The sequence below is a fragment of the Magnolia sinica genome, chromosome 11, assembly GCF_029962835.1.
Source record: "Magnolia sinica isolate HGM2019 chromosome 11, MsV1, whole genome shotgun sequence".
Taxonomy (NCBI): Eukaryota; Viridiplantae; Streptophyta; class Magnoliopsida; order Magnoliales; family Magnoliaceae; genus Magnolia; species Magnolia sinica.
The window spans coordinates 38,618,783-38,690,871 of record NC_080583.1 but is presented as its reverse complement, the minus strand read 5'-3'; positions in this window follow the sequence as shown (position 1 = coordinate 38,690,871).

The window sequence follows — 72,089 nt, the reverse complement described above, 5'->3', positions numbered from 1 at the left end:
AAGGTTCCAATGGATATAAAAAGGTCACATTTTTAACAGAGTTCGATATCATCGAGCAGGGTATATATTATCGAGCATATACTCTCGATAGCATTGACTAGCCGCTCGATGACACGAACTAAACTGTCAAACACTTTTGAAATCTTTTGCCAACTAGTCGAGGAAATCGAACATGTGTCGATGTCATCAAGTTTCGAACTCTGATTTCATCAATATAAGGATCGATTCCTCGACATTTGAAAAATGTGAGAGCACTTGCCTTTGAAATATTTTAGGTATATGATATGATCGAGCATCACTCGATATCATCGGAACTTGAATATCGATGATATCGAGGGCAGTGTCGATTCATCGATAATTCTAAGGAATTTTCCTATAAGCTTGCTAAACACTTTATGTCTACTTTCGATGTCATTGACCATGCCTCAATATGATCGATATTTGAATATCGATTTTATCGAGTGACCCTCGATCAAAGAAAAACCACATGAAAACTTGTTGGATAGATTTGTGTCCTAATTCGATATCATCGAAGGCCTTCCAATGTCATCAAGATTTGAATTCTGAGGATATCGAGGAGCTCTTCGATATATTGAGGATTACATGATTTGTCTTAGCAGTACTTTGGACACAACAGACCAGATGTCGAATTTATCGAGTCAGCTCGATGGACTCGAGATTCAAACTTTGATGATATCGATGAGTCAATTGATCCATCGATAATTCAGTCTAGAGATCATTATGGTTGCTAGACATCTTGGGTCCTTATTTTGATAAGATCGAGTGAGTTTCGAGGACATTGACAACAGGGTTCGATTTCATCGAACCATATATCGATAAATCGACAAGGGTAGAAAACTTAAAGATTTTTCTAATTTTGAAAAAGTTTTCTAACTGAAAAACCCTAAGGTGTTCTATTTACTTTTTAAGGGTTTTATTTACCTAGTGTTTTGGGGCATGGGGATGTGAGGCTAAGTTTTACTTGTGACTAGTTCTGGAACACATCCAATTGAGCCAGACGCTTAGTCAATCTTCCTATGGGGCTCCTTTGTCTAGCTGACTCAACACTCACGCTAATTGACAAACCAGGGCACTTTCAGTAACCACGGCAATGGTGCAGTTGTAAGGGCATAAGTTTCGAGTTCAGTCGACTTAGGTCTACGGGATAAACTTAGGGTCACATGCATTTACTGTCCACAGGTCGCGGGTTGCCGGAATTCGATGGGGAGGATCTTAGGAGTTGGTGGAATGGTATGGTACTAGGATACGGGACTTACAGGGTGAATATGACTTTTCAAATATTTTTCCTATTTAAAAAAATCCTAATTGCCTAACTTAAACAATCATTCAGTTTAAAGCAAGTAAGGAAATATAACTCTAAAGGCTTCCAAGCCAATAGTGGGTCCAATTACAACGGTTATTCAAGATATACAAATAAAATAACTAGCCTAGTGATGTGAGCTTGTGTGTGGAATGTGTTTTCTATCAATCTTATGCATTCATCAAATCATGTATAAACAATCAAGTATTCAAACTTAAATGGTCATGATAAATGCACGAATGATCATTCCAAACACAAGCATGTATAGTGGTTTGGCTACGAGCCTACTCCACTCTCGGCATCCGCACTCAATCCCAGAGTGCACCAGATTTCACTATTAATGGTTTTAAAACAAATTCACCAATAACCTTTACAGTCCTACACTAAGGAACCAATTTATGCTCTCTGTAAGAGCAAAGGTCCTACACCTAGAACCCATGTTTAGACCCATCAGCCAAGGTCCCACACAAGGCTTTTAGGCCCACCAGCTAAGGTCCCACACAAGACACCTACGTTTAGGCCCATCGGCCAAGGTCCCACACAAGGCACCTAAGTTTAGGCCCACCGGCCAAGGTCCCACACAAGGAACCTACATTTAGGCCCACTGGCCAAGGTCCCACATAAGGCACTTACACGAGTTTGTTAATAGAAAACTCTTAGCCTCAAACCTACACGAGGATAGAGACTAAGCTTTGGACTCTTAAAGTGACACTTATTTGTCGGCATAAGTCTTCTCTTGTAGCTTATCTTGGGTTGCTTGATCTTCACTCTTCCATGCTTGAATCAGCTTCCTGAGGCTCCCTCGATCGCGTAGCTTGGATTTTCCTGTTGGGTCAACTTCACGATCAAGAACCCTACATAAGATATACCTATAAAGGTGACCAAGGTAATGGGAGTTGGTTGAATCTTCTATCTAAGATAATGAGTGGATTTCCTAAGGGATTCAACCTATGAATGTTCTAGATTATCCAAAGACAAAGGATTTTCCTATTGGTTTGGTCTTTGTACTCTAGAGAAGGCACGAGTTCACTTCATTAATAGGAACTTTGAATACTCTTAGAAGTGAAATATCACAATGAAGATAGCATGAAACTCGTATGGATAGAGTTTAGGTAGGCTAGGATAAGGTTGGGATACATTAGAGACTCTAAGATGACTTTTTCCACTAATTATGCAAGTTTCTACAAGCCGCTTTATAGAGAAAAAGTTCTAACGGATAGAAAATGGATAGTTTACGGTGCTACTAAAGCCAACTTTGGTATCACTGTACTTGCTTCATTAGTACCGAAATATCAATCGGTAATTCCGAATTAATTCCACAAGTTGTTGAATGAAAAAGGTCCCTTTCGATGGCACCGAATTTTGTTTATTGGTGCCAGTCAGTGTTAACGAAATATCCAGTCGGTGACACCGAATTATCTTTGTAATGTTGCTAGAGTGTTTTGAGCACTTTCGGTAACACCGAAGGTATCTTCGGTGATACTGAAGGTGCTATTCGGTGGCACCTTCTTCCTACCGAATGTGAAGAGATTTTTCTATTTGTCCATTTAATCATTCATCAACTTGAGACTTGCTAAAGCCAAGACTAAAGGATAGAAAATATGAACTCAAAATTGGCTTTGAATGATGACCTAAATAGGTTTTCCTATTTGGGTTAGGGTCATCTATTTGCAAGGTCAAGATTGTAGAAGCAGTTCTTTGTCTTCAATGTGGCTTTGATGCTTCTGCTTCAATTGTGTTGCTGGTTTTCATTTGCCAAGAACTCATCCGACTACTTGACAAAGCTAGTCACGCGATTGACAAACAAGTGTGCAAAGATGGGTGCATTTTCAGTAACTAGAAAGTGAACTCCTTAGCCATGGCTAGACCTCTTGAACTTCTCCATATGGATTTAGTCAGACTAACTAGAATAGAGAGTAGAGGCAGAAAGAAATATTTTATGGTGGTAGTTGATGACTACACTAGATATACTTAGGTAGACTTTCTAAGAGAAAATTTAGATACTCTTGATGAAGTCGTAAAACTTATAAAACATATACAGACTGAAAAAGAGTTATCTATGGTCAGAATTAGAAGTGATCATGGTATCGAATTTAAAAATAGTAATTTTGAGAAATACTACAATGATCATGGTATATTGTATGAGTTTTCTACTCCAAAAATACTACAAAAAATGGGGTTGCTGAAAGAAAAAATAGAATTTTACAAGGAATGGCTAGTGGAATGCTAAATAGCATGAACCTACCTAAAAATTTATGGGCTGAAGTTGTTAGTACTGCATGTTATATAATTAATCATGTTTATATTAGAAAAGCTAAAAAAACAACTTATGAATTATGTTTTAACAAAAACCCCACCATTAAATATTTTCAAACTTTTAGAAGAAAATATTTTATTTTACGTGACCATGAAAATTTGGGAAAATTTGAAGCCAAAAGCAATGAGGGAATATTTTTAGGTTATGCCCTAAATAGTCAGACATACTGTGTTTTTAACAAAAGAACTATGGTAATACAAGAATCTATAAATGTTGTGATAGATGATCAATCGATCACACTTAGTCTTGATCAAAATGATGATGATATCAATTTGATTAATATATCTGAATCTTCATCTAAATAAGACAATACTGAGTTAAGGTTAGTGAAAGAGCATCTGACTAATCAAATACTTGATAACCCGCACACTAGCATTTAGACAAGAAGATAATTAGACAATATATGTAATCATGTCTGCTTTACTTCACAAATTGAACTAGGTAATGTAAATGAAGCACTTGCTAATGAAAGTTAGATAAATGTCATGCAAGATGAATTAAATCAATTTATTAGAAATAATATATGGTATTTGGTTTCCAAACCTATTGACAAACATGTGATTGGAACTAAGTAAAATTTTTCAAAATAAAAATGACGAAATGGGGAACATTATTAGAATTAAGGCACGACTGGTCATATAAGGTTATACTCAAATAGAAGGTATTGATTACGATGAAACCTTTGCACCAGTTGCGTGCCTTGAAGCAATCAGATTATTTATTTCCATTGCATGCCATAAATAATTTAAACTTTATCAAATGGATGTAAAAAGTACTTTTCTTAATGGTGATTTAAATGAGGAAGTCTATGTTGAACAACCAATGGGTTTTGAAGAACCCAAACTTCCAAATCATGCTTATGGTCTTAAAAAGGCCCTTTACAGTCTGAAATAAGGTCCCAGAGCATGGTATGAAAAATTGACTAAATTTTTACTTAGTCATAATTTTACTATGGGTAGTGTTAATAAAACTTTATTCATCAAGAAATATAATAATCATATCCTGATAGTTCAGATTTATGTTGACGATATCATTTATGAATCTACGTGCACTAACTTATTGAGTTTGCAGATCTAATGAAATCCAAGTTTGAAAAGACTATGGTCGGTGAACTAAATTATTTCCTTGGATTACAAGTCAAACAACTTGAATATGGTATATTCATCTGTAATGCCCCAAGTTTTTGAAACCCAAGTATATAACTTGTTTTCCAAAGACCAGAGTTTAACCTTTAAAGATAACCAAATTCCACATATATTTTCTTCTTATTTTTCTTTTTCTCAGAGTTAACAGTTTAGTGGAAGAGAAATGAATCAAATATAAAGGAAATTGTATATACATTCAAAATATAAGAGCGGCTGCCCAAAATGACTTATACAAACCAATGTCTCTATTTTAATAAATACAATAATTACAAGATTTAACACATGAGAAATAAATAAATGTATATAAACTCGAGCTGTAACATCATGCAACTTCTCTTGGCAATTACAATCATGCATCCTTAACAATTGTACCATGCTTTTCATCAATCCAAACATGAGTATCATTTAAATCACCTACGCTACCTATATGGTTATATATTCGATGAATGAGTGGCCAGCTGATTGTGAATTCCCCTCAAGATTACACACCGCCGCATTAGTCAAGCATAGTTTAAAGAAATAAGGCATCCAAAATAATACATAATGCAATCTTGTTTAAATGCATGGATGCGTGAATGCATATCGACTTGGGGATGCTCATCCAGTTGGAATTGGGGTCGTCACCCATGCATATGGCTAGTCACCAGCGAAGCACATCACGTGCGTATATCACGTACAAGTATAGTGACCAAGCCATCATACATCACATACGTAGGTCGATAGTCGATGGTCTGGGAGTTAGCAAAATGATGCCACATTAAGACCTAAGGGCACATGCTATAGCATCCAGAATTATCCACCCATCATCGCTTGTATGCTATGAATGCATGATAAGCCAAACCGTTATTATTCCAAATACAACCAGCCAATTTAAGAAAGCTCAAAAGGTCACTAAGGGGGGCTCATCACATAGCGTAGGTCGACAGCTCGGGTATAATGTCTATTCCACCATCCCCGGCTCATGAGACTCCAACATTAGGATGTTTAATAGTAACCTCATCAACTAGTGGTCAATCATAGTTCAATAGGTGGAACTTACAATCGCACGATTATATGAAAATAATCTCATCAAGCCACTTAGGGCAAATATAAAATGAAAGCCGTATAGGGCAAATATCATGTTGAAGCCGCAAATGGCAACTATTATATCAAAGCCACAAAGGGGAAATATCACATCAAAGGCACAAAGGGTAGATATCACATCAAAGCCACAGAGGGCACAAGGGTCCGCAAGATAGTAAGTCCACAACAAGTTAGGTAAAATGGCCACTAGGTCGGGGGGCCATTATAGTCACAATCAATCAAGTTACATCCCAAGTCTGGATGTACGTTTATAAGTGGGGTTTTCCACTGATAGATGTACCAGTTTAAGTTTCATAAGAAATCTACAAGCATGAGAAGGTATACAAGTGAAACATACATATGTTTATACAAGATAAATGTCAAGCATATAAGTTAGAGGTCAAATCCAACAACTGGCACAAGTAATAATCAAATAGAGATAACAATTATCAGCTGGAATTAAAATAGGAACTATCACTTAAACTAATAAGAAAGTGGAAAGCTCAAGGGGAAGAAATCATCACTTTGTGTCAAATTGCCTACTAACATTATCGAGAAGTGCTCCCTTAGGATCTTCCCAAGATATGCTCGACTCGACTCACTCTTAGCTTAAACGAAAACAAACCAAAGATGCGATGTTAAGCTACATCTTAATTAAGATTAGGAAACCAATTAACTAACCAATGCTCTAATTAGAATTCCAATGCAATGTTTGAGAGAAAAACTCACCTATAGTTGATTTGACTTGAAGCAGCTCAGTCCCACACCCAAGTTGACCCGGCTTTACATAACCATGAACCCTACTCGCTCCCTCTCTCTTCCTCCTTGCCTCCCTCAACACAACCCCAACTAGCTACTAACTAGATCCAACCGATTCAAAAAGTTAACGAGTCAATGCCCACTTGACTCGGCAGTGAGTCACACTCCCAACTAGAACTCGACGTGTCAAGTCTAGTTGTCCCGATTCTCACCATCATTTCCTTTTCTCCTTCCACTTTCTCTCTCTTTCTCTACCTTATTCCTCCTTCCTTTTTAGATCATCCAGGGTTGCACCAACTAGAGCAAGGGTTGGGTGGTGACTCAAGGACAAGATTGAGTCACGCTCGTGAGTTGACTCAGCAACGTCATGGGCTTGAGTCAAGTCTCCTGAACGGTGCTTCTCTCCCTCTCTTCTTTGTCTCCTCCTACTGGAATAGGCCAAGCCCACACTCAACTAAGCTTAGACTCGGTCTGATTCAGAGTAAACTTGGTAGTAATCAAGGCATGTTTCAGTAATTTGGTCAGGCTGAGTTGGTACAATGAACTGCACCCTCTTTTTCTTCTCTTCTTCACTCCCTACACAACTAAGTGAGTCTGGAATCAACTCAGACATGGCCTAACTTAACCTGAGCTTAGGCGAGAGTGCGGCAGCGATCCGCTCTCTCTCTCTCTCTCTCTCTCTCTCTCTCTCTTCTTCTCTTCCTCTTCTTCATCTTTCATTCATGCTTCCTTTTTTCCTTTCTCCTGCATCAACCTGCTGAGCTTGCAGTCCAACCCAGACCGAAATCAATCCGAGTCGAGGTGGTTCGGCAGCAAGAGAAAGATGAGGAAGGTGAGCAGCCGTTAATGGTGGATTGCCATCGGTTGAGTTTTTCTCCAAACCGAAGCTTATGGGTAGTGCGGATAGGCTTATGGGAGCTTGGGGAACTATTGGAGTGAAACTCCAAGGACATTTTTTCCGGTAGGTTCGATGGAGGAAGGAAACAACCATTTTTTCTAGGTTTGTTGCAGGAAAGGGCGGTAGGGTTGGTTTGTGCCCGATCCCAGCTTATCTTATAGGGTTGCCCTAACATTTCTAAATTGTTGGATTGAGAGCAGATGGTGTGGATCGATATAGGCATCAAGTTTCTAAAAACAGACAACAACATGAGGATTTTTGCATCTGTCTCTAGCAGGAAACCCTAATCCATGTGAAGGGTTGTTAGATGGCTGAGATAACACCAGATGGATGGTTAGGATTTAGAGAGAGGAGCTCACGGGGATCTCCAACCTGGCAGTAGCAAATTAGGATTTCCATTTTTGGAAAGATTCATAGCACACAGCGAGTTTGGACCATTGATTGTGTGCATGCACGGATGCATGAATGTGTACGGATGATGTGTATTTGGTCGAGCCCACCTCCTAGGTCAGATAGAGGGTTTGGATCTCCCATTTGGGATGAGATGGTGGGCCACATCTCAATTAAATGAACGTCACTCGTTCAACGGAAAAGATGAAAAGGAGCTTTCCTCTTCGAGCGTGTCAAGCCTCGTTTGATCAGGTCTACGTTGTGGTGCACTGCAGGTGCATGCTTACACACACAGTATAATGTGGGGTCCTAAGGATGTTTTGATGAAATCCTCACCGACCATTCAATCCACTGGCCCATGTAAGGCCATGATCGCAAGAATGAGGTTGGTCTAACACTCAGGTGGGCCCTGATTGATTGAATCTTGTCTAATTTGTTAATCTTCATTGATCCGATGGTTAAGTTAATCCCAATTTAAACATCAATGGTCAAAAGACCCCTAAGGACCATCTGTTTCATGTGTTGATAATACCCTTACTGCTATTAAAGTCTATAATAATATTATTTGCATTATTATACTATTATTACTTATTTTATATTTGTACATTATTATTATATGTGTATACATGGATATTTACTTATTTATTTATTAGTAGTAGTATTTTACATAGGACCCACCTTTGATTAGAGTCATCAACGATTTGAATCACGTCTTGTTAAGCCATGTGTCCAAATCTTGGGCATAGCTGCTACTCAAGCAGTTTATGGTTAATCTTATAACCCGATGGTCGAGTTATGGGAATTGATCGTTAGATCAATCACCGGAAGCATTGTGGATCTTATGAGCAGCAATAGATCCACTGTTTCTCTAACAATGCAATGGTCCTTCTTGAATAATAATGGATGGATCACTTGATCTATAGATGGGGATCACTTACAATGGTCCTAAGTGTCCTAAACTAGTTTAGGTGCCTCCGAATAGTCAGCATTATCATCTAATAATTGGATTCACATGATTTAGTGTTGGATTGTTGAATGAGATGCCACCTACTTGATGGACGATGGATCTTTAGGCTTAGGTTCTGAAAATCGATGATGAATGGTTTAATTGGTCTACCAAAGTGATTGAGATCCTAAAATAGATGTCTCTGAAGTTGTGTTTGAATATTTTAAAGATCAATCAGATGGATGGCTTGTTATACGAATGAAGGTTGTACTAGATGGTTGAGATGGATAGATTGAGAGTCACTCAATGGTGATGTGTAAGGTAAGTTACGTGTGTTCCCATGCACACTTATGCTAAATTTAATTTAAATGGTAACACTTGAGTACGAAAAAGTATGGGGTGTTATATCATCTCACAGACCAAATATGCATAAAACCTTGTAAAATGGTTTGACTTTGAGAATGGTAAGAATTTTAATACTCCAATGAGTATGACTCTTAAACTCTCAAAAGATGAATCAGGTAAAAGAGTAGACTCTCGAATATATCGCAGTATGATCGGTAGTCTTTTGTATTTAACTGCTAGTAGACCTGATATTGCATTCAGTGTTGGAATATGTGCTAAATATCAATCTGATCCTAAAGAATCTCACTTAACTGTTGTCAAATGGATAATCAAATATGTCACAAGTTCAGCAAACTTAGGCTTATGGTATCCACATTTTACGTCTATACAAATCGTAGGTTATGTAAATGTGGACTGGGCAGGAAATGTTAATAATAAAAAATCTACCGGCAGTAGTTGTTTCTATGTTGGGAACTGCTTGGTATCATGGCTTAGTAAAAAACAAAATTCTGTATCTCTATCTACTGCTGAAGCTGAATATATTGCGAAAGGGAATGATTGCACTCAGCTAAAGTGGATAAAAAGAATGTTAGCTGACTATGGAATTATGCAAGATATGATGACATTATATTACAATAATTCCAGTGCAATAAATATCTCTAAAAATCGAATTCAACATTCTCGTACAAGGCATATTAACATATGATACCATTATATTCGAGAATTAGTTGAAGACAATTATCACGGTGGAATACATTCAAACCAAGAAGTAGCTTGCAAATATACTGATTGTTCACAACCCCAAGTGTAGGGTCGCGTTTTAGTAATAACTTATGAGAATGAGGTCAAATCCATAGGGACTAAACTAGTACGTATTCTAAAAAGAACTAGAACTAGAATTAGAAGAAGATTTAAATTTGAATTCTTGAAGAAAAAAAAAAGAGTAATTGTGAATAATGCTTAAATGATCAATTAAAGGTGGGAACTAGGGTGCCAAGGATCCACTTATAGTTAGCAAGATGCTACATTACTTGATTCAAGGAACACAATTGGAATTGGAGTTATATCCTATCCAATTGGAAGATAAAGCAATTTAAATAAAATCTGAACTTTTCATTGACCTAATTCTCAATAGAGGAGAATTATGAAGATTGGAAGGGATTCCATCACCCTACCATGCCTAGGAGACTATGATGAACAATAGGATTTACCAATCTCATAATCTCAAAATAGGAAAAGAAGATATCCAAAGCTATCACAGCATCTATTGTAATTTTAGTCACAATAAATCATAGAAAACTGAAAATATTCCTTTAATATCAAACTAGAAATCAATGAGGTTCAATAAGAACAAGAATCAAAGCAATATAATCATCCAAACACGCTACAAGCTTCACCTCTTAGCCCTAGCTAAGAGGTTTAGCCAACCACCGACATGATTAAAACCAAATCTCTTAAACAAAGCATGAAAAATAAACTAAGGAAGAAGAAAAACTCTTTAGTGGCTATTCCACCCTTGTGCTATGCTCCTTGAAACCTTTCCAAACCCTAGAAGATGCTTTGGAGCATCCTAGGCAGTCTTATTTATAGTTGTTGAACTCCAACTTTCGCACCAAGTTGAAAATTTTTTTAAACCGCCTCAAATTTATGCACTCTGCGTAGTTTTCCAAAACATGTTCGGAGTTTAAAACCCCTCAAATTTACGCACTCTGCGCAACTTTCAAAAATAGACTCGAAGTTGCAAAATATGCCTTTTTAGGATAATTTCATAAATATGTTTGTTTCAGGACAATTTTAGGATTCCTTTTCTTCACTTCAAATCTTTTATTCTCTTCATTCCTCACTTAATTTTGCTTAGATTTTTTGCGTGTGAATTCTTCATTAATAACTTTTGAATCTCTAAATCTTCATTTAGTTATCTGTTGAGCATAAATCATCATTTTGGCATCAATTTCACCATTAAGCTCTTGAAATCACCTTGCATATGAAAACATGTATAATTAAATTGATTAAGCACTATCTTGTTTATAAAATTATGGTATAAATAGGTGAAAATATGCAATATTTCACACTCAACACACCCCCCAACCAGCATTTTGCTAGTCCCGAGCAAAACATGCGTGAAGTGATCTTCAATCTTCAATGTTCAAATCACTTTTAGAAAACAATCTTTTGTGCAATCAGGTATGAATGAGTATAATCTAAAGAAGTGAGAGTGCAATTTTGAAAACCTAGAGCCGAATTAGATGAGCAATCAATCAAAAAGTTTTTTTTAATCAATGATGCATAAATTCATATATAAAAAATTTTCAACGTGCTCAGTGAATTCTATTTACTTTACATAACATACTATTATTTCATAATATTAGCCATGTTCATCACCTCAAGTTTTATTGAATAATCAAGTACTGATTCCGAACTTATCATATTTTCCTTATTTTTTCAATTTTTAATTTTATATTGATGATCTCTTTTATTTATTCATTCTTTTAAGACTTTTCCTTCCTTTCCAGTGCTTTCATCATACATGACCTTTTTGTCAATCTCTCTGTTTTTTAACTGGTTCTTTTCATCTTTTTAAGGTGGATAAAATTCTCCAGACTTGATTCTCAATATCTTTCAATGATACACATACAAACAATCAGAAATTCTAGTACTATTCACAGAAAACAAATTGAACGTGTCTCATGACTTAGATTAACATGATATTCAAACTTCCTCTTAATCAATTAAATGTAAGAATTTAGATGATAGTCACTTGGTTGATCAAACTCCAACAATTCAAAGTTGAATCTCCATCTTATCATTATAATCAAAGCATTCTTAATTCCACAAATTATCATTTCCCAAACATGTTTTTAGCTTGAAAATTCAAAATTTTTTACAATTTTTGCTCAAAACTAAGAAAATACTGATTAACTTACCTAGTTCACACCCCCAACATAAAACCTACATTGTCCTCAATGTAAAAGATATAAGCATGCAATGCACATGAGACAACGAAAAGAAATGGAAAGTGATGGGACGATAATACCTAAAGAAGGAGAATTGAAGCTTTTCCAAAGTTCTTAACATGCGAATGGGTTAGCACGAAGACTAAACAAACTGAAATCAAACTATCCTAATCCAAAATTCTATGAAAGCAATAAAACTAACTACACCTCCATCAAACTAAGAGGTTAATCCTAGTACACAGGATCAATCAGAGGCATAAACATGTTCTCTGAATCAAACTTCTCAACAAATGGCTTGAGACGATGTTCATTCACTTTGAAAACATTGCCATTTGTCAGATTCTTTATCTCGACGCCCTTATGAGGATAAACATTAGTAACAGCGAAAGGGCCGGTCCAACAAGATCAAAAAATTTCTAGAAAAAAGATGTAACCAAGAATTATACAGAAGGACTTTTTGATCGATTATAAATGATTTCTGAAGGATTCCTGTCATGGAACACCTTCATCCTGTCCTTGTAAATTCTCGAGTTCTCATGAGTGTCATTTTAAATTTTCTCAAGTTCATTTAGTTGGAGCTTATGCAACAAGCTAGCGTTGTCCAAGTTAAAGTTCAGATTTTTGATAGCTTAGTAGGCTCTATGCTCCAGCTCCACAGGCAAGTGACAGGCTTTCCCATAGACGAGTCTAAAGGGAGACATTCCAATAGGGGTTTTTTTAAGCTGTAGAGTAAGCCCATAAAGCATCGGTTAAATGGATTGACCAATCTTTATGGTCAATGTTAACCATTTTTTCTAGAATTTGTTTAATTTTCCTATTGGAATTCTCGGCTTACCTGCTTGTTAGCGGGTGGTATAGAGTGCTTACTTTATGAGAGATGCCATATTTCTTCATCAAGTTCTTAAATGGCCTATTACAAAAGTGTGAACCTATATCACGAATGATGACCCAAGGCATTTCGAACTGGAAAAAGTTATTTTCTTTTAAGAATCGAATGACCATTTTATGATCGTTATTCCAGCACGGGATCGCTTTGACCCACTTAGTGACATAGTCTACTGCTAATAAAATGTAAATATTCCCAAAGGATTGGCGTAATGGTCCCATGAAATCGATGCCTCAGCAATCAAATGCTTTAATGATACGAATCAGGTTTAGAGGCATCATATTTCGACGGGACAACCCTCCCAATTTCTGACAACGCTCACAAGCTTTGTAAAACTCATAAGTATCTCTGAACATCATGGGCCAGTAAAAATAACACTATAGAATTTTGGCCGTGGTCTTTTTAGCAGAAAAGTAATCACCACAGGCTTGAGAATGACAAAAGGAGATGACACTCTGATGTTCATTGTCTAGCACACATCTCCTTAGAATATGGTTTGGGCAATATTTAAACAAATAAGGATCATCCTAGAAAAACTTACGTACCTCAACAAAGAATTTTTTCTTATCTTGCACAGTCCAATATGTTAGCATGAAACCTGTAACAAGATAATTTGCAATGTCAGCAAACCAAGGTAGTTGGGAGAGTTTAAACAATTGTTCATTAGGGAACATATCGTTTATCAGTGTCAGCTCAAGGGAATTAAAATAATCCCATGCATCATTAGCTTCCTTACTCTTGAATTCCCCATTACACATCATCTCCACAAACTAGTGCATGTGTGAGGTTAATCCCTCATGGAAAAAGCTTGTTGTACGCCATGTATTGTAATTATGTTATGGACATGAATTTATGAGATCCTTAAATTGCTCTTAACATTGGAAGGTCTCATCCTATTTTTGCATAAAATTCATGATTGCTTTCCTTAAGGTTTTCATTTTATGATAGGGAAAGAACTTTTTAAGGAACTCCCTTGTTATCTCAGCCCACGTGCCAATGGACCTTGGTCTTAAGGAATGTAACCATGACTTAGCCTTTTCTTTCAAAGAGAAAGGAAATAATTTCAGTCTAAACGTGTCCTCAGACACGTTTGGGAAGTGTAATGTAGATATGATTTCATCGAACTCTTTCATATGCAAGTCTAGACTTTCAGATTCTAGTCCATGAAACTTAGGGAGGAGTTGAATTACCCATGGTTTAATATCCACAGTTCCTACGTTCAATGGAAATATCATGCAAGAAGGTGTACTCACCCCCGTCGGTTGTAAATAATCTCGTAGAGTATGAGGCGGGGGTGCATTATACACTTCATTTTCATCTTGAACTTCCTCAATTGGTGGTTGAGGTTGATTTGCAGTCATTACTTCAATTAACTAAGAGGATCTCAAGTGGTGTTTTATCCTTTGATGGATATGCAACCCTTCCACTAATCCTCCTTCACTTAAGAGACATTGATTGCTTTCACAAACCCACTTGGGCATGAAACACGCACAACTCTCAAGCACCAAACAACTAAAACCTATAGGAAAGAAAACTAAAGCAAAGATTGGAAAGAGGTTACTAGATTGGAGTTGTTATTTTAAATCCTACAAAACAGAAAAGAATGTTAGTTTTCTAAAAACAATTTTAGAAAAATCATAACCTAAAAAAAGAGAGTAAAAAGTTAACCTTAATGTAATGACCTTGGAAATTTTGTGCTAATCTTTCCTTAGTAGTTGTTTTTAGGGTAATTAGCGCTATACTCGATTGCTTGTGAAATCTGCATCAATCACTTTAAATTGTATCTGCATGACTCAAAACCTGTAGAATGGCTAGCGCTATGTTACTCTGAAATCTGGGATCCATCGCTAAATCCAGTTGTTCTGGAGAATTTTTGGAAGTTCTGGGTCGGACCTGGACCGCCCGTCGGAAGTCTGATAGCGATGATCTTAGGCTGTTGTGGTCACTATGTTGGGCTTGACCATCACCTCGAAAATCAAGTCCATGTGATGTTCTGGGTCGATTTGTTTGAGTTCGGAGTGAAGAGAGTGAGAATGGTTGGATATTTATTAAGATTTTATGAAATCTGAGTCGTGTCGCTTGCGCGATGATTTTAAGCAATCTGACCGTTGGATTCTGACCCAATTTCACCCTCTGATCAGGGAAGGTAGCTCAGGCATGTCCTTGTGCTTGTGGACCTGATCGAGATTCTGTGACCGTTGAATTGAGTGTGGTCCGCCACGGCTGATCTGAAGAGCTAGTCGGTATGAAAACTCAGTTTGACCTAGATTCATGGTCAGTGAGCTTAAGTCTGACCTTTCGTGGTAATAGGCCACTAGAAGTGCTTCGTTGGATCGCGAGAGTCAGGTTTTGGTTATACCTTAAGTATACATTGGCCCTGGGGTTATTTCCATCAATTTTAGGCCTATTTATAGACCTTGAAACCCTAGCTCTCCTTTCCATACGAATTTTCTCTAACCCTAGCTAAGAAAGAGAGTGGAAAAGAGAGAGAAAGTGAGAGAGAAGTTGGTGAATCATCTTGGATTCTTTCCAGTTCTTCTTCATCCTTGAACCTTCACTTTGAATCGTTATTCTGACGATTCTGAGTTCATCTTTGGGTAAGTTAACCTAACCCTAACCTGTGTTAGAGCTTAGAATAGTCTTGGTGTTGTTGTATCTCATTCCTATTCTTGCTTTAGGGTATTCTATTGCCGTTGACGAAGACAACTCGTCTGAAATCAATTCGGTGTTCTTTTCTGGCTTAAGGTGCGGATTTTAAGTGTATAGGTTATGGTTTTCAAGGCTTTCAATGTCAGCTAATGATTTATTCTTGTTGTGGATGAGATTTCACATGCCAAATGTTATGTTTATGTTGCGTTCCTGATATGCATGTGTTATATTGAGATTTGTGTATTCTATGTGTATGTGTAAAGTACCGTATGCGTATAAAATATGCACTTGTGTTTGCCATGATTATTTGTCATGTATGTATGCTAGATGTATGTGTGTCAACTCCTTGGTAAAAGGAATTGTCCAAATGTGTGTATTTCAACATACGTCATATATGTTGTATTATGTATTCTAAGTGTTTGTAGAAATGTCTGAATGATCTAAAGTGTGATGTTTCAACCTAGGATGGGCGTTGAGAAGCGATTCTCAACTCTCCCACTAGTGTGTATAATTTCCTTCATGTAAGTTACATTCCTTGTTGTTTAAATTCAAGCATTACTTATGCCTACATTTATGTTAAGTTGATATTCTTCAAATGCTTAAGTACCATGATTTGAGTAGTTGTTCCATTAATATTCTAAATTGTAGTTATGAATATCTGTTGTAGTGTAACGTGTTTGGGACTATGCATTAGTCCAGGAAATCGGTAATCGACCCTAAGTTCGTGGTTGAGGATGCTTTCGCCACGTAAGACGTATTAGACGAACCCGAGCCGTATTAGAGTTGGCGGCAGTGGTTTGGCCACGGGGAGTGTTTGCGCACTCTATGTCGTTTAACCCAACATGTGCTCATACTAGTCGAGTTCGTCAAGAACCCGATTGTCCGATGTATGTTCACGACGTATGGACGCTACTGCTTGAATCTAGGGTACCAAACTTACCAGTGAAATCCTATTAACCATGGTACCTTGATCCGCTAAGACTCATGAGCCGGACATGGTGGTATGGGACACCGTGGTCGAGCTGTCGGCCTACGCTGGGGTGACGAGCCTCCCCGTAGTGACCAGTGAGCAACTAAACTCGTGGGCCGATTATGGTGGTATGGGACACTATATTCGTGCTGTCGGCCTACATTGATTGGTGACGAGCCCTTTGTAGTGACCTCGAGCATGCCTGGATACCGCATTGAGGTGACGAGCCTTAGTGTAGTAACAAAGGTATGATAGGCGTGCATTGATTGGTGACGAGCCCTTTGCTACGACCTGAAACCATATGATCGTATGAGATGTCTAGGACTGACGACCCTAGAATGGATCACTGTTTGGATGGTGATATGAGGAAGGTATCTTAGCTTCCCAATCCTGCTGTATGAAAAGGACTAATAACAACTTGGTAATCATATCCATGCACCGCATTTGCATGTGCTTTGTAGATGTGGCGCACTTTGAGGTGGTGTCATGCGTAACGTAAGATGAAGACGCTGAGGGTATACGCGTGAGGGCACGCATCATTTTGATACATCCTTGCATTAACAAGAGTACTTAGGTCTTATTTAATTGTTCTGCTTTATCATTACTGTTTGATTGAACTGATAACATGTTAACCAGTGCCTTATTGTTCCACTGAGTTGATCACTCACTCCCACGTTCTGGAGTGGTGTTAAACACCCACCAGACTCTGTCTTAGGTTCTGATGTTGCAGATGTTGATGCGACTTCTGAGGCAGAGCGGGAGATGGATGATGATGAGGCTGCTTTCTCTTTTATGCAGTTTTCAGACGGGTTCTAGCGAGCCTTGTTCTGATGCGTGGGATTTTGGGATTATTTTTGGGAATTAAATGATGTAACTTGATACTTGTAATTTTGATAGTAACACTTTCAGAGCGACCTGGTATGTATATGTACTTCAGGGATTTGCACTTGTACACAAATATTTCTATAAGTCTTCCGCTTGCTTTCTTCACTTATCCCTGAATTATATTTGTGCTTTGGCTTAATCTATTCCATGTTTTATGCACTAATACAGACAACATACATCCATCATCAAATATGTTGCATAAGTGATGTTTTGGAACTCGGGAGCTGAGTTATGCTCAACCCCCGAATTTCAGGGTGTTACAAGTTGCTGAAGAAGTACGTTCCTGACCCTTCGCATATTATCAGTTGGGAGCAAGTGCAGTTGAGTGAGGATGCCACTTATGTACTGCGACCGACGCGTATTCTCGACAGGAAGGAGCAGGTATTGCGTAGCAAGGTTATCCCTCTTGTGAAGGTGCTATGGACGCATCATAGTGAGGAAGAGGCTACTTGGGAATCGGAAGCTGAGGTCAGGAAAAGCTACCCTAAGATCCTTGAGGAATATGAGAAGGTATGAATTACGAGGACAAAATTTTCTTTAAGGGGGGTAGATTGTAATGACCTTGGAAATTTTGTGCTAATCTTTCCTTAGTAGTTGTTTTTGGGGTAATTAGCGTTATACTAGATTGCTTGTGAAATCTGCATCAATCACTTTAAATTGTATCTGCATGACTCAAAACCTGTAGAATGGCTGCGCTATGTTACTCTGAAATCTGGGATCCATCGCTAAATCCAGTTGTTCTGGGGAATTTTTGGAAGTTCTGGGTCGGACCTGGACCGCGCGTCGGAAGTCCGATAGCGATGATCTTAGGCTATTGCGGTCACTATGTTGGGCTTGACCAATACGTCGAAAATCAAGTCCATGTGATGTTCTGGGTCGATTTGTTTGAGTTCGGAGTGAAGAGAGTGAGAACGGTTGGATATTTATTAAGATTTTATGAAATCTGAGTCGTGTCGCTTGCACGATGATTTTAAGCAATCTGACTGTTGGATTCTGACCCAATTTCACCCTCTGATCAGGGAAGGTGGCCCAAGCATGTCCTTGTGCTTGTGGACTTGATCGAGATTCTGTGACCGTTGAATTGAGTGTGGTCCGCCACGGCTGATCTGAAGAGCCGGTCGGTACGAAAACTCATCTTGACCTAGATTCATGGTCAGTGAGCTTAAGTCCGACCTTTCTTGGTAATAGGCCCACCAGAAGTGCTTCGTTGGATCGCGAGAGTCAGGTTTTGGTTATACCTTAAGTATACATTGGCCCTAGGGTTATTTCCATCAATTTTAGGCCTATTTATAGACCTTGAAACCCTAGCTCTCCTTTCCATACGAATTTTCTCTAACCCTAGCTAAGAAAGAGAGTGGAAAAGAGAGAGAAAGTGAGAGAGAAGTTGGTGAATCATCTTGGATTCTTTCCTGTTCTTCTTCATCCTTGAACCTTCACTTTGAATCGTTATTCTGACGATTCTGAGTTCATCTTTGGGTAAGTTAACCTAACCCTAACCTGTGTTAGAGCTTAGAATAGTCTTGGTGTTGTTGTATCTCATTCCTATTCTTGCTTTAGGGTATTCTATCGCCGTTGATGAAGACAACTCGTCTGAAATCAATTCGGTGTTCTTTTCTGGCTTAAGGTGTGGACTTTAAGTGTATAGGTTATGGTTTTCAAGGCTTTCAATGTCAGCTAATGATTTATTCTTGTTATGGATGAGATTTCACATGCCAAATGTTATGTTTATGTTGCGTTCCTGATATGCATGTGTTATATTGAGATTTGTGTATTCTATGTGTATGTATAAAGTACCGTATGCGTATAAAATATGCACTTGTGTTTGCCATGATTATTTGTCATGTATGTATGCTAGATGTATGTGTGTCAACTCCTTGGTAAAAGGAATTGTCCAAATGTGTGTATTTCAACATACGTCATATATGTTGTATTATGTATTCTAAGTGTTTGTAGAAATGTCTGAATGATATAAAATGTGATGTTTCAACCTAGTATGGGCATTGAGAAGTGATTCTCAACTCTCTCACTAGTGTGTATGATTTCCTTCATGTAAGTTACATTCCTTGTTGTTTAAATTCAAGCATTACTTATGCCTACATTTATGTTAAGTTGATATTCTTCAAATGCTTAAGTACCATGATTTGAGTAGTTGTTCCATTAATATTCTAAATTGTAGTTATGAATATCTGTTGTAGTGTAACGTATTTGGGACTATGCATTAGTCCAGGAAATCAGTAATCGACCCTAAGTTCGTGGTTGAGGTTGCTTTCGCCACGTAAGACGTATTAGACGAACCCGAGCCGTATTAGAGTTGGCGGCAGTTGTTTGGCCACACGGAGTGTTTACGCACTCTATGTCGTTCAACGCAACGTTCCCTCATGCTAGTCAAGTTCGTCAAGTAACCCGATTGTCCGATGTATGTTCACCATATATGGACTCTACTGCTTGAATCTAGGGTACCGAACTTACCAGTGAAATCCTATTAACCATGGTACCTTGATCCGCTAAGACTCATGAGCCGGACATGGTGGTATGGGACACCGTGGTCGAGCTGTCGGCCTACGCTGGGGTGACGAGCCTCCCCATAGTGACCAGTGAGCAACTAAACTCGTGGGCCGATTATGGTAGTATGGGACACTATATTCGTGCTGTCGGCCTACATTGATTGGTGACGAGCCCGTTGTAGTGACCTCGAGCATGCCTGGATACCGCATTGAGGTGACGAGCCTTAGTGTAGTAACAAAGGTATGATAGGCGTGCATTGATTGGTGACGAGCCCTTTGCTACGACCTGAAACCATATGATCGTATGAGATGTCTAGGACTGACGACCCTAGAATGGATCACTGTTTGGATGGTGATATGAGGAAGGTATCTTAGCTTTTCAATCCTGCTGTATGAAAAGGACTAATAACAACTTGGTAATCATATCCATGCACCGCATTTGCATGTTCTTTGTAGATGTGGCGCACTTTGAGGTGGTGTCATGCGTAACGTAAGATGAAGACGCTGAGGGTATATGCGTGAGGGCACGCATCATTTTGCATACATCCTTGCATTAACATGAGTACTTAGGTCTTGTTTAATTGTTCTGCTTTATCATTACTGTTTGATTGAACTGATAACATGTTAACCAGTGCCTTATTGTTCCACTGAGTTGATCACTCACTCCCACGTTCTGGAGCGGTGTTAAACACCCACCAGACTCTGTCTTAGGTTCTGATGTTGCAGATGTTGATGCGACTTCTGAGGCAGAGTGGGAGATGGATGATGATGAGGCTGCTTTCTCTTTTATGCCGTTTTCAGACGGGTTCTAGCGAGCCTTGTTCTTATGCGCGGGATTTTGGGATTATTTTTGGAAATTAAATGATGTAAGTTGATACTTGTAATTTTGATAGTAACACTTTCAGAGCGACCTGGTATGTATATGTACTTCAGAGATTTGCACTTGTACACAAATATTTCTATAAGTCTTCCGCTTGCTTTCTTCACCTATCCCTAAATTATATTTGTGCTTTGACTTAATCTATTCCATGTTTTATGCACTAATATAGACAACATACATCCATCATCAAATATGTTGCATAAGTGATGTTTTGAAACTCGGGAGCTGAGTTATGCTCGACCCCCGAATTTCAGGGCGTTACACTTAATCTTAACCTAATTCTAATACCAATTAATTTTAGAAAAACGTAGCCATAGTCCCCGGTAATGGTGCCAAAATCTTATTCACAACCTTAAGTGTAGGGTCGTAATGTAGTAATAACTCGTGAGAACGAGGTTGAATCTACAAGGACTAAACTTGTAGGTACTCTGAAAAGAACTAAAACTAGAACTAGAAGAAGATCTAAAACTGAATTCTGGAATAAAAGAGAGTAATTATGAATAATGTTTAAACTATCAATTAAAGGTGGGAACTAGGGTGCCAAGGATCCACTTGTAGCTATCAACATGCTACCTTACTTGATTTAAGGAACACAATTGGAAGTGGAGTCCTATCCTATCCAATTGGAAGATAAAGCAATTTAAATCAAATATCAACTTTTCATTGACCTAATTCTCAATGGAGAAGAATTGTTAAGATTGGAAGAGATTCCATCACCATACCATGCCCAGGAGACGATGGTGAACAACAGGATTTACCAATCTCACAATCTCAAAATAGGAAAAGAAGATATCCAAAGCTATCAAATTATTTATTATAATTTGAGTCACAATAAATCATAGAAAACTGAAAATATTCCTTTAATATCAAATTACAAATCAATGAGGTTAATAAGAATAAGAATTAAAGCAAGATAATTATCCAAACACGATACAAGCTTCACCTGTTAGCCCTCACTAAGAGGTTTAGCCAACCACAGACATGATTAAAACCAAATCTCTTAAACAAATCATGAAAAATAAACTAGGAAAGAAGAAAAACTCTTTGGTGGCTGCTCCACCCTTGTGTTATGCTCCTTGAAACCTTTCCAAACCCTAGAAGATGCTTCGAAGTATCATAGGGAGTCTTATTGATAGTTATGGAACTCCAACTTTCGCACCAAGTTAAAAAAAAAATCTAGAAATTGCCTCAAATTTATACACTCTACGTAGTTTTCTAAAATATGCTCAGAGTTTAAAACCTCTCAAATTTACGTACTCCACGCAATTTTCAAAAATAGACTTCGAGTTGCAGAATATGCTTTTTTCAGGAAAATTTCAAGAATATGTCTATTTTCAGGACAATTTTAAGATTCCTTTTCTTCACTTCAAATCTTTTATTCTCTTCATTCCTCACTTGGTTTTGCTTGGATCTTTGGCATGTGAATACTTTATCAATGACTTCCGAATCTCTAAATCTTCATTCAGTAATCTTTTAAGCATAAATCTTCCTTTTGGCATCAATTTCACCTTTAAGCTCTTGAAATCACCTCGCACATGAAAACATGCATAATGAAATTGATTAAGCACTATCATGTTTATAAAACTAAGGTATAACTAGGGGGAAATATGCAATATTTCACACTTAACACTGACTAAGCTACTTGACAATGTGAATTTTTCAAATATAAAATATGATATTGGACCATGTATTATTAAATAATTATTCTGTCTTTATTTTCTTCTTTGCATTTATTTTCTATGCTTATTTGAAAATAGGATATGTATGAAAATTAAAAAAAAAAGTGATAATTAATGATGAAAAGAAAATTGATAATTATTCTGAACTCCCTTTTAACAAGTCAAACTTGAATATGATGAACCTCACTCCTCTTCCTGAGCAAAGAGAAGGAGAAGACGAACCACGACTACTAGAAATCACAAACATGGATGATATTTTTAACGAGTTAGAAGATTTTGATGATCCAGCAGATTCTAACTATCATCCCTCTCAGTTTGATGAGAGGCTATCTACACTTGAGGAGAAGGTTGAGGCTTCTGCATGTATCACATGCTTCATTGGCCCAAACCCAATAGTCTATAGTGAAGTACATGAAAAAGCACTTCATCATATCAATTGGAATTTGTGGCTCAACGATTCCTTGATGCATGCACCATTTTCTTCTGGGTCGGACCGATCTTGATTTATTTATCTTTCTTACTTATGTTGGCTTTGTACTAAACTTATTTTGTGGTTTGTTTTGATACTTTGGATAGCTTTAATGATGTGTTTAATGACATTTAGATATTTTGGATATTTCACGAGATCTCCCTAATTTTTCTTGCTACATTCTAATTCTATATTTTTTTATTTATGTTATTATGATATTCTTCATTTGTCAACTTGTGACAAAAAGGGGGAGAGAATGTATACTTTGAATGCATGTTAGTATGGAATAATGAATTGTATATACTTATGGATAAAAATGCTAGTATAATGGAATGCTAGAATGTTATATGTGTATTTCTCAGGGGGAGTGTCAGTTGAGCATCATTAGTTGTGAGCTACGAAGATTACAAGGGAAGCTTCAAGATTATTATAGATGCGTATGTTTGATCTTGTTAATGAATGAGTATTCATATAATGTTATGTGTTTTTTCAAGAAATTAACAAAGGAGGAAATTGTAAGTACTATGATATTGAGCACACATAGATTGTCAAATTTCATAAGAAAAAAGCACTTCAAGGTAGAACCTGAAGATCAGCTCAAGATCATCTTATGGTCAAGACAATATTGGCACATCTTCTCAAAGAAATCGTTGCATGTATTCAAGCCAAATTCCAAGACAAAGTCCAACCCAAATTCCAAGACAAAGTCGAAGCCAAAGTGTAAGACAAAGTACAAGACAAAGTTTAAGACAAAGTTCAAAGACAAAGTACAAGTCAAAGTGACTCAAATATTTAATATACCTCAGGTGGTATAACCCTCGAAAGACCTTTGGATTAGGTGATTTCAAAAATTCTTTATCATGGGTTTTTACAAGTGTTTTTGTTATGGAATTTGGCCAGCTTAACTTCTAGTTTACTGGCCTAAACTTCCTCGGCCAACCCAACTTCAAGTCCGAGCAAAATAACAACTTCTGTTAAAAATTCAGCTAGCCCATGTTTTGGTTCGGTTAGCCCAAGCTTAAAATTTGGCCAGCTTAAGAAAGTTCGAGTGAAATTCCAGCAACACAAACTTTTGGAATTGGTAGGAATTTAGCTAGCCGAATTATGAATTTCGACCAATCGAATTTGACCTCGGGCCAGTCAAATTTTATATAATTATTATCCCACACAATCTGAAATCCATTAAATAGAATCCAGTGAACTCGGGCTAGTCGAAGCCTATCTTAGGCTAGCCAAAATTATAACTTCTTTAAGAAAGTGCCCTGGTTTGTCAATTAGTGTGAGTGTTGAGTCAGCAAGATAAGTGAGCCCCATAGGAAGATCATTCAAGCGTCTGCTTCAACTGGATGTGGCTTCAGATCTCTATAAAGGTAAACTTAGCCTCACATCCCAGGTCCTAAAACACCAGGTATATAAAACCCTTAAAATGGTTAGAACAACATAGGGTTTAAGGTGTGAAAACTGTTTTGCAAAATAAGTTAAATCTCTAAGTTTTCAACCTTTGTCGATTTATCGATGGTGCTTTGATGAAATTGGACTCTGTTATCGATGTCCTCAAAATTCACTCGATGTTATCAAAATGAGGACTTTAGATGTCCAACAACCAAAAATGAATCTTAGACTGAATTCTCGATAAATCGATGACAGGCTCGATATCATTGACTTTTGAATCTTGAGTTCATCGAAAAGGCTCGATCAAATCGACATCTGATCATTTTGTGTCCAGTAAGCAGTTAAGTAAAATCATGTGATTTTCGATATCTTGAAGAGAGCCTCGATATCTTCAACTTTTAAATCTCGGTGATATCGATGGACATTCGATGATATCAGATTGTGACACAAAACTGTCCAACAAGCTTTTAAGTAAATTCTTTTAAATGTTCGAGGTATCAAGAATCACTCAATGACATCGATATTCAAATATTGATCATATCAAGACCAGGTCAATAGCATCGAATTGGGACACAAAACTGTCCATCGAGTTTATAGGAGAATTCCTTGAAGAGATTGATGAATCGAAACTGGTATCGATATCATCGATATTCTAATCCAGATGATATCGAGGAATGCTTGATCATATCGATAACTATTCAGTTCCAAAAGGTAAGTCTACTCTCAGGTTTTCAAATGTCGAGGAATCGAACCATGGGTTGATGAAATCGGAGTTTGAAATCCGATGACATCAAAACATGTTCGATATCCCCGATCAGTTGGCAAAAAGGTTCAAAAGCATTTGAAAAATCAAGTCTGTGTCATCGAGCTGCCATTCGACATTATCGAGAGTATACGTTCCATGATATCGAACTTTGTTAAAAAATATGACTGTTTTATTTTCGTTGGAACTTTTTGGGTACTTAATAAGAGCTTGCCTGAGGTTGTTGGCAGAGAAAATAGATAGAGCTTTTGAGTGTTTAATCAGATCACCTACCCTAAGCCCTTTTCTCTCATGGGAGTTCATTCCTCAATCCACCCTCATCATTGATATTCAATAGAGTGGATTGGTGAATGAACTTCTGCATTCAAGGATCTTACAGCTACTACCTTAATGGAAAATCATTGAGCTGAGATTCCTTAAATGCATAGATCATGGTATTACTCTGTCACTCCAATGATTAATCATTTAATAGAGTAATTACCAACATAACCTTGACCTAACCCGTCACCTTACATTGGAGCATCATAAGTGTTGCGAATTAAGGGAGCTGAAGATTCTTCATCAATAAATGAGGAGATCTTCATCAACGTGTTTAATGGGGCTCATCTACTTATTTGTAAGTCATTATATTCCAGAGACCCTGCTGATCATTCCTTTGTGTAGTATTAGGTCACAGGTGATTCTCACCCCTTTCAAGTCATCATAAGAGGCCTCCGATGGGAGAATACGTGTAGGTGTTGTGTGTTGACCCTTGCTCTTGGTGAGCATAAACTTAGGTCCTTATTGTAGGTCCTTAGCCTATGTGGCCTAAAACCTGGGTGCTGTGTGTTGACCCTTGCTCTTGGTGAGCATAAACTTTAGGTTCCTTGTGTGGATCCTTAGCATGTGTGGCTTAAAACCCGAGTGTTGTGTGTTAACCCTTGCTCCTGTGTGGGGCATAAACTTGTGTCTTGTGGAGACATGTTAGGCACCTTGTGTAGATCCTGGAGTCAGCCTTGTGTAGGTTGTACTGGTTTGAGGTAAACCTGATTTGAAACTTCCGTTAGTGAAATCTGGTACACTCAAGGGTTGAGTGCGTCCGCCGGAAGCGGAATAGACACATAGTCGAACCACTATAAAAATGACCGTGTTTGGGATTGCTATTTACTTTTACTACTTATGTGATTTCTCTGAATGTTCTCATAATGCATGCTTACATGATTACCTAGAACTAATTAGAATCACATCTCACACACAGTCACATCCATCATGAACTATGTTCCTCATCTTGTTTATATTTTGAATAGTCTTATGATTGGATCCTCTATTTGGCTTAGAAGCCATTAGAGTTATATTGAAGAAATCCTGATACTTAGATATTAATTCAGGATAGGGTTGATAGGTTTTAAATCATCATAAAATTTTAAAAGGTCTTATTCACCCCCCTCTAGGACACCTCGGCATATTCCCACTTTTACTAAAGCCGTCATTACTGTAATTTCTCTTTGCCTATAAATTGAGTCTTTTTCTCATTCCAAATTACAATGAAAATTACTATAATTCTTCTACAAGAGAGAGAGAGAGAGAGAAGCTCAAGTCCTCGGTAAGTTATTTATTGGTATTTATAAATTTTATTTTAATAGCTTATTCAATTCCTTTTTTTTTCAAGATCATTTTAGTCTTAATCTAAGAGAGTAAACTATCTCCTCTTTTAGATCTAAGATAATTGAATCAAGTAGCATTTTGGTTTTTCATTTTTTAAATCCATAGAACCCTAGACTCTTTCTATCTTATTGAACCCTGCGCCATCTATGTTCAAGAAATAAGTCCTTCTACTATAAGCTTCTGCCACATTTTCTACATTTGAAGATAAGTATATCTTCTGAAATTCTTTTTAGGTTTTTTCTGAGATAGCCTGTAAAAATCTCAGTTGAGGTTTTTTCTGAGATAGCCTGTGAAAATCTTAGTAGAGTTTTTATTGTGATAGCCCATGAAAATCACAAAGAACTATATCAGGTTATTAAGGTGACCTTGTGAAAACCTTTTTATAGTGAGTAGGTGTGGTTGTTTTAAGCACCAAACGACTTTAACTCCTCGTGCCATGTGGTGAATGCCTTGTTATTTTTGGTGATTAGATTTAATTTATTATTTCATTTCATAGTGAATGTTATAATGCTTTTATATACTCTTGCTAGTTTGTAAGTTTGATTTTAAAGACATTCGTGAAATAAGGTTGTCCTACCTAATATTTTAGGTGAAAGTTGTCCTATAAATTATTTGGAATCAAGGTTTTAATACCCAAGCGATTGAGATCTTTGTATTATTTTCATACTGTCATGCCCCAAACTCAGAAACCAGGCTCACAAAATTCCCGATTGTCGAATCCGATGCCGACAGCCTCCGTAGTACCCCATTCTCGGCTTCTAATGTCTATACGCCAGATTACGATCCTGGGATCCTACAAGGAGAATTTTCAACATAAATTTGTCTTATAAGAAGCATAACAACAAGTATACCCAAATTACAAGAACAGCATCATCATCACATATCCACTAATATAATCAGTTGAATACAGTACTGAAAGGGAAATATACATATATCAAAAATTAAAGAAAACTCCAGAAGCTCGACTGCACGCTCCTGCCTTAGCTTAGCTGCATCCTATCGTCACCTGCACGCATCTATCGTGCATAATCTTATAGAAAGCTTAGAGGGTGGTGAAAGTGTGTGAGTAGTATATACGTACTCAGAATGTAATATCAGAGTAAACAGAAATACTGGTAAGTCCACGAACCATATAATATCAGAGTAAACAGAAATACTGACAAGTCCATAAAATATCATCAACCTCATCTAGGATATGCGATGAAAAGACGTAGCAAGCCAATGTCATATATTGAGAAAGTAATGCAGGTCAGCTACGCAATGCGGAGACATAGTAAGTCAAATATCAAATACCGAGAATGCAAAACAATATGCAATTCGAAAGAGCTAGAAATACCATCAGCATCATCTAGGTCATATAAATGTAAAAACATAGCAACCCAAAATGCCATATGCTATAGATGTGATGTAATATGCGGTATATGGTGCAAATGAAATGACCAAGCTGCAGTGTGAAGTCAGGATGATAGTACATGGTATCGCAGGCTATGAGATCGATCACAAAGGACTTCTATCCAAACCAGTCACATACTTAAATTTAGATAGATAGACTCAATGAGGTAAACTCTTGATCTCAAGTTAGTTGCCCGCCCCAACCAAAATCCTAGCCATTGTGAAGGTACACTACAATTAGTTGCGCACCACTAGCACAAGTGGATAGTAAATGAATGAATGAGTATAATGTTGAGTATGTAACTCCTGCTCAACAAGTCCACATATCAATACTGTACTATATAGCTCTGGGATTATCATCGGGGTCTTGTACACTCTACATGCAATTGCCACCCCCGAGAAGCACAATTATGCAAGTGGAAGAGACCTCACTATCCATCTGTCTAGTAGTCAGCCAATATCTACCCAGCACGTCGATAGCGGACCCATTCACGAGTTGGTCAAATTCAACCTAGCTATGCCCACTACCCTTAGGCAGATAAGGCCACGCCCTCTCCCAACCGACCACGACACAGTGGGAGACGTGGCCTCCTGGTATTTGGTACTCGGGCGCTCATGTATCCACTCGGTCTATTCGTTGGGGCATCTCCTGGCCTCGAAAGTTTGGAGACTTTCATCCACGGACATCCAAAGTACCCAGATGCTCGAACCCAAATATTTTTGATGTCCCATCTGGTCATTCATGACATGCCTGTGGAGGTCACAGCCCTGATGTCGCTAGGGCGTACAATAATCACAATCATATAATGCAAGATGCATGAGTCATGTAGTCCAATCATACATCAATCCTGTGCATACCGCACGCTCATGTGGGATAACTCCAGCTATCAGGGAGTCCTATAAGATATCTATACTATGACATATGCAATAGTCAATCACATCTCATAATAAACATGTAAATGATGCGTATGGTCATGTATCATGATGCTATACTATCACATACTCATAATCGATATCAATAACCGGCATCAACAATTGGCCTCGACAATGTGGACATTTAACCAACATTGCCCCCAAGGAATGGCCCACATAGAGCCTAACATATAGTGGACCCATGGCCTCACACAAGGGCTTAATATAAAACACCATGGGCCTCACTCAAGAGCTTAATAGACATCACGATGGGCCTCTCACATGAGCCTAATATATATCACAATGGGCTCCATCGCCTGGCCCTCAAAAGCACCACAATGGGCCTCATCACGTAGGCCTCATATACATCACATTAGGCCCTAAACATGCGTTGAATATACATCACAATGGGCCTCAAATATGGGCCTCATATACATTACATTAGGTCTCGACAATCAGAATTGGCCTTGACAATCGGAATGGCCCCAATAATCGAAATCGGCCTTGATAATCAAAATCAGCCTCAATAATCAAAATCAGCCTTGATGATCGGCCTCAATAATCAGAATCGACCTCGATGATTGGCCTCAACAATCGGAATCGGCCTTGATAATCGGAATTGCCTCAATGATAAGCCTCAACAATCGGAATCGACCTCAATAATCAGCCTCGACAATCGGAATCAGCCTTAATAATCAGAATCGACCTCGATAATCAGAATTGGCCTCGATGATCGGCCTTAGCAATCGGAATCGGCCTCGATAGTCGGAATCGGCCTCGATAATCATAATCGACCTAGATGATCAGCCTCAACAATCGAAACCGACCTCGACAATCGAAATTGGCCTCGATAATCAAAATCGGCCTCAATAATCAGAATCGGCCTCGATAATCAGAATCAGCCTCGTCGCAAGGCGGGGTCCATAGATGGATGGCGGATGATGGATCAAACAATATCAATGAGGTCCAATAATTTTGGTTAACCCACTAGAGAATGATGAGAATAGGCCGAACCAGGCCTAATGGAAGGTCACAATGTAGACATTTAACCATCATTGCCCATCAATGTAGACATTTAACTAACATTACTCCCAAGAAGTGGTCCACATAGGGCTAAACATATACTGGGCCCATGGCCTCACATAAAGGCCTCATACACAATACAATGGGCTGCATACTATCCTAATGGCCGTCATACAATCATAATGGGTGTTACACAAGGCTCTAATACATCATAATGGGCTGTGTCACATGGGCCTAATACACATCACATGGGCTGCATCACATGGGCCTATATACATCAGATGGGCCACGTCCCATGGGCCCCGAATACATCACAATGGGCCACAACCCATGGGCCCCAAACACATTGCAATGGGCCTCTCACACGTGTCCATTATGCATCACATCAAGGTGGGCCTCAATGGATGGCCACCAATACGTCACATTGGGCCTCATCAAATGAGCCCCAAGTACATCAAATGGGCTGAATCAAATGGGTTGTATCAAATGGGCCATACCACTGTACCATTCAGCTATTGTTAGAGATCATTTTAGAGTATTATTCAAAAATGAATCATATCAAAGGATCATCTAGACCATACCACACATAACAGTGGTGATAATAATTCCCACTGTTAAAAATTTAGAGGGCCCACCATAGCGTTTATTTTCCATCCAGTTAGTTCATAAGGTCACAAAGACCTGAACTGAGAGGAAAAACAAATATCATATTAGTCCAAAACTTATGTAACCCAAAGGGGGTTACAATGGTAGACGTTTAATCCCACTATTTCTGCAGTGTGGTCCTCATGATACTAGATCTGTCTTATATTTAGTTTCAAGCCTTAGACAAGTTGCCAAATGGATGGACGGTTCAGATGTAACACATACATCAGAGTGGGGCCCACGAGCACGTCAAATGGATTTATGGTTTGGATATGGGACTGATACATCACGGTCCCCATCTCATCCAGATGGACGGCTAGGAATAGATGCAGTAAGGTGGGCTCCCACGTGGGTGTGGCCCCACCACAATATACATACATACATACATACATATATATATATATATATCATATACATGTATATTATATATATACATATATATATATATATATATATATCATATATATATATATACATCTGGTGGGTCCCACTTGGGGCCCACCATAATATATTATATATTTATATATAATATATATGCTATCTTATATAATTTTATATTTTTATATTATTATTATTTTATATATATATAACTCATCCAACGTCCAGAGCCCAGCGTCAAGATCTTCTGGACGTTGGACTAATGGTGGATATAAAATAAGGTGGGTCCCATGTCTGTGTGAGCCCACATTCCACCTCAAGCCGATATTTATATTTTCCTTCATCCAGATTTGTCTGGGGCCTGTCCGCCAGACACTAGTGAGGTGGGCCCCATGGATGGGATGATGTGGATCATACATCACAGTGGGATCCATGACATATGGGGAAGAGAGAGAAAGAGGGAGAGAGAGAGGGGGAGAGAGAGAGAGAGAGACGGTTAGATGGAGGGACCCCACCCCTATGGGCCCCTTTCTTATACAATGCATACATCAAGTGGGTCCCACAACAAGCAGGCCCTTAAAAATCAAAATTAACGGTGGATCACCCACATTTGGCCTCCTTCTTTAGCTCCTTGGACTCCTAGGCTCCTTGGCTTCAATCTTGATGGAGATTGATGAGGATTGCAGGGTTAAGATGGGAGATGAGAGGGTAGGAAAGTGGGCCACACTTGGCTTGGGAGGCTTAGGGAGCTTGGACATTGGGTTATCTCTTTGGGAGCTTAGGAGATTGTTAGAGAATGAGAGATTAAGAGAGAGAGAGAGAGGTGTGATGGAATGATAAGGGATGAGTGAAATGGGTGTTGTAAGGAAGGGATGGAGAGGTATGGGTTTGTTTAAATTTTAGGTAAAAGAGGGATGGGTGGGGAGAGAGAGAGAGTTGACTTAGGGAAAGAAGGGATGGGTGCTTGTACTTGAGATAGGGTGTGTACTTGATTGATTGATTAATGGGATAGGTTGTAGAGATTCTCTTGGAATTCGCAACGTGCGACATTTTCCTCGAACTGAACGCGGGCCCACATCTCCTAGCACGAGTATCGCCTTAGCGTGTGAGGCGCAGCGACGGTGCGGTCAGGGTCGCCAGAATACGGGACCCTGACTACATTTTGGAATACAGGATACGAATCAGGGTCTCCCACAACTGCTATCTATGCATCGCAGGTCGCCAGAATTCGACCAGGAGGACTGTGGAATCCTATGGAATGGTACGGGATAGGATATAGGTCTCACATTCTGCATTTATTTTGATTATTTGGCATTGTCCTATGTGGAGGTTCATCAGTCTTGGCTTCTTTAGTCGCATCCCTTATGAAGAAATAAGTATAGTGGAGGAAGGAGGAATGGGAGGAGTGAAATCATAATGATTTGAATCTTTAAAATTCTTTCCTTAAAAGTTCAACGACTCTCCTCTTACAAAGATATGAGCAGAATCCTTGGTTTTCAAAGATTTATCTTTAATATAACCCAGACCAGACTTGTCACCACATTGTCTCGTTGAGGTTAACAATTTTTTAAGCTTTTCATCAGTAAGGGCATATTTCCAAGTGTCCTTTGAACCCTGAAGGGAAGAAACATCAAGTTTTAGTTTCTCATTTTCTATTTTAAGTTTTTGCAATTCAGAAGATTTAACACTTAAATCTAATTTTATTTTTCAAAACAATAAAAAAAAATGAGATTTTTCTAAAACTGCTTTTTCAAGTTCTTCTTTTAGTTTAGCACATTTTTCTTTTTGAATTTTCAATTGGACAACAATTTTACAACTCTCTCTGTATAGGGCATTGTAGGCATCTTGAAGATCGTCTTCATTTTTATTTTCAGGATCACTTCTGAGATTTTCATAGTCAGACATATTACAACTATCTGAAGAAGTGACTTTAGCTCTTGTCATAAAGGCTTTTAACTCATTTGCATTTTCTTGGTCTGATTCATCAGACTCAAAAGTACTTTCAGAAATAGATGATTCATCCCATGTGGCTATCATGCCCTTTCTTGTAGATTTATCCTTTTTAGGATATTTATTAGCCAAGTGACTGTATTCATGACAGTTGAAACATTGACTATCCTTTGTTTTAGATTTTCAAGAATTAGATTTTCCTTTTCTCTTTTCAGATGGTTTTTGAAAATCTGTTTTTTTCTCGTTCTTGAAAATTCTATAAAATTTCTTAGCTAACATTGCCATATCATCTTCATTTTCTTCAACATCATAATTACTTTATTTTAAAACAGATTTAGAAGATTTAAAAGTAGCGGACATAGCTTTAAGTGCCTTAAAATTCAACTCATAAGTTTGAAGAGAACCAACCAACTCCTCAACCATCATAATATCTATATCCCTTAATTCCTGTGTAACAATAACTTTAGAATTGAACTTATCAGAAGATTCAACTTCTTTGCCTATAAATTAGGTTCCTCTCTCATTCCGAATTACTCAAATTAATTATCAAAATACTTATGCAAGAGAGAGAGAAGCTCAAGTTATTAGTAATCTATTGAACAGTATTTATAACTTAATTTATAGCTTTTTCTTTCACTTCCCTTAATCTCAGAACTTTCAAGTTTGATTCTAAAGAGACTAAACTATAGTCTTCTTTTGAGATTTAAGAGAATTGATTCAAGTAGCTTATTGGGTTTAACTTGATTTAAATCAATAAAACCCTAGACCCTCTTTATCTGACTGAATAAGGAACAATCTACATTTAAGAAAGAGGTTGTACTGCTATAAGCTTCTGATACATCTTCTACGGTGAAGATAAGTATACATTCTAAACTCTTTTAGGTTTTTCTGAGATAGCCTGTTAAAGTCTCAGTTTAGGTTTTGTCTAAGATAGCCTGAAAATCTCAGTGTGGGTCTGATTGTGATAGCTCGTAAAAATCACAAGAATTGTACAAGGTTGTTAAGGTCAACGTAGGAAAATATTTTCATAGTGAAAGCCAAAATTACAAGGGAAGTAATTTTGGGAGTGGAGTAGGTGTGGTTGTTTTTAAAGTATCGAACCACTATAATCCTTTGCGTTATGTGGTGAATGATTGTATTTAATTTCAGATTGAGTGGTGAATGTTGTAATATTTTAATTTACTCTTGCAAGTTTGAGGTTTTGATTTTAAAGAAATTCGTGAAATAAGGTTGTCCTGCCTAAAACTTTAGGTGAAGGTTGTCCTACGAATTATTTGGAATCAATGTTTCAATACTTAAGCAATTGAGATCTTTGCTTTATTTACATATTCAACACTTAGTTCGATTATTTGGCATTGTCCTATTTATCCGCCCTCTAGGACATCTTAAGCTCTCCTTTTCATCTATTGATGGTGGCTAGTTGAATCTTGACAGACGCTGCTAGTCTCCCAACCATTTCCTTTTAGTGACTATGCTTTGCATGTTTCTTCACATAGTCCCTTTTAAGAGTCATTAGTTATGCTTCTAGAGTTGTAATTCTTACCTCCATGTCCTCCAGCTTGGCCCTAGAAGTCTTCAATTCAGTGGTCACAATCATAAGATCTTTGATAATATCTTTGACATAAGCCATTTGAGACTCCACTGTTGAATGTTCTACTAGATTTGGTCAACAATAGTATGTACATGGTTGTGTGCTTTGGAAAATCCCAAGAATTCCTGAAAAATCACTAATTTGTCTACCAAGCTAGGATCTAAAATAGATAAAATACGGTATGATTCAGCCAATCATTAGAGCTTACTACCATCTCGGTCGTCAAGGATGTAGATAATCCCATTTGTAGGAGGATTTAGAGTTCTACCTTGAGATTTTGCAAACTTCTCAAGAGGGAAGGCGACTCTGCAACAACAATGTCCATAGTAAGAGCCTTTTTGAAAGAGGAAATGATATCCTCATATGAAGGAACATCATCATCAGAAGTAGTGAGAGTCAGAGCAACGCCCACCATTGTTGGTACATGAGTGGGTAGTGGATGTCAATCAGGCTCAGGAGCATCGATCGATACAATCTCCTCCGCCATAATAACCATTCCCTTGCAAGCTGAAGACTCTTCAATCATTGGATTAAGATGTTCATTGGGTGAAGAAATTGTAGGTTGGGGAGATGATCTTTTGCCGAAGTAGTGAAGGATGGGCGGTTCTTCTTTTTCTTCTTCTTCTTCTTGATCCACCATAGTAGGAGGCATCAGGGGTAGGTCGACCATATATTCAGAATCTAAAGGAAGAGTCGTGATGTCTAGAGAATTACGAGAAGGGCCTCAACACTTATCGAGTTACCGTAGTCTCATAATCGATGGTTTGAACATCAATAATCTCAGGGACATCTACCATTGGTTAGTGTTGTTGCAACGGTTGGGCCATGATGACTTGTTTTTTGGCAGTAGATAACTCCTGAGTAACTATAAGAGAAATGTATAATTAGTTAACATGAGAGGTAAAAAAGATTTAGAATAATTATATATAGGTAAGTAATTTTCACCTAAATCAGAATGGACGACATAGGTGATGGATCGTCTGTCCATTGCCTGAGAATTTTTTTTTATAATCATTGCCATCACTCGCTTTAAAGTAGGGAATGGTGGTAGAATGGGATGCTAGGGAGTAAGATATTTTTCATCAAAAGGAAGATTAGGATTATTTAATCTTTCCCTATCTTACCACTATTTGTTCTAACATTTATTATAATAAGCTTCCTGGTGACGTTTTAAGCCTTTCTCGATCTCTTTTGAATAATCGGTGATGGAGAGACTTGGCCAGCACTTAATTTTAAAGTATTTTTTGAAAGAAGATACGACTTTAACTGAGGACGTACCTAATGCCCATCATGGCCTCGATTAAGTCAACAATGGTCAATCCACAATTGTTGATTAGGGAGATGGGTCAACGCGTTTGAGAATCAGGACAAGAGGCTGAGGAGGTGGACAAGCGGACCTCCCAAATCAAGGATTCTCCTTGGAAAGCCGGAGAATTGGTGGGGGTGTAGGGGCAACATGAATCTTTGCCACAATTTTTTGGTGTTTTGGTGGAGTAGCCGCTGCTTCAGTTTGTGAAATATGAGGAGATGTCGTGACTGATTTGGTCTTTAGCTTATTCGTCCTTTAGCTTGGTGTACTGGCCGATGAAGGTACTGCTCTTTTCTTTCCTTTAAACTCAATCTTGGAAGAAAGTTGAGTTATAATATCTATTTGAGACTTATTCATCAATTTTTTATAATGGCTCTCCTACCAAATGATGAAAGTATCCATTGCTTGTGGTTAGTTTGGATAGCAAGGAAGATCAAGATCCATGCTAGCTTCTTGAAAAGAAGAATGGGGAGACCGGTAGAGTTCGATGTTGCCGGTCATCGACTGACGAAAAGGGGATTGGTTATATGTTTTCTGGGTGAATGGATAGGGGATGCATTGGACTAAACTGAACTACCGAGCGAGCAAGTTCGGGCAATATTGCTCGATTCTGGCCTTGGCATTTTTGTCGGAATCGATCATACCTCCATAGGAAAGGTCTGGGCCGCTGAGATAGCTTTCCCAAGCCAAATGCATATGAGATGCCTCGTGGTTGTTCTCCTTTTCAAATTGGCCATTGAACCAACCAAGACCATATTTTTCAACATAAAATGGAGTGAACAATTGATTTCGCATGCTTCTACTCAAAGAAAAGAATAAAGTGTACACATACACAGAAAATGATTGAATTTCTAGGGAAAATTTGACAATGCATTCGCCATAAGAAGAATAAACTTCTTCGGAATGAATGGGGTCACATACAATGGACAAACATATAAGTACTTGTAGATCCACATTTGAAGAAGCCACAACGGTTCTCCTCTAAGAAACAGACCATTGGTGGTAACTTCGCAAATACCCCTGTTCAAGTGGCCAAGTGCAAAATGTGCCAAGGCGAGTTTTCGACCTTGAACAAGGGCCTTGGCTAGATGAACATATTCATTTGTGACTTGTAAGGCATTCATGCAGAGTAGGTGACGACAGATCCAAAGCAAAAGGAAAGCCATATGTTCCTTGTAATCGACCGGTCTACTGCAATTACGGTAAGCTTAAAGAAAATGAGACTTGACTTTACCGGCTTTATTCGAGAAATGTTTGGTCTCTTTCTATGTGAAACCTGAATAAAGGCCTTCACCAAAATGGAGAAGTTGAGTTAAAGCCGTGATGTCGAAGATGGTCAAACTCATGGGGCCGTAGCTAAAGAAGAATGTGTTGGTAGAAGAGCTCTAGAATATCAAAACTGCAACGAGGATAGAGGGATCTAAAGGATAGTCATAGATGGAAAGCTTGATGCACTCATAGATGCCTGATTCTCTCCATATTGCCTCATATTGAGATGAGACATAAGCAAACCAAACTTCCCATTTTGGAAGGAGTCTTGGCCATGATCGAGGGTTCTTTGGAGCATTAGAAGGATCATGGATGTTTTCTGACTAGATTAACAGAGTTTCACTAGTGCAGATGGGAATCAAAGTGCCCATCATACTAACTTCATCAACACCCATTGTTGGTGTGAATGTTGGGCCCATACAATAATAATATTTAATAGGCGATTTGAAGATTGTTTTGTCGATGCATTTTCCAGAGAGAGCATCCTTCACTATGACAAGATCATTTTGTTGGAATGATGGAGAAGAAGATGAGGAGGCAACCATCGATTGAGGAAGGGATGAAGTTTGAAGCTATTTTGATATAAGAGAATGAAGGCATAAGAATGAAAAGGATCTTAAAGCGGTGCTTATATCAGCCGAGGTAAATGAGCATTTATTAGGGTATCATTGCGATGTGGGAAATGATGTGAGAACACATGTTAACATGGGGTTCATCTCTTACTTCGATAAAGGGCGACTGCTGCTTATGTGTTACGATAAATCAGCTGAGGACGATTATTGTCTTACTGCCACATGTCGATAATAAATGCCACATTAATGAGGGGTCACATGTCGCTTTCACCTTTTTCCAAAGGTGAAGCGACGTGGGGGGGCAATGTTCATTCCCATTATTGCTATTCCTCGTGAGAACCAATCAAAACAGGTTATGTGTGATCTATATGGATCTGCATAGTGTATTTGAAGATTTGTAGAAGAATTATTGGTAATATAGCTGGAATTTATCAAACAATACAATGTCATTGTTTAAGCGACCGATAGAAGAGCAATCATGAAGAAGCGGTTACCGGACAAGTGACAGTAGGAGGAAAAGAGGAAGACTAGTGTTGAATAGTTATGGTAACCGTCACAACATAGGAAGTATTTAGATGGACAAATCTAGGCTATAAATAGCAAAGGAATTCAGCAAGGAAAGGCGTTTCATACCAACCAAATCAAACCAAAAATTATCTTTTAATTATCCTTCCAATTATGAGTCAATTACATTCCATAGTATAACTATCACACCCCAAACTCAGAAACCGGGTTCACAAAATTCTCGATCTCTGATTCCAGTACCGACAGCCTCCGTAGTACCCCATTCTCGGTTCCCAGTGCCCATATGCCAGATTTTGATCCTGGGATCCTAGAAGGAGGATTTTCCAACGTACATTTAACTCGTAATAAACATAACCACAAGTTTACCCAAATTACAAAGGCAACATCATCATCACATATCCACTAATATAAACATTTGAGTACAATGATGAAAGGGAAATGCATATATTGAAAATCAAAGCTCTAGAAGACAGCTGCACGCTCTGAGCTCAACGCTGCTGCTACCTAACGCCACCTGCATGCATCTATCATGCATAAGCTTATAGAAAGCTTAGAGGGTGGTGTAAGTGTGTGCTCAAGGTAAGTGTCAAGCATGCAATATCAGAGCAATGCGAAAACATGCTGGTAAGTCCATAAATATCATCAGCCTTATCTAGGCTATACGATGCAAAAACATAATAAGCCAATGTCATATACTAAGGATGCAATGCAATATACAAATCCTGACGAGTCCACGAATACTGTTAGTCATATCTAGGCTAAATAAATGCAGAAACATAGCAACCTAAAATGTCATATGCCGCTGATGTAATACAATATGCTGTGCGAATGAAATGACCAAGCTGGAGGGTGAAGTCGGGATGATAGTACATAGTATCGCAGGTTATGGGGTCCATCACAAGGGAGTTCTATCCAAACCAGTCCCATATCTAAATTTGGAAAGTCAGACTTAATGTAGTACACTCTTGATCTCAGGTTAGTTGTGCACCCCAACCGAAATCCTGGCCATTGCGAACGTACATAACAATTAGTTGCGCACCACTAGCCCGAGTAGATAGTGAATGAATGAATGAATGAGTAAAATGCTGAGCATGCAACTCCTACTCAATAAGTCCACATATCAGTATAGCTCATCTCTGGGATATCACCGGGGTCTAGTACACTCCACACTGACTGCCGCCTCCCTAGCCGCACAGCCCAGCGAGTAGAAGAGACCTTACTATCCGCCTGACCAGTAGTCTGCCAATACCTACCCGGCTCGTCGATAGTGGACCCATTTATGATTTGGTCAAACTCAGCCTAGCTTACAGCCCCTCAATTGGGCTGATAAGGCCACACCCCCTTCCAACCGACCACGGCATAGTGGGAGACGTCGCCTACTGGTATTTGACACCCAGGCGCTCATGTATCCAATCGGTCTAGATGTTGGAGTCTCCTCCAGTACCAGAGGATTCTGGGACTCTCACCTAAGGACATCTTATGTACTCACAGTGCTAAAACTAAATATTTCCTCTATCCCATCTGGCCATCCATGATGAATCTATGGAGACCATAACCCTAATATCGCTAGGGTGCCAAGTGATCATGTCACACAAATGTGAGATGCATGAGTCATACCATCTAGTCATGCATCAAACCTGCATGTACTGCGCGATCATGTGGGGCAACTCCGTCCATCAGGGAGTTCCATGAACAACCTGCCCTATGGCATATGCAATGGTCAACCACATCTCATAACAACATGCAGATGATGCTTATGGGCATGTGTCGTGATGCTATGCTGTCACATAATCATAATCGATATTGATAACTGGCATCAATAATCAGCCTCGATAATCAACATTGATGATCAGCATCGGCCTCGATAATCGGCACCGATAATCAGCATCGATAATCGGCACAGATACAGGATCGATAATTGGCACCGATAATCAGCATCGATAATCGGCCTTGATAATCGGCCTAACAAACGACCTAAGGGAAGGTCACAATGTGGACATTTAACCAATGTTGACAATTAACCAACATTACTCCCAAGGAGTGGCCCTCATAGGGCCAAACACATAGTGGGCCCATGGCTTCACGCAAGGGCCTTATATACAATCTAATGGGCCTTACACAAGGGTCTCATACATCACCATGGGCCTCATCACATGGGCCTCATATACATCACAATGGGCCTTATACACAGGCCGCATATACATCACAATGGGCCTCATATCTGGGCCGCATATACACTACAACGGGGGCATCTCATGGGCCTAATACTCATCACAATGGGGCTCTTATCTAGACCACATATACACCATAATGGGCTGCATCTCATGGCCTAATACACATCACAATGGGCCTCATATCTAGACCGCATATACACCATAATGAGGTGGGCCCTACACATTCAAAATGGGCCTCATTAGATGAACAGCTAGGATCAAACACGTACATCACGTGGGGGCCATGTGGAAGGATGATGTGAATATACAACACATCATAAGGTGGGCCCCACCCATTCTAGCCTATGGACGGTGCAGATAGTGCGCATACATCATGGTGCATCCCATGTCCAGCTAGCAGATGGACGACGTGGAGAAAAACATACATCATGGTGCGCCCCACTCGGCACATTGTCCAGATGGATGGTGCAGATACAAAATACATAATTCAAGGTGGGTCCTACCTTCCACACGTGTGACACGTGTGGGGTGAGCCCACGCCTAAGATAGATGGACGGTGTGTATAAAAACATCCACATCATGGTGCGGTCCACACCGAAATAAATGGATGGCTAGGAAAACACATACATCTTGGTGGCCCACAGGACTTGCTAATGTCAGTCAACAATAAGACCCACCGTCCTAAAAAATGGATGGACGATGGGGATATAATACGTACATCAATGTGGGCCCCGCTCATCTAGAATGGACGGATGGCTAGGATATAGAATATGTACATCAATGGGGTCCCATCTGTCCCACGTGGGAAACAGATGGACGATAGGATACATAATACATATATTAGGGTGGACCCCACCCCCACACATGTGGGGTGGGTCCACATCCATGGAAAATGGATGGACGATTTTAATATAGCATATATCACATGATCATGCCAACAGAACTTGCTGACGTCAATCCAATCCAGTTGTTGGGCTACTAGCCAGTGGATGGACGGTGCGATATAACACGTACCTCATGATGGACGACATGGGTGTATGGATACATCTCGGTGCATCCCACCATCACCGTCCAGATATGGACGGTGTAAATATACAGTGCATACATCTGGTGGGCCACACCTGATATTTAAATCTGCTTGATTTTGGGGGTGCATAGTGTGGATTAAAACACACACGTCAGCAGGACACACCGTCCCTGATGGACAGTGTAGATAAAACACTGACATCATGATGGGGTCCACCATCAGATGGACGATGTAGGTATAACTCATACCACAGGATGGGACCCACAGAATTTGTTGACATTAATCCAGCAGCTATATTGATGCTAGATGGCTTGGATGCAACACATGCTGCATGGTGGGGCCCACATAACTTGCTGACGACATTACATCAGCTATTTAGCTGCTGTAAAGTACATTAGCCAATCCACTTCCACTACATGGTGGGTCCCACGTGTGGCTTGAAGCTGATATTTATAGTTTTCCTTCATCTATGTCAGACTAGATGGACAGCTAGAATAGGCCCCAACCATGACAACGAGGTGGGCCCCGCTTGGGCAACGGTGTGGCCCACGAAATGGACGGCATGGATCATACATCAAGGTGAGTCATCATTAATGGAAAGAGAGAGAGAGAGAGAGATCAGTGAGATGGAGGGACCCCGCCACTATGGGCCCCTCTAGGTTACAAAACATACATCAAAGGGGGTTCTAAATAGGATCCGCACCGTCAATCGGTGGGCCCCACTTGGTCCATCACAAAAAGCACAATCTAAACCTATAAACACCCACCAATTCCGCTTCTTCTAGGCTCCACGGACTCTTTAGCTCCTAGGCCTCCTCTTTGATAATGGGAGATGAAGATTGAAGGGTGGAGATGAGAGAAGAGAGAGGCAAGAAGTTGGCCACACCTAGCTTCTCCTCTCCCTTGGACATTTCCTCTCTTGGTGCTTGGGATGGAGTGAGAAATGAGAGAGAGAGAGAGAGAGGAGTGGTGATGGATGGAGTGATGGGATGAGAGGTATGGTGGTGTAAGGAGAGATGACATGAGGGTTGACTTTGGTTGAAAGAGGGATGGGTGAGTGATGGATGTGTACTTGATTAGTACATTGATTGATTGATGTGAAAGGTTGTAAAGATTCTCTCGAAATTTGTAATGCGCAACGTTTTCTTTGAGATGAATGCGGCCCACAACTCTTGCCCTGGGTATCGTATCGGTACGAAAATACGACGTTGGAACCACGGTGACGGCACAGTCGTTAGGGTATAAGTCTTGGGCTAAGCGAAATCAAATCGACAGGATGCAACTCAAGGTCATGCACAAATGTTATCTACACGTCGCGAGTAGCTAGAATTCGATCGGGAGGACCGTGGGAGTTATGGAATGGTACGGTCTAGGATACGGGTCTTACAGTAACTCTTTGCTTTTTCTTGCTAAGTAAATTTCATTTCTTAGTTTAATCCTTTACTTTCGGGATGTTGTTGTTGAGGCACAAAAATATTCCATCGTTCTCTCTCGAAATCTCATTAGATAACCATTGCATTAGCAGGGGAATTCTATTGTGCAGATCCTTGCTAGGGTTGTGCACCCATAACAGTTAAAAACCCTCGTGAAGCGTTGCTCCATGTTAGAAGAGGTTATGCGCTCCACAATCTGGGATGGAAGAATAGACGGATGTCATTTAATATGGAAGAATGGAAGGATGTCATTTAATGTGGAAGAATGGACAGATGTCATTTAATAGGAGAATGCACGGGCGTCGTTTGGAATAAAGGAGTGAATGGGGGAATTTTGCGTAAAAAGGAGTGAATGGGGAAATTTTGGGTAAAAAGGAGTGAATGGGGGTATTTTGGTAAAAAGGAGTGGATGAGTGTCACCTTATATGGAGGAAGAAGTGGTTTTGCACCAGTATTTAAGGGAGAGATTAGTGAACACCATTATTTAAGGAAGAAGGTTAGATGTTGTGTGAAGAAAGAAGTAGTGGTAATCACCACTATTTAAAGAGTGAGGGGACCGGGATGCCAATAAATACCCCTCCCCATGCCTCATTTGAGGGGTTGTTGGTTAGAAGACAAGAAGGAAGGAAGGCAAGAGAGGGAGAGAGAGTGTGCTTGCGCAACCCCGTGCAATGGAAAGTGTTTGTGCAACCTCGCACAATGGAAAAGAGAGGGAGAAGGGGGTGCGCCACTTTATGTGGGAGCCTTGTCTTAAATAAAAGGCTTGTTGCGCCACCTTTTGTGGACTTCTCGTGCTAAAGAAAGGCTTTGCGCCTATCCGCACAAATGAAAGAAGGATGAGAGAATGGCCTTTGTGCCACTTAATGTGGAATCCCTGTCCTAAGGAGAGCTTTCCTGCGTCATTTAATGTGAAAGTTTGTTTGGAAGAAAGTCTTTGTGCGACCTCGCACAAATGAAATTGGAGAGAAAACCCTTTGCACGAACCCGTGCAACATTTCTGTAAAAAGCCTTTGCGCGAGCCCGTGCAACCATTCATGCAAAGAAATCCCATGTGCCACTTCATGTGGGCCTTATCCTAAAGACAGGCTTTTGTTGTCTTAATGGATACTCTATGCGCCACTTTTCCCTCTCCCATGTCTTAAAGCCTTCCTCTTTGCGCCACGCTCCAAGGAAGCTTGTCTTGAAGCCTGTTCCATGCACCACTTTGTAAGGAGATTGTCCTGAGACAATGCTTTTGTTGTCCTGAAGCTTGTTCCATGTGCCACTTTGTGAGGAGACTGTCTTAATGCAAGGCTTTGGTTGTCCTGAAGATTGTTCCATGCGCCACTTCATGTGGAGTATTGTCCTGAAGCCTGACTTTTGTTCTAATACAAGCCCCATGCACTTCACATTCCTTGTCTAGGCCTGTGTACTCCTACCTTTAGACAGATGGCCTCCACACCTATTAGATGTCTATCCATACCTCTTTCCTATCTCCATTTGGAGAAGGCAGTGAGAGAGAGAAGCAAGAAGGAGAAGTGAGAGAAGATAGAAATTGGAGAGCTTCAGGAAGATCATAGAGGAGAGAGAAATATGAATCGTAGGGAAAGAGTTCAAGGAGAAAGAAAGTCCGTCTATACGACTGGAAGGATGATCAAAACCTATCACACTGCCAGATCAAGGGTTTCAAGTCTGCACAACCTATCCGCCTTGGCGATGAACATCAAAAGTGTCGAAATGCTGCTAAAATTGCCATTACAACTGTCTTCGCTTTCATTCGTTCAGTTGATTGATTGTACTCTGTTTTCAGAATCAAGGGAATGTGAGGATGTAAATGAACTCAGAATGACAAGATATCTTGTGATGATTGTTCTCTCGTTCTTTCTTTGTTATTATTGAATAATTCCTCCAAATCAAACGCATTCGTTTCTTGTCGAAACAACTATTTATATTCTATAGTGCAATCCATAGCGTTAATCAATTAGCTGGTAATTTCAGCTGTACATTTAGTTTACGCTCACATGCTAGATTTAGTTCTTCACTTAGAAAGGTGTTTTGCAATTGTTCTTCACAACCTACTGTAAGAATCTCTTTCTCATTTCACTTTATTTGTATTGAAAAGTCCTTTCGTAAGAAAGACAAAAGTGTAACCCATCATCAGAGGATAAATCCCACCCTCTGAATATCGTCCAATCCTGTTTACACATTGAGCAAGTTGTTGAATAGGGGGCCGATCTCATCAAATCTTGGTCATACACTGCGCGTCTACTTATCATGGGGCTTGGAGTCACAGCTGTTTGATTTGAATTGAGCAGAAATTTCATTTATGGCACGCTCGCACTCATACCGCCAAAAACAAAGCACCAACACCATGTCCTTTATAAATCCACTTTGTTCGAGTGAAGTGAACCTTTGTTGTAATCCTAAGAAGCCGGGTATAAAACTCTGATAGGCCAGACCAATGAGAACAATGTAAAATTGTTTGTAAAACCTATAAATTACAAGGTGTGGCTTACTTGAGTATTAGATTAGGTTTAGTTATTTACATTCACTTCGTGATGATGAGCTACGTGATTAAAGATGCACATTCACTTCGTGATGGTGAGCTACGTTATTAAAGATGTACGAAAGGTACAAAACATGGTGGCCCACACATAAACCTATTTTCGGCACCACTCCCCATTGTTCCCTGTTCTCTGGCCAACCGGAGTTGTCGAGGATAGAACCTGGTGGATGGAGGATGTTACACATACAATGTGGTGGGCCCCACTGAAGATGAGCGTTTTACGCGTTGCCTAAAGCAGGCGTTGTAGAGGATTCGGTTCCAAACCCCGTTCCCTCTAGCAGTGTGAAGAGCTTTGATGATAATCTGGCAGAGTGTGAAGGATGATACACACGTACTAAAACTTGTAGACGTGGCATACAGGTAACTCAAAGTAAGACACCCAAACGGTGATCCTCGCTTTAGGTTCGCTCATAAACAAAATCTTACAATTTTTTACCTCGTCAATTGGTGGGCATTTATTGGACGGTTGAAATGAAAATAGTTAAAAAGTATTCAGCAAACAGGCGTCCTCAAATCAGATGTTCAGATTGTTAAACCATTCTGATTTTCTGCTGATAGCTGTCGACGTTTGGACCTGCATTTAGAATAATTTGATTTGAATTAGTTCCCCTTGTTCGGCTCCAGCGTGGGTGCGTATGAACCATCATGCTCTGCCAGAGTATCAATAATTTCGCTTCCTTTAGCTAAACACGCCAAAATGATGCTTACACCCACCTTCAACCTTCACTCGAAGCACTTTATCAAAAGGGAGATGGGGTGAATTATCAAAAGGAGCATCGATTTAAGATCGCAGTTTCGGTGATCTCCGGATCCACCCAGATGGGTGGTTCCCTGACTGTGGGACCCACCTTGATGTATGTGAGTAACATCCACGCTGTTTTGACATATCATTTTAAGGCAAGATACCAAAAATGAAGCAGATCCAAATCTTAGGTGTATCACACCACAGAAAACCGTGGTGATTAAATACTCACCATTAAAAACTTCAAAGGGCTACTGTGAATGTTTCTTTTCCATCCAACCCGTTGATAAGGTCACAAAAACCTGGATGAAGGGACCGCACAAATATCAGCTTAATCCAAAACCTTTGTGGCCCACATGAAGTTTTTAATTATCGTTCACCATTGTTTCTTGTGGTGTGATCCACCTGAGATTTTTATCTGCTTCATTTTGGAATCATGCCTACATTACAGTCAGCCCAAGCCCGATCTAAGTAATTAGCGGGCCAGGTATTCTTACCCCAAACATCAACAGACTGATCTGACCTTACCCCATTAAAATTCAAAATGACCCCACTGACCCATACCGGTTGATTTATTTATATTTTATTTTTAGCACACACTCACACGGCACCGTGGGATTTCAACACAATATGTACTTGAACCCATGACCATGTGTTGGAGCTCTTGTGAGTCTACCATTGAGGCAGCCTGTCCCAACTACAGGTTTGGAACAAAATATGAGACCAAGACTGTGCACAACCAAGCTCGGAGGGGTCCTTACTCTTGTCATAAGGGTTTCAAGAAGTGGTCATGTGTTCAAGTACACCATAATAGCTCAGAGGAGTTGGTAGACTCATGAGAGTTTCGACATGAGGTCATGGGTTCAAGTACCCGTTATGGGGAAAAACCATGGTGGTATGAGTGCTTTGGGTGTGTGGGGTGTGATTGTGTGTTTTTTTTTTTAAAGTTTGACACATACATAATAAAAATATTCCTCCATGCTTTCTTTTTTATTTTCTCAGATTTTGGGTCAGGCCGAGTCAACTTGTTTTACCCTATCCATTTGCCGGATTGGACTCATCCCAAACAGGAAATCGGGGCAAAGAGCTATCCCCACTTCGGGCCAGTGAGAAACCTACCTTAGCTCCAAAGAGAGCTAGCAGTGACCCACTCCAATTAAGTTCCTAGACAAGGAAAAGCTAATGGGGGGATATAATAATAATAATAATATTATTATTATTATTATTATTTTATTTTATTTTATTATTGGGGGAATGCTTATTATGTTATATTATTATCAATCTATCTACAAGGGACCCTCCGATGCCTAAGTCAGGTAGGAAATCTAGGTCTAATTGTAAACGAGGTTTTAGGCTAGAGATTGTGCGTACCTTTCTCTATAGGAGGGGTGTGTGTGTGTGTGTATATATATGTTCCTTAATTGTGGTGTTGGATGTGGCAATGAATCTGTCACTTGATACCGTCTCATTCTAGGATTTTGATTTTGAGGATGCGCAATTGTTCCTCTGAGAATCTTGCCAAAGATCCAAGGGAGGATCTTCTAGTAGATTCCCTGGTGGTGGTTGATCAACTACGTCAGGGCCCAAGGCCGAGTTTGAGCTTGAACTTAGACGAGTCGAAGTTGGGGTAGAGGTCGAGGTCGAGGTTGGACAGAACGAGGTTGAGATCGGGCAAACCGAAGTCAAAGTCGGGCTGGCTGAGGTTGAGGTCGGGCAGGCCGAGGTCGAAGTTGCGGTCTCTCTGAGCTAGGGTTATAGTCAAGGCTAGTTGAATCCGGGTCGACTTTGAAGTCGAGTGGATTGCTGCTTAAGCCTCTTGATGAAAGTCATGCCCTGAACCCGAGTTAGCCTTGTCAGTCCATTTTTTACCCATAATAGCAGCCCCCCTTGCTTGTGAGCATTTTTCAGATGCTCGGGAAGCAAGTTATTGTAGACTAACTTATGCCTGGTGTCGAGTAGGTTAGAAGATCTAGGGGTCAGACCATCTTGTCGTCATGACAAGTGATGGGGGAGCGGTGAGTGCAAGAGTCAAAGTGGATTAGGCAATGATAGTCGAGTATCTTATAGGTGGCATGAGCAAGCTCGTTCATGAATCGGCGGCTCGCCACATGGTTCACGGAGGGCGCTTGCATGTCACACTGCAGCTTCTCGAGCTGAAGCATTGATTGCAAGTTATAAATGCGCTGGGCTAGGCATAAGTATAAAGAGGGGAAGGAATACCCGCCTCCTCATTTTACTTTGCTGTCTTGCTCTCCACCTGACTAAGCAATTTCCGGTAAGTCAGAAATTCTTTTATTTTCCCTTTTTCCGACTTTTTTTTCCTTCTCTGGCTCATATTTCATTTCTTTTTTCTTCTTTAGCTTGGGCATGTCTGGTCAGTAGTCGGTCTCGGGAGCTTTCCACAATGACTCCTATTATACCCTCGAGGACACCTGAATGAACAGGCTCGTTCCTTCCTCTCAAATGTCAAGAGGCGAAGAGATGTGAAATTGCGTTAGGATCGCTACTATTGAAGTATGGATATATGTCCAAGTGTCCTAGAGGGGGTGAATAGGACTTTTAAAACTTTAATCCCACTAAACTATAAATTCTATCAATTTAAAACGAGTCAAGTAGGATTATTAAGAAGTCATTCATATTCAACTTTTAAGATAGTGAGAAATATAAGTGATGCATTATATCAAACATGTGTGTGCATAATGTAAACATTTCAACAATCAATACTTGTGACCAAGAGCAATCATCACAAATAAAATAGTATATAGTGGTTTGACTACGTGCCTAATCCACTCCCGGCTGATGCACTCCACCCTCGAGTGTGCCAGATTTCACTATTGATGGTTTTAAATCAGGTTAACCATAAACCTTTACAACCTACACAAGGTTAGCTAAGGAGTCTACATAAGACAACCTTAGGAGCCTACACAAGGCAACTCATTGTGCTTACACAAGGCAAACTCACTATGCTTACACAAGGCAAACACTCATGACTACACAAGGTAATAGATCCTACATAAGGACACTACACGTATTCTCTTGTCGGAGGCCTATGAAAGGTCTTAGCAAGTTTGAGAACAAACTCTGAAACTAAATCCTATGCAAGGAAGAGGCTTCAAACTCTATGGACGCTATTACTTATAAGTGCGTGAGCCGCTCGTCAGCACATATTCATGAAGATCTTCCTATTGTCGAAGAGTCTTCAACTCCCTTGAACCACAACAGTCTGTTCATGCTCTAATTAATGCCCCGAGGTTGTTGGTTTAGGGTTTGGTTTGATTTTCTCTAATAAATGATTCTTCTTTGGAAGTTAGAGAAGATTCCCATGAGCTAAGTATTCAAGTATTCTAGCACAATGATTTATCATTAAAGAATGTTGCTAAAAACTTAATGAATGCTATAGTTCATAATTTAATCCAAGCAAGAAGATGAGAATAAATGCTTGAGCTATGGATTGAATGATGAACTCTCATAGGAAACAGGGCTTGAGGATGAGGGTACTAACTATTATAATAACTCTCTCATTCTCTCTTCAAATCTTGCTCATTTTCTCAAGTAGCAACCCAAGAGTTTATATAAAGAAGAATCCCAACGGTAAAAAAAAAAGGGCAGAAATATGCTCTTGTCGATTCCATCAAACATGCTTCAATGTTATCGAAGAGGTCTTTGATGTCATCTAGACATACTTCGATACCATTAAGATTTTCTTATGTAAGGATCTCTTTGGTTGTTAGACAGGTTTTGTCCCTATTTTGATGCAATCGATTAGACCTTTGATACTATTAAAATTTGAATTTTGATGTCATCGAACTGTCTTTAATGTAATAAAAAATATTAGATTTTCTTAGAAAGCTTATTGGACAAATTGGTCCTAATATCGATGCAATCGAACTAGATTCGATGCCATCAATGACTTACTTTAGATGCCATCGAAGGAGGTTCAATTACATCAAAGAATACTTGGAGTATTTTAGAAATGGAGGGAATAAGCCCAAGGTCGATTTAATTGAAGTGGGTTCGATGCCATCGAAACATAAGTTTCGATGTTATCGAACTTCATTCGGTGTAATCCGCAATACCCAACATATATTCAGTTTGTTGCTGGACTATTTAGGCTTGGTTTTGAAGCAATCGAACCATATTTGATGCCATCGAAATTGTCTTCAATTGCATATTGATGCAATCATTAGGATATTGAGTTTACTTGTATTTATCTCATTTTTCCTCCAATACTCAAAGTACAAAACCAAGCTCACCAAAGGATATACAGAAGCGGTTGCGAGTAAGTTATGATCTTTTATTTTGGGGCATATACTTGATTAGGGTTTGTTTGGGTAGATGAGGCTTAGTTTACCTTTTAAGCACATTCATATATCTTCATCTTGATGAGTCTTGAGCTTATGGTCTTCAATCCGGGGCTCACTTGACAGATAGACTTATCGTTCACGTATAATGACAAACAAGGGCACTTTCAATTTCCCCCTTTGTTAATTATATGATAAAAAACTAACAAATCCTAGATATTACATTCAACTCAAGATATTACAGATTTTTCCTGTTTATAACTCGATTACAAATGTAATATCGACTTGAGTTGCTTGCAACTCCCCCTTTATTCATACTCCCCATAACTTCCTGCATTTTAAGATTTTGAAAAGGCCAAGCTATATGTCCTAGAGGGGGGGGGTGAATAGGACAATGCCAAATAAAAACTTATAACAGCGGAATAATAAAGAAAATGATAGCCAAATTAAATAATAATGCAGGAAAGAAAAACAACCTCAAAATTCAGATCTTGAGAGGTTGATACAAACGTTATTCTAAGGACAACCTTACACCAAAACAGAGTTTATGGTAGGACAACCTTATTTCTAGAAAGGTCTTTGTATCAAGTCTCAAATCGAAGAGGAATACAAAAACAAATATGAACTGAATTGAAATAACTTGTAATTAAAGATGTATTGTTCTAGGGACAGCCATACACCATAAAAATGGCAGGGCAACCTTGCTTGAACAACTTTCAAAATGAAATTGAAAAACAAGCTTATAAAGGAATAGCAGAAAGTAAATTCTAAGCTATTACAACATTCTCACAAAGCTTGAAATAATTACAACATTCACCACCATACATACATCTCACAAAAAGAATAAAAACAATTAAAAGAATAAATCAATCAACCACAACTCAAAGAATTTATAGTGGTTCGCCTGTGTGTTCACCAACTGTTATCCAACAGCCACACAAAAAGCTACTCCACTCCTAATATCCTCACACAGGGGATATTAGCGTTCACTAAAGATAGGTTTTCCCAGTTCACCCAAAACCCTTACAATTGTGTCTTTGTATGTGGGCTTACACAATTAAAAACCCCCACTTCGAGTTTTCCTGGCTTTCCTCGGATAACCAATATAACAAGATTTTTCCGCAAATCTTGAAAGAAACCAAAATAATAGAAAGGAATTTATAATATGTAAAATACGAATATCTTCTTCGTTGTAGCAGCCGGTAAAACCAAATCAAAGTAGATGATTGAATGTCCAAGTTCAATGTCCAAGACTTGATTACAATGGTTCTAGTTCTAATAGATTTTAAATTAAACCAAATAGGGCATTCCTTAAATGATTTTGATTCCAAAGAAAGGGACTAACAATTCCTCTTTTCAAATCAGATTGGAATAGTAGAAACAAAATCAATTAAAATAAAGCTAAGGAAAGAAGATATTAAATAAGCACACTTAGCTTAGATGGAGCACAACATTATCTCTAAGTTCGACGAAGATTGGCTTGAATACTATAATTAAATCGATGATTTCTTCGAGATTCGTGCTCTATTTATAGGTGAGAAGATCAGGTCTTCGACGTCTAGAGTGCTCTTCGACTAGTCAAGCCATACAGATATTTGAAAGATTAGGCGGGATAAGCGCAGACCGTTCTACGATCGTCGTAGCCCTCCTACGATCGGTCGTAGGTCACCTACGATCGTCGTAGGTTTCCTTCGATCGGTCGAAGAATCCTGCAAAAGTTTGCTGGACTTCGAGTCGTAGATTCTACGACTGGTCGAAGATGCAGAAACACTGTTCCTACGACTGGTCGAACAGATTCCAGGACTAGTCGAAGGCTAACAGATTTTATCCGGAATTTGTAACAAACTTACGACTGGTCGAGGAATTTCTTAGACTGGTCGAAGTAAGTCTAGGACTAGTCGAAGCAGACCTAAGACTGGTCGAAGAATAGACCAATCACATGTAAAATAACATTCGGTTTATGTATCCGAAATGACCTACTTCTAAGGTCATCCTATGGTCAAACAAACCTCAATCATGAAGTATGGACATTGAAACAAGAGACCATGAAGAATGAGCCTTGAAGTCTTGATGTAGATTAAACCTTGAAGTAGCTTAATCATGAAAGTGGCTTGAGTTTCAGCTTGAGTCTTGAGTTCAGCTTGAGTCTTGCCTTGTACTTTCTTTTTCTTTTCAGCTTGAGTCTTGTGAGCAGTTCTTGCATTCAAGAGTCTTGTCTTGTGATCAGTTCTTTCATTCAAGATCTTGAGTCTTGTACTTGAGAGCTTTGCTTGATGTGAGCTTAGCTTGTTCATGTATGTTGATCCTTGAGAGAGCTTCACTTATGCAAGTTATATATAACAGAGTATAATAGTGATTTTGGCACTACAAATTTGACAACAAACAGGGATATAAACTATAGCACTTACAATCTCCCCCTTTGTCAAATTAGTGACAAAACACATAACCAAGATAAACATAAAGTAAAACAACTGGTTAAACAGAATCAATAAGCAACATTAAACATTCAACCAGTTTCAACATTCAACAAGATCAAACATATATTCTTCTTGACACCCCACTCCCCCTGAGTAACACTCCCCCTGAGTAACATAACCAATGCTACTCCTCTCACAATCACATTAACAATAAACCATTCTCCCCCTTTTTGTCACAATATGACAAAGGAGAACTAAATAAAGGAATGAGAGTAAACATGAGGAGGAAATAGAGTATAGCAAAAGAGTCATAGAGATACTCAAGATAGCATCACAGATATCCAGCATAAATTTTACATTAAGAACAAATATCCAGCATAGAATCCAACTCAAACTCAATCAAACAAGAGCAAAGTAAGAAAGTTATTACATACCAAAAGTCTCATAGAAACTAGTCAGAATTAGAACTTGAAGATGGAGCAGGAATAGAAGGATCAAGTTGGTGCATGCCTTTGTTCAAGCGCCTAAGATATTTGCGCATATACTTGAATTGCAAATCATGAGCAACAGACATGTTTTCCAACTTAACATTTATATCCTCAACTCTACCTTCTAATGCACTCAGACGTGCATCAACATCAGATGGTACAAAATCTGGATCATTAGCTGAGTCAGAATCCAGTTCCTCAAAAATATCATCCATATTAATATCAACACCAGCTTCTTCAGGACCACCACCACCACCACCTTGTTCAGGAAGCAGATCCAACTTCATCTTATTAATATTTGTATTGTTGAAGATCAGATGATGGATTGGTGCTTCATCAACAGCATATCGACTAACATATGAGTAGCCAATACACATAAAGTATGCAAATGGAATGTCACTATGACCAGGATGGAGTCGAAATCGAAGAATGAAATGACAGATTAAGGAAGGCAAACAAATCGAGTACCATTTGAGATAGCATGGATAACACGAACCATAAAAGAAGTTAAATCGATTTATTACCCGATCGGGGATACGACTAGACACAAAGATTCTGTGAAGAATTCGTATTTGGGTAACAAATACCTTGCGGGAGCGCATTCCCTTTTGAGTCCATTGAACATCCATATTACACAAGTCTCTAGTGAGCATGCGTTTTTCAGCCATTGAGGGTTTATCAGTTAAATTATGAATTGGAATACCCTCATCATTCACAGGAATTTCCATAAGGGCTGAAATTAAATGACGATCAACGTCAAATGGCCCTTCTCTAGTAGAAATTTGAAAAGTTAAATTATCTTGTGAAAATGCACTAATACATGAAAACATGGATTGGGCAATGGACCGGTATGCAGCCCACCCCAATGCAATAAGTTAGTCCAACCTACAGCTTCAAGCATAGGAAGGATGTCAAATGGAGCAATATGATTGACATCAACAGGATGTTCAACGATAACCTTACGAGATCTAATGTCCTTAACAAATGATGGATCATCATTGGGAACAAGAAGATGACGTTTAGATAAAGGGGTAGATCTGGAGGAAGAAGAAGGACCACGTGAAGTAGTTTTCTTACCTCTAGAAGCCATTTGCAACAAGGATTTAAAGGAATAAAGAAGTTGCAAAGGATTGAGAAGAGGGTTTGCTCAAAACAGATTTTTCAAAATCTCAACCCCAAATCTCAATGATTTTCAAGATAGAAAGCTTCAAGAGAGAAAAGGAAGCAATCTTGACACAAATATGCAAAAAAAAAAGGATTTGGAACACTAACCTTGAAGAACTTGAAGGATGGGTTCGACGAGTCGAAGTTCGGCTCCAAGGAGAAGAAAGAAGAAATGAGGAAAAAAGTGAAAAAATCCCCAATATGAAGTGAAATCCGTGCTCCACGACTGGTCGTGGGTATCTACGACCGGTCGTGTATACTCACGACTGGTCGTACAAACCCCAAAAATTCAATATCTTGCAATTTACACAAAAATAGAAATTCAATCTAGCAAATATATACAATATTATACAAGAAGGCATAAATTATCAATTTAAAATGCACATGCCAAGATCAAATTTCATCTTTTTGAACCTGCTTTTATCAAGAGGTTTTGTGAAAATATCAGCACGTTGATCTTCAGTAGGAATATATTCTAGAGATATAACTTTTTCTTCTACTAATTCCCTTATATAATGAAATCTAATGTCAATATGCTTAGTACGAGAATGCTGAATAGGATTTTTTGAAATATTTATCGCACTGGAATTATCACAATGTAATAACATAGAATCCTGTTTAATTCCATAATCACTTAGCATTCTTTGCATCCAAACAAGCTGTGTACATGCATTACCAGCTGCAATATACTCAGCTTCAGCTGATATAGAATTTTGTTTCTTACTAAACCAGGAAACTAAACAATTTCCAATGAAAAAACAACCACCACTGGTTGATTTTCTATCATCTAGATTACCAGCCCAGTCAGCATCCGAGTACCCAGCTAATTGAACATTGGTTTCATGAGGATACCAGAGACCGAGATTTACAGTACTTGCGACATATCTAATAATCCGCTTGACAGCAGTCAAATGAGATTCTTTTGGATCAGATTGATATCTTGCGCAAATACCAACACTTAGAGAAATATCAGGTCTACTAGCAGTTAGATATAACAAACTACCAATCATACTCCGATAAAGTTTTGAGTCAACATTTTTACCATTAGAGTCTTTTGATAGTTTCAGGGTAGTACTCATAGGAGTATCGAAATTCTTACCATTCTCAAATCCAAATCTCTTGATTAGATTCAAGGCATACTTAGATTGAGAAATGAATATTCCTTCAGATTGTTGCTTTACTTGCAATCCAAGGAAATAAGTCAATTCCCCAACCATGCTCATTTCAAACTGTGATTTCATCAAATCTGCAAACTCAGTAGTCAAGTCAGTACAAGTTGATCCATAAATGATATCATCAACATAAATCTGTACCATTAAGATATGATCATTTTGTTTTTTAACAAACAGAGTTTTATCAACAGATCCCATTTGAAAATTATGAGTTAAAAGAAATTTCGTTAGTTTCTCATACCATGCCCTAGGTGCTTGTTTTAATCCATAAAGTGCCTTCTTAAGCCGATATACATGATCAATATTTTTGGAATCTTCAAATCCCATTGGTCTTCAACATAGACTTCTTCATGTAAATCGCCATTTAGAAAAGCACTTTTACATCCATCGATAGATCTTTATCTTTTAAAACATGCAATGGATATAAATAGTCCGATAGATTCAAGACGTGCCACGGTGCAAAGGTTTCATCGAAATCAATCCCTTCAATTTGAGTATAACCTTGTACCACCGTCTAGCCTTGTTTCTAATTATATTTCCACATTCGTCAGACTTATTTTTGAAAATCCATTTTGTTCCAATGATGTGTTTATCTTTAGGTCTTGGTACGAGATACCAAACATCATTTCTTATGAATTGGTTGAGTTCATCTTGCATCGCAACAATCCAATTCTCATCAGTAAGCGCTTCTTTTACGTTAGATGGTTCAATTTGGGATGTAAAACATACATAATTACATATATCCTTAAGTTGTCTACAGTGCGAACACCGGTGAGAGGGTTTCCAAGAATTTGTGTGGTTGGATGATCTTTAACAGTCCTCAACTCAGAATCAGTTTGATTTGATGAAGTATCGGGTTTATCAATGATTAGTACTTCATCATTATCTGAATTAGAAGTTGGTGTGTTTAAATGATCATCAATGATAACATTAATGGATTCTTGAATCACACCAGTCCTTTTGTTCAGGACCCTATAAGCTCGACTGTTTAAAGAGTATCCTAGAAAAATACCTTCATCACTCTTTGTATCGAACTTTCCCAAATTTTCACGATCACGTAAAATATAGCACTTGCTGCCAAAAACTCGAAAGTATTTAACAGTAGGCTTTTTATTGAACCACAATTCGTAAGCCGTCTTATTATTATCTTTTTTTGTGTAGACTCGGTTAATAATATAGCAAGCTGTGTTGACTGCTTCAGCCCAAAGATTTTTAGAGAGCTTCATGCTATTCAACATGACATTAGCCATTTCTTGAAGCACCCTATTCTTCCTTTCTACAATTCCATTTTGTTGTGGAGTTTTGGGAGCAGAGAATTCATGTAATATTCCTTGGTCAGTACAGAACTTCTCAAAATTGCTATTCTCAAATTCAGATCCATGATCACTACGAATTTTACTGATTTGAGAAGATTTTTCAGTTTGAATCCTTTTGAGAACTTTCCTTACTTCTTCAAGGGTTTCAGATTTATCCCTTAAGAAGACTACCCAAGTGAATCTGGTAAAGTCATCGACTATTACCAAGATGTACTTTTTACCACCACGACTTTCCGTTCTGGTAGGTCCTATCAGGTCCATGTGGAGAAGTTCGAGTGGTCTTGATGTGGTATTTGAATTCACCTTTTTGTGTGAGTTCTTTGTTTGTTTGCCTATCTGGCACTCACCACATATTTTATCTAATTTCTAAAGTTTGGGTAAACCTCTTACAAGTTCTCGTTTGCTCAATCGATATAAATTTCGATAATGTACATGTCCAAGACGTTTGTGCCATAAATCAGTCTCGTCTGTATGGACCATGTAACATGTTTGATTAGATGAGCTGGATTCACTAATAATATAGCAATTTTCGGACGTTCTACGTCCCTTAATATTACAGAACCCTTATTATTTAATATCTCACAGCTTTGATTAGAAAACCGAACATTATGGTTATTATCACATATTTGTGATATACTAAGCAAGTTGTGCTTTAGACCTTCAACGTATAAAACATTTTTAAACACAGGAAGATTAAAAAGTTGAACCGTACCTTGGCCTATTATCTTGCAGTTGCTACCATCACCAAATGTGACTGAACCATCACCATATCTTTCAGATCGGTGAATAAGGCTTTGTCACTGTCATATGCCTGGAGCATCCACCGCTAGGTACCACTTTGAATGACTTGTTGCTTTGAAAGCGGTGTGAGCAACCAAGCGGTGACTTTAGGAACCCATTTCATAACTGCTTTGGGTTTAGGAACATAGTTGGTCTTCTTTTGTGTATACTTGTAGGAATGACCTATAGAGTTAGATTTTAATAGCTCCTTGAGTAAATCAACTATCTTTTCAGCTAGTGGATTTCGATTCTGATTAAAGTTGACTTGGCTGTTTCTAGGTTTTTGAAAAGTTTTTGAATTTTTTGAAACATCTTGATAAGTATTTTTCCCTTTTGAGTTTGAGGACTCTTCTTTAACAAACATAGGAGGAGTATACATTTGTTTAGGAGATAAATTTTTATCATAGCCCAACCCGGATCGATCGCCATATTTTCTTGATCCGGATAATAATTTTTCTAACTTTGGATCACCTTGGGCATATTTCCATGTGTCCTTTAAACTTAGAAGAGAAGATACTTCAGTTTTAAGATTCTCAATTTCAGATTTTAAATCAACAATTAGTGAGTTTTTGAATTCCAAATCACATTTTGATTTTTCAAAACTATCTGAAATTTGTGATTTTTCTAAGACAAGTGAATCAAAACAATTTTTGAGTTTAGAAAACTTTTCTTTTTGAAGTTTAAGTTTGACAGCAATTTTACAACTTTCCTTATATAGGGCATTGTAAGCGTCTTGAAGATCATCTTCATTTTCACATTCACTATTCAGATTTTCTTCACTTGTAGAGTCATTATCTGAAAATGTGAATTTGGCTAGAGTCATAAGAGCTTTAATCTCATTGCCCGACTCGGTTACAGAATCTTCTGATTAGAACCTTCAGAATCCGATGATTCATCCCATGTAGCCAACATACCCTTCTTCTTGGGTTTGTCCCTTTTAGGACATCTATTTGCTAAGTGCCCATATTCTAGACGGTTGTAACATTGACTATCTTTCAAAGATTTTCGAGATTTGGGTCTAAACTTCTTTTGTCATTTGATTTTTGAAAATCAACTCTTTTCTTGCTTTTGAAAATTTTGTAAAATTTTTAGCTAAAAGAGCCATGTCATCTTCTGAATCAGAATTTTCTTCTGAACTACATTTAGAAGATTTTAGTGCGATAGATTTACCTTTAGGAGCTTTAAAGTTTAACTCGTAGGTTTGTAGAGAACCAACTAGTTCTTCAACCCTCATATTATCCGTATCACGAAGTTCCTGGATTGCGGTTACTTTAGAATTGAACCGTTCAGGAAGTGAGCGTAGTATTTTTGCACATACTTTACTTTCTGGGATTTTATCGCCAAGACCCCACATTGAGTTTACAATGTCATTCAATCTAGTGTAAAAGTCCATAAACATCTCATTTTCCTCCATATGAATTTCTTCAAATCTGGTTGTGAGGAGTTGGACTTTAGATTTTTTGACAATTGTAGTACCCTCGTGTGTCATTTCTAATATATCCCAAGCTTGCTTTGTAGTATCACAAGAGATGATTCTTTTGAATTCATCCGGTGATAGTGCGCAAGTAATTGCATTTAGTGCTTTAGCATTTGCACTACTCTCACTTTTCTGAAGGGTGGTCCATTGGTAATATGGTGTGGTTTTCATAGACTTTGAACCATCAACCCCAGAACTTCCATGATAGGAGGATTCCATTCACCACCGTGGCTTGCCACACATTTTCATCCATTGATTTGAGGAAGATCCTCATTCGGCTTTCCAATAAGCATAGTTGGAGCCATCAAAGGGTGGAGGCCTAGTGATCGAAAGGCTATCAAAATTTGACATCCGAATAGCTTAAATCGTTAGCTCAGAATTAAATCCAAGAATTAAAATGGAGCTATTAGGCTCGATACCACTTGAAAAGGCCAAGCTATATGTCCTAGAGGGGGTGAATAGGACAATGCCAAATAAAAACTTATAACAGCGGAATAATAAAGAAAATGATAGCCAAATTAAATAATAATGCAAGAAAGAAAAACAACCTCAAAATTCAGATCTTGAGAGGTTGATACAAACGTTATTCTAAGGATAACCTTACACCAAAACAGAGTTTATGGTAGGACAACCTTATTTCTAGAAAGGTCTTTGTATCAAGTCTCAAATCGAAGAGGAATACAAAAACAAATATGAATGAATTGAAATAACTTGTAATTAAAGATGTATTGTTCTAGGGACAGCCATACACCATAAAAATGGCAGGCAACCTTGTGAACAACTTTCAAAATGAAATTGAAAAACCAGCTTATAAAGCAATAGCAGAAAGTAAATTCTAAGCTATTACAACATTCTCACAAAGCTTGAAATAATTACAACATTCACCACCATACATACATCTCACAAAAAGAATAAAAACAATTAAAAGAATAAATCAATCAACCACAACTCAAAGGATTTATAGTGGTTCGCCTGTGTGTTCACCAACTGTTATCCAACAGCCACACAAAAAGCTACTCCACTCCTAATATCCTCACACAGGGGATATTAGCGTTCACTAAAGATAGGTTTTCTCAGGTTCACCCAAAACCCTTACAATTGTGTCTTTGTATGTGGGCTTACACAATTAAAAAAACCTCCACTTCTGAGTTTTCCTGGCTTTCCTCAGATAACCAATATAACAAGATTTTTCTGGCAAATCTTGAAAGAAACCAAAATAATAGAAAGGAATTTACAATATGTAAAATACCTGAATATCTTCTTCGTTGTAGCAGCCCGGTAGAACCAAATCAAAGTAGATGATTGAATGTCCAAGTTCAATGTCCAGTACTCGATTACAATGGTTCTAGTTCTAATAGATTTTAAATTAAACCAAATAGGGCTTGCCTTAATTGATTTTGATTCCAAAGAAAGGGAATAACAATTCCTCTTTTCAAATCAGATTGGAATAGTAGAAACAAAATCAATTAAAATAAAGCTAAGGAAAGAAGATATTAAATAAGCACACTTAGCTTAGATGGAGCACAAAATTATCTCTCATAAGTTCGATGAAGATTGGCTTGAATACTATAATTAAATCGATGATTTCTTCTGAGATTCGTGCTCTATTTATAGGTGAGAAGATCAAGTCTTCGACTGGTCTAGAGTGCTCTTCGACTAGTCGAAGCCATAACAGATATTTGAAAGATTAGGCGGGATAAGCGCAGACCGTTCTACGACTGGTCGTAGCCCTCCTACGACTGGTCGTAGGTCACCTACGACTGGTCGTAGGTTTCCTTCGACTGGTCGTAGATCCTGCAAAAGTTTGCTGGACTTCGAGTCGTAGATTCCACGACTGGTCGAAGATGCAGAAACACTGCTCCTACGATCGGTCGAATGCATTCCGTGACTAGTCGAAGGCTAACAGATTTTATCCGGAATTTGTAACAAACTTACGACCGGTTGAGGAATTTCTTAGACTGGTCGAAGTAAGTCTAGGACTAGTCGAAGCAGACCTAAGACTGGTCGAAGAACAGACCAATCACATGTAAAATAATATTCGGTTTATGTATCCGAAATGACCTACTTCTAAGGTCATCCTATGGTCAAACAAACCTCAATCATGAAGTATGGACATTGAAACAAGAGACCATGAAGAATGAGCCTTGAAGTCTTGATGTAGATTAAACCTTGAAGTAGCTCAATCATGAAAGTGGCTTGAGTTTCAGCTTGAGTCTTGAGTTCAGCTTGAGTCTTGCCTTGTACTTTCTTTTTCTTTTCAGCTTGAGTCTTGTGAGCAGTTCTTGCATTCAAGAGTCTTGTCTTGTGATCAGTTCTTTCATTCAAGATCTTGAGTCTTGTACTTGAGAGCTTTGCTTGATGTGAGCTTAGCTTGTTCATGTATGTTGATCCTTGAGAGAGCTTCACTTATGCAAGTTATATATAACAGAGTATAATAGTGATTTTGGCACTACAAATTTGACAACAAACAGGGATATAAACTATAGCACTTACAGATTTGTAAAACAAAACAACAACCACACACAATTGGTGGGAGTATGGTTCTTCCCCTTTTTATCAGTCATTAGCAAAGGGTTAATAATATAAGAAATATGCCAAAAGAACTGGAGGTTGGAATTTTAACAGTAATATTAGAAGATAGGGAATATGTTCACATAAGTTCATGTAATAATGGAATGCAGATTTCGGATATGATGTGATGGAGAAATGCCATGTATATATCTATATAAAAAAGAATGGCATCATTGAACAAAAAACAAAATATATCATCATTCATTCAACAGAAGAGCTACCCCAAGCATGGGTAGAGATATCCAAAAAAATAAAACATCATTCATAGCCCAAGAGCCCAAGTTGGGCAAAAATACCAAAACAAACAATAAAAATAAAATAAAATACCACCACACATCTTATCTACAGATATACAAGAATAGATAAATCAGATAAGCTAGAACATCCAAAAAGACACTCAATGTCACTGGCCAAAAACCAAACTCTGCATCATTAAAACGGGTCCTAACTGGAAGGACCATCCTCATGTGGAGTCGTGTCATCTTGTTGGCATGTAAGTGCTATTAGAATGTCTTGAGATGCTCTCTCCAGACGCTATAAGATGTGCTGCATCGTGTCTGTGATACGCTCTAGCCACATAAGCTGCTCCCCCTGATGGTCTAGTCTCTGACGTATAGATTCACGATGATCACGAGATTGTATGTGTCTCCTAGTGCAAGTGTCCGAAGTCCATGGAAGCTCACGAGCTGATCGCTCATCCTCCGTGGGATAGTCTATCTCAGTGGCATTAGTGTCAGCTGCCTCAACCTCCGTCTTGCCAAGGATGTCATCATCACATGGTGTTGATCCAGAAGTCGTGGCTATCTTGTCCTTGAGGTTCATCCTCTTAATGTTTAATTTTGTGAATCTAGTAGGAAGCCTGAGATGATCGGGAGTAGGCATCAAGCCAACATGCCGAGATAAGAGACATATAATGTGTGGAAAGGGAATGATAGTGTCTCGTGTACCTTGAATTACCTATGCAAGCTGGTGAAGGATAATTGTTGAGTGTCAAATATTGCATATTTTCCCCTGTTTATATCTTGGTTTTATGAACATGATAATGCTTAATAGGTATATTTTATACTTGTTTGTATTGAGAGGTGAGTCTGAGAGCTTGGATTGAAAATAATGTTAAAGCATGGATTTGATGCTCAAGAATCACCAAGGAAATGGATGGATCTCAGGAGACTAAGATTGAAGATTTCAAGACCTAAAGATTCAAGGAAACCAAGTGGAGAAGGAAGTCACAAGTGCAAAATACAAAAAAACGGAAACTGTTGAACTTATTGTCGATGACATCGAACACCCTTCAATCCCATTAAAGTAAGTGTTCGATGCCATCGATGCATGTTCGATTACATCGAGATTTATAGGAATTTCAAGTTTGGCTACTGAACTAATTAGCACGATTCCTCGATCTATTGAAGACCAATTTGATTCATCGAAGGTTAGTTCAATTGCATTGAAACCTATTCGATGGCATTGAGAATTTTGAGGATTTATGCAGCAACTCGCTGGACAATTTCTAGACATTTTTCGAGTCATTGAAAGCCCTTTGATGCAATCAAAGGTATCTTTGATGCCATTGAAGCATGTTCGATGGTATCAATAACTTACATAGTACGAAAGGGCGTGACTTCCGAATTTGATTCAAATTGAGATTCCACCTTCGATGCCATCGAAATCTGTTCGATGACATGAAGGCGTTATGCAGAGATCGTAAATTTGAGGCGGTTTTGAAAGTTGGCCAAACAAAGCCTATATATTTGGGTTCTCCAAGGAGTTCTGAACATGAATTAGGTTTCCAGAAGTAGAGTAAAAGGGTGGAGCAGCCTCCCAAGAGTTTTTCTTCTTCCTTAATTTCTTTTTAATGTTTTGTTTAAGGGTTTTAGTCTTAATCATGTTTATGGTAACTAAACATCTTAGGTAGGGCTAAGAGGTGGAGCTTGTAGTTTGTTGGGATGTTTATCTTGCTTTGATTCATGTTTATATTGAACTTCATTGATTTTTAGTTTGAATTAAGGAATATATTCAGTTTTCTATGATTTATTGTGACTCAAATTATAATAGATGTTGTGATAGATTTGAATATCTTCTTATCTATTTTGATATTGTTGAGATTAGTAAAATTTGTGATTCACTATTGTCTCTTGGGCATGGTGGATGGTTGAAATCTCTTCCAATCATCACAATGGGTTTTCATGTGTGAACTATTTCAATGAGAAGTTCAGATTGTGCTTCAATTGTTTTTTCTTCAAATTGGATAGGATGAGACTTCGATTCCAGTTGTGTTTATTGAATCAAGTGAAGTAGCATCTTGACAGCTACAAGTGGATTCGTGGCACTCTAGTTCCTTCTTTTAATTGATAATTCATTCACAATTATTCTCATCTCTTCAAGATTTTTGTTTTGGTTTCAATTCTAGTTCTAGTTATACTTACTTTCAAAATATGTACTAGTCCATGTGGATTCGATCTCGATGTCACTGAGTTATTACTACATTCTAGCCCTGCACTTGGGGTTATGAACAATAATCGAGGGAAGGCATAAGGGAATACCCTGATAAACATTATATAGGATGTCAAGCAAGAAAGGCATCAAATCAGCCTTATTTGTTGCTCATGGATACATATTGGAGCTAAATATCCCATGTAGTACTCGGTAGTGATGTGCCATGTGCATTGACCGGAGAGCATTCCCTTAATGCCAATGAATGTTCTGGCCATTGCACAAGAAACACATAATTTTGATCCTAACCTCTATAAAGTCAAAATCATGGTGGGCAAGGCCTTGTGGGGAGCTTGGTACACCAATGATTTAAGAGATAATTTCAGGGGAGTTGAGGGTCAAATATTGCATATTAGACCCAATTATTACTTAATTTTATGAACATGATAATGCTTAACGTTCTATTTTAATCATGTTTTTGTTGCAAGGTGAATTTAAGAGCTTGGATTGAAAAAGGGTGCTAAAGGCATGGATTTAATGCTCAAGAATCACCAAGGCAATGGAAGGATCTTAAGAGACCGAGATTGAAGAATTCACACGCCAAAGATTCAAGAAATTCAAGTGATTGAAGATAAAGAAGCCTGAAAATTATCCTGAATACAAGATCACAGAGTTCCCATCATCCATTTGGCTTGAAACTTTATATCTGACCAGAGGATCATAAAGTAACCGTACGTGTAAAATTTCAGCCATTGGATCTTTATGGAAGTGGTCAAACTGAAAGATCAGCCACAAAACCATCGATTTGGGACCCACCTGATCTCTGGATATGCTTCAAACTTGGGCTCAACCCCTTAATTTAAATGGGTCAGCGAATGGATGGTGTGGATTTACTGACCCAACATTACAGTGGGCCCCACTTACAATGCGTATACTTCACTCACGTGGACTAGCGGCGCACGGAACCAGGAATCGGGTCAAGCATAGTTTGACCTGACTGACTTCTCTCATTTACGTAGGTAGTGGACGTGCGTCTGCTATGATGAGCTGTGGCCCACCATGATCATCCGTTTAGACAATCTGAACGTCCATTGTGTCCGGACAGTGGGGCCGACCACAACCATAACATCCATCCATTGCCATGCATGCACACACAATAAAATTAAGTTCAAACGCAGGATGGACAGCAGGAAAGAAAACTCTCATGGGCCACACCGAATCTGAGATGTATCATGTCATCTTCGACTAAAATTCTGTTAGGAATCCAATGGATAGAGTCAATTTCTCTTTTGATGCGGACCAGGGGCCCATCGAACATCTCAGCGCGATAGTGACGTACGGACGTGCGTCCGAAAATCGCTTGGCCACTGTGGGATGATTGTATGATCTTGGCCATGATCGGATTGACAATCTGGATGGTCCCAGCCATGAAGATAGAACGAGTTTGGGAGGATCCATCGTACCAAAACTCTCATCCAAACGCAAGATGGTTTGCGGTTTCGCTGCGCAACAGGTTTCTAAACCTATCACTATGTAAGGTTATGCACGCGCAACCGACTCCACTCCCAGCCGACCGAATTACACACGTAGCTGACCTAGTCTTGGCTATAAAAGGAGAGAGAGAGAGAGAGAGAGAGAGAGAGAGAGAGAGAGAGAGAGTGAGTGAGTGAGAGAGAGAGAACGTGTAAGGATCATCCAGAGACGTGGAGAAGCAAGGAGCGAGAGAGAGAGGAAGACGCATGGATCGGACAGCCAGATTTCTTCTTCCTCTCCTTGGTTATTTTAATATTTTATTTGAGAGATTTTTAGCTTAATCATGTCTATGATTGGCTAAGCCTCTTAGCTAGGACTAACAGGTGAAGCTTGTAGTGTGATGGGATGCTTTCTATGCTTGGATTTACGTTAAGTTGAACTATCCTTGATTTTAGTTTGATTATAGGAAATACTTTTAGTTTTTAATGGTTTGTTGTGACTTAAATTACAATAGATCTGCGATAGCTTTGAGTATGTTCTTTTCATTATTGAGGTTGTCAACTTAGGAAGCCTATTGTTCACCATCGTCCCCTGGGCATGGTTGGATGATGGAATCCTTCCTAACGTTCATAATTCTCTCAGATTGGTTGTGGATTGGTACATTCTATTGTTTACTTTGTCTCATGGGCATGGTTTAGTGATGGAGTCACTTCTACTTCTCATACCTATCATTCATTGAAAACTAGATCAAAGGAAGTTCAAAGTTGAGTTTTAATGAGATATCTTCCAATTGGATAAAGATGGGACTCTGATTCTAGTTGAGTTCATGAATCAAGCATAGATCTCCCTGATCTCTACAAGTGGATCCTTGGAAACCCTAGTTTCCCACCTTGAATTTTACAAGTTTTAGTTTAATAATTCACCATTATTCTTTTACATTCTCCTGATTTAGATTACATCTTCTTCTAGTTCTAGTTCTAGTTACTTTCAGAATACATACAAGGTTCCTTCCCTATGGATTCGACCTCGGTCTTACCGAGAATATTACTGCATAACAACCCTATACTTGGGGTTGTGAATAAGTTTTTGGCACTGTTGCCGGGATTGAAAATTGTGTTTTTTGAGCTTAATTAGTTTTAGAATTAGGTTAAGATTAGGGTTCTAATTTTAGGATTAGGTTTGTTTGTTCGATTTTTAGAAACTAACCTTACTTTCCTGTTTTGTATGATCTTGAGATAGACTTTCTAAATTGGTAATCTCTTTCTAATCTTTCTATTTTTCTATTTTTAGGATTAGGGTTTATTTTCTGTTTTTAAGGAACCTTCTAATTCTACAATTCCTTTTATTCTTAGAAACTAGCTTGCTTTCTAATTTTAGGTTTAGAACCTTCCTAATTTGTTTTTAAAAACTTTCTTTTTTCTTTTATTTTTAGAAATTTCCCTTTCTAATTTTAGAATTTCTATTTTTGGAAACTGACTTGTTTTGTTTTGTTTTGCAGGATCTTAATTTAGGAACTTCTAATTTGGTAACTTCTTTCCAACGCTTCTCTCTTTCTATTTCTAGATTTCTATTCTTTTCTTTCTTTTACGTTTAGGTTAGAATATGAGATTGAGGGTTGGGAGTGTTTCATGCCCAAGTGGGTCCATGACAACACTCGATGTCTTTTGAGTGAAGAAGGATTGGTTGAGGGGTTATTTATCAATCACAGGAGTAGACACCACTCGAGATTCTTAGAGTTAATTGAAGTGATGGTTGCAAATCAACTGCTCAATCAATCGGGAAGACAACCTCAACCTAGGGTTGAGGAAGTCCAGGATGAGAATGAGGTGCATCAAGCACCCCCGCCTCGTACTTTGCAAGATTATTTACAACCAGCGGGGGTGGACATGCCCTCATGCATAGTTTTTCTAGAAAATACGGGACACATGGATATTAAGCCAGGGTAATCCAACTCCTTCGAAAATTCCATGGACTTAAATTTGAAAGTCCATATTTGCACTTGAAAGAGTTTGATGAGATCATAGCCACTTTATATTTTCCAAACGTATCTGAGGACATAGTCAGATTGAAACTCTTTCCCTTTTCTTTAAAAGAGAAAGCTAAGACGTGGTTGCATTCACTACGTCCTAGATCTATTGGCACATGGAATGATATGATAAGAGAGTTCATAAAGAATTTTTTTCATATCATAAAATGAACACCCTTTGAAAATTAATCATGAACTTCGCCCAAAAGGAGGATGAAACATTCTTCCAATGTTGGGAAAGGTTCAAGGATCTTGTCAATTCATGCCCACAATGGCACATTACACACTTTTTCTATAATGGTCTGACATCTTCCATGCACCTATTGGTTAAGATAATGTGCAATGGAGAATTCATGAATAAAAATGTCGATGATGTGTGGGACTATTTGGATAGACTTGCTGAAAACGCACAATCATGGGACACTTACCCAAAATCAAGCACCACTTTTAGGCCCACTCAATCAAAGGAGAGGGGCGGATTATACTTTCTGAAAGAGGATGATGATTTCAATACTAAAGTGTCTGATCTCCTAAAGAAATTTGAGGCCATGGAACTAAATAAGATAAGGTTAAGGAAACTGTTTGCGGTATTTGTGCTTGTAACGTTCACTCAACTAAAAATTGTCCAACAATACCTACCTTTCAAGAGGTGTTGAATGAGCAATCCAATGCCGTGAATAATTACCAAAGACCTTCAATGGACATACCTCCAATACATATAATCCCAGTTGGAGAAATCATCTAAATTTCAGTTGGAGGAATGGACAAACTACTACCCCTCAAGGTTTCTTTAATTAAATTCCAAATCAAGTGAAACCTTAAGAGGATCTGGTTTTAAAACATATTTAAGACCAAGAGCTACTAAATAAGAATTCGGCACAAGCATTCTAGGATATCAGATCAACATTGGGAACGCTTGCATCATTCATTCAAAGGATAGAGTCGCACTTAACAATTGGTGGAAAGGGGATGCTTCCTGCTCAATCTCTCCCCAATCTTAAACCGCAATATGAGATTAGTTATCCAAGCTCTTCAAATTAGATGGAGCAAGCAAAATCTATCACCACTCTTAGGAGTGGCAAGACCATTGGCAAAACTATTCCGGTTAGGGCTGAAAATCCTAAGGACTCGGAAGAGGACAGTGATGATAGACCTAGCACTGCTCCACAAGAATTGAAATTGCAACTTTCAGGCAAGCCGATTGCCCCATTTCCCCAATGGTTGGTTACACCAAAACCTCTCTCTAACTCTCAGGACATTCTAGAGGTGTTGAAACAATTGAAGGTCAATATTCCTCTACTGGATACAGTTAAACAAATAACTTGATATGACAAATTTCTGAAAGACTTGTATACAACCAAAAGACAACAAAATATTTAAAAGAAAATCCTCTTAATTGTGAAAGTGAGTGCCATCTTAAAGCAAGATGTGCCACAAAAATTCAAAGATCCAGGTAGCCCAACCATACCCTGTGTAATAGGGAACGACCGAATTGAACACGCACTTCTTGATTTTGGAGCAAGCGTAAATCTGATTCCTTACTCGGTCTGAAATTACGGTAATAACCGCTTTAGTTGAAGTGGGAATATGCCAATATGTCCTAGAGGGGGGTGAATAGGACTTTTTAGTATTTTATGGTAATTTAAAATCCTATCAAACTTATCCTGAGAAAATATGCATGTATCGGGATTTCTTCAAAGTAACTCTAATGGCTTCCAAGCCAAATAGAGGATCCAGTCATAATACTATTTGAAGGATAAACAAGATGCAAACCATAATTTATTATGGATGTGACTGTGTGTGAGTTGTGATCTTAAATAAACAAATACGAAAAAATTTAGAGAAGTCACACAAGCAATCAAGAAAATAGCAATCTCAAACACATTATTTTTATAGTCGTTCAACTACTTATCTACTCCACTTCCGACAGACGTACTCAACCTTTGAGTGTACTGGATCTCACTAACGGAGGTTTCACAACAGGTTCACCTCAAACCAAATGTTTTAAATCAGGTTCACCTCAAACCAGTACAACCTACACGTAGGCTGACACTAATGTGTCTACACGACACAAGTTTATGCTCCAATGAGCAAGGGTCAACACACAACACCCGACTTTGAGGCCACACAGGATAATAATCCAGACAAGGAACCTCACTAGTTTAAGCTCACATGAGTAAGGGTCAATACAAAGCACCCAAGTTTTATACCACACAGGCTAAGGACCTACACAAGGACCTAAGAGTTTATGCTCTCCACAGAGCAAGGGTCAACAGAAAGCACCCACCACATACGCTCCCGTCGGAGGCCTCTTGTGAGGACTTGAAAGGGGTGAGAAACACCTTATACCCAATACTACATAAACAATAATCACAAGAGTCCTCTGGACTCTAATGACTAATAAATAAGTAGATGAGCCACATTCAACACATTAATGAAGATCTCCTACTTTTGATGACGAAGAATCTTCAACTTCCTTGAACCGCAACTTAGATGATGTACCAATATACGACGACGGGTTGGGTCAAGGTTATGATGGAATCCTACTTTATTAAATGTTTTCCTATAAAGGAGGCAAAGCGATTCCAATCATCTATGCATTCAAGGCATCCCAGCTTAATGATTTGCCATTAAGATGGTAGTTGTAGGATCCTTGAATGCGGTAGTTCATTCCCCAATCCACTTTATTGAATGTCAATGATGAGGGTGGATTTGAGGGATGAACTTCAATGAGAGAAAAGGCTTTAGGTATAAGATCTGGGGTTAAACACATAAAAGCTCTCTCTATTTTCTCTATAAACAACCAAAGGCAAACTCCCATTAAATAGGCAAAAGGTTCTAACGGATATAAAATGTAACATTTTTATAGAGTTCGATATCATCGAGCAGGGTCGATATCATCGAGCGTATACTCTTGATAGCATCGATTGGCCTCTCGATGATACGAACTCAATTATCAAATGCTTTTGAAACTTTTTGCCAGCTGGTCGAGGAGATCAAATGCACATCAATGTCATCGGATTTTGAACTCCGATTTCATCGACACTCGGTTCGATTCCTCGACATTTGAAAATGTGAGAGCACTTGTTTTTAAAACTTAACAAGTCTAGGATATGATCAAGCCTCACTCAATATCATCGCAATTTGAATGTCGATTATATCAATGATAGTGTCGATTCATCAATAATTCTAAGGAATTTTCATATTGGCTTGCTGGAAAGTTTTTGTCCTATTTCGATGACATCGACCCAGCCTCAATATGATCGATATTTGAATATCGATTTTATTAAGTGACCCTCGATCCAAGAAAAATAACCTGAAAACTTGTTGGATAGATTTGTGTCCCAATCTGATACATCGAAGGTCTACCAATATTATCGGGATTTAAATTCCGAGGATATTGAGGAGCCCTTTGATATATCGAGAATCACGTGATTTGCCTTAGTACCATGTTGGACACAACTGACCTGATGTCGATTTTATCGAGTCGACTCGATGAACTTGAGATTCAAAATTCAATGATATCGAACAGTCTATTGATTCATCGATAATTCAGTCCAGAGATCTTTGTGGTTGCTGGACATCTTAAGTCCTCATTTCGATAATATCGAATGAGCTTCGAGGACATCGATAACAGGGTTCAATTTCATCAAGCCATGTATCAATAAACCAATAAAGGTAGAAAACTTAAAGATTTTCCTGTTTTTAGAAAAAAGTTTTCTAACCAAAAAGCCCGTGGATGTTCTATTCAATTTTAAGGGTTTTAATTACCTGGTGTTTTGGGACAAGGGATATGAGGCTAAGATTTACCTGTGACGAGTTCGGGCACACATCCAATTGAGGCAGACGCCTGATCAAACTTCTTGTGGAGCTCCTTTGTCTAGCTGACTCAACACTCATACTAATTGATAAACCAGGGCAATTTCAATCTCCCCCTTTGTCAATTACGTGACAAAACACCAAAACACCCTACACCAACTTCTAGATTAACACCCTAAATTATGTGTACATGACCTTTACACAATTTTATAAAGCGATCTAGTTCACACACACAGATGACTAGGTCATTCAGTAGCTGCTCCCCTTAACACCATTCTCCCCCTGTCTTCTTGCAGCTGCTCCCCCTAAC